The sequence below is a fragment of the Castanea sativa genome, chromosome 9 (assembly GCF_040712315.1).
Source record: "Castanea sativa cultivar Marrone di Chiusa Pesio chromosome 9, ASM4071231v1".
Classification (NCBI taxonomy): Eukaryota; Viridiplantae; Streptophyta; class Magnoliopsida; order Fagales; family Fagaceae; genus Castanea; species Castanea sativa.
Window position 1 is genome coordinate 17,348,729 of NC_134021.1, and position 72,089 is coordinate 17,420,817.

Below are 72,089 nucleotides of genomic sequence, written 5' to 3' on the forward strand. Positions count from 1 at the left end.
GATTTATAATGTTTCTCCAAAACCAAGAATGGTGGGGTTTGGGAGAGCATTCATGTATGGAGCACCTAGGGAAAATTTTAGATTTATGAGTCTTTCCTAGCAAAGATTGGGGATTGTGACTTATTCTCCAAAACTGGGTGGCAAGCATGGATTGGTTGATTAATTTGAATATTTTAAGACCAATACCCCCTTCCAATTTGCTCATGCAGACTGTGTTCCAATTCAACATATGCATTGATAGGCCAAGAATATATCGACCCCTTGTGATAAATTAATTGATTAATTAGCCAAGTTTATTAATTAATCAAATTAACATGCAATATACATGGCAGCACAAACAAATCACCAACTAAATAAAATGCAGCGAAAAATAAAGTTGACAGGGTGATTTATTTTCGAATGGGGAAAACCTCCAAGGCAAAAACCCCACCTGGTGATTTTAAGGTCACCACTCTCGAGAATTCACTATTATCACAATAAGCGGTTACAAGTAAAGGAATCTCAGTACCTTATACCAACCTACAGTTGAACCCTAACCCCAATACCCAATTGGACTTGTTTTGTAGCGACAATTTCTCCTTTTAATGCACGGCTCCCAGTACGTGACTAACCAGTAGATGCGCGGATCCCAGTACGCGACCTAATCACCAACTTGAGAAGGATATTGGCTGTAAAATTCTTCAGTTCATCACACGATGAAGATCACGAAGTTGCTTGGTCACAAAATCCTATAGTGTACAAACATAGCAGCTTCTTCAAGAAGAACTAGGGTAAACTAGGTTTCTGGTCACAATTTGCATGAACAACTCTTTGCTTCACACTCGTGCAATTGTGCTCACTATGACAGCCCTTAAAATAATCCTTATATATGTTTAGGGTTGTGAGAAAAGAAAGCCTAAACACATACTCACGGATTGAAATGAAATCAAAACTGAAAATCTGATTTTTATAATTCTCGATAGATACCCTATCTGTCGAGCAGCTGTCGAGTTTCGGGCTTAGACAACTTTTTAAATCTCAATAGATACTAGTTGTCAAGATTTAAAATCCAGCACTTCATCACTTGATTCCTGGACAGATTTGCATGGCTTTAACACTTGAACTTGAAACCTTGTTCCTTGAAACATTAAACACATCTTAGATCCACCCAATTACAAGTAAAGTGCGTTTTGTCAAAGGATTAGTCAATACATGATGACACATATTCTTAACATGAATCACATATGTCCTAACATGCATTTTTTTAACCCCTTGATCATGACCCCACCAAAAGTCTCTGATAACAGAATCCAATTTCTTGCAAATAGTATTAGGGACTTTGAAGCATGAAAAAGTGTACAAGGGGATTGATTGAAGGACAGAGGAAATAAGAGTGGTTATGCCATCCTGGGAAAGAAGCTTTGTTTTCCATCCTTGTAACTTAGAAGTTAATTTGTCCACCAAGAAATGGAAGTTAGCTACCCTCTTCCCCCTTAATTTAAAATCTAGGCCAAGGTATTTGCTAGGAGTATGAACCAAATTGACTTGTAAAGACCTTTCAAGAGAGGTTTGATCATCACTTGACATATTGGGGGAGCAGAAAAGGTCAAATTTAGCTAGATTTATATTCTGGCCTGAAAGAGCACAGTACCAATTGAGGATCCTTTGGATATAATCTAGAGATCTATTATCCTTTTTGAAGAAAAGAATGGCATCATCAGCAAAAAAAAAAAAAAAAGGTGTGTAAAGGTGCATCCATTCCTACCTATTCTAATCCCCCTGAATCTCTTTCCTCTGTTTAGCTTTTAAGAAGGATAGGGAAAGGACATTTTCTCATAAAAGAAAGAGATAAGGGGATATGGGATCCCTCTGCCTTAAGCCTTTGAATGTATATAAATCATTCAAACTAGGTAAAATGTTGAAAGAGCATTTTGGTGGTGAAATTTTTTTGAGAATGATGATCAGAAACAAAACACATTTGACAATGTCTCTCTTGTTGAATGTTACACGAATTAATTTTACCTAACTGCTTATTCCTTAATGCAGAAAATGACTGCACATAGAAGATGGAAAGCTTATAGGGGAGATAGCACAGACTCTAAAGATTTACTCTTCGGTGCTAAGACTAAATTAGATGTCTTTTTAGCACATAACACGAAAGAAAGGTTTGTGAATTCAAGGTTGAAGGAAGTTGGTTCAAAAAGTCTTATGTCATTTATGCTGGAGACACTTCTATGGTCATCGCCAGAGTAAGATATTCACCACACATACACAAAACCTTTCCCTTAATTGCTAAAAAACATATCATAATATATGATTAATTTAATCAGTTGTCATGGTTGGTTTAGATAGTTGTATTTAGGAGAAGAGATTTTAATTTCAATTTTCAATAAGTCTAGGGGGAAAACATTTTTCACAACTGTTGTGATTAATCATTGATGCATGAAAAAAATGATATTAGTAATGGGTTTTGGTGAAAGTGGTATTACTTCAATCATGAGTTATGACAAAATAGTGTACCTACCATCATTTTTGAATTATTAGTTTGAATGATTTATATACATAATGAGAGGATGCTTTTGGCTATCTCTATTGGTGGAATTTATGAACGAATTTTAATTGTATCAATACGTGGATTTGAATTGGAGCACCATAAAGTGGTTTTTGAACTTTTCCTATACAAGACAATAAGGTATAATTTTAATATGTTCAGGCAATTGCATTTTTTTTTTTTTTAACGAAATAAATTGCTGCTCCTTAAATTGGTTGTTGTAATCTACTAATCTTGTTGCAATTGGGGAATTTAGTACGCAATTATAGTGAATAAACTTAAACTAGTTCATTTGGTAATTGTGGGAATTGCAGATGCGTAAGAAGCAAACAGCTGAAAGCATCTTGATTAGAAAGGATTACTTCATGGTGACAGTTTATCCTGATATCGATTATGCATTTATAGTTGCGCTAATTGTGATTCTAGATGAAATTAACCACCCTAAACACGTTGACAGTGGTGCCGGTTGAGACTTGAGATTGTTAATTTGAAGCTGCTATGAATGGAAACAATAAATTTGTATGATGTATTATTATAAGTGAAGTTTGGCTTGTAATCTTTTTCTTCTTTCCCTGCTTTTCTATTTTTTTTTAATGAGAGAAAAGTATATTGAACATCCTATATTACATTTTGTTTGGATATTTTTTAATTAATAAATATGAAGCCTTTTCAAGTTAAAATTTTTTTTGTTTCTTGTAAATTCTGGTGTTTTCAATAAAGACATTTATTAGAGATAGGTTTCAATTCCCCGAGAGGGTTGGAATTCGCCTTCCCCCTGAAGAGGAAAGGGCTTGTCATTTCTCACCTAGGGTAGTGTGCTTTTACGAAGCAGCTTTCCAGTGCAGTCTTAGGTTTCCCGTCCACCCCTCTGACCTGGGGAAGTGTGCATTCAATACCTCGGACGCTCACGAATCAGCCAATAAGACCGTTAGAGACCCATCAAAGCCCACATTGAATGGGCCCAAAGGTGTTACAAAATAGGCACTTATGCCACCATAAATAGGGCACAATGGCTAGAAGAAAAGGAGATATATAAGATACACTTCAGAACTAAGAAAGGTACATACACATGCACATACGCTAGAACACTAATACTTTATATATTTACTCTTGCTCTCATAAGCCCTCTCTGCCAATCCATTTACTGACTTTACCATTAGAGACTCTGTGGCCAGCACCACACCAGCGACCATTCAGAGAGGATTCCATCCTTAACCTTGCAGTTATTGAGACGAAGCCCGTGCTGACCTATCTAGATGAACCTACTTGACTGACGAACTCAGAACCATCAATTCTTAATCTACATTCTGGTATAAGTTTGCCTCAATTAATTTCAATAGCAAATTTATGTTCGAGTGGCTAAAATCTCCTTTGAAATATTTTGCGATTAGGAGAGGGTTGGAAGACACAAAGTTGGATTCAAGGTTTTTCTTTAGGTTCCGATAGCTGTCTTCATTTTCGAAAGATTAGGTTTAAATTTGATGTAGGGTTTAAATTGAAATACAGTTTGGGCCAGAGTTTATTATAAAACCAAACTCTTGAAGCAAATCTCAAAATTTCTCACAAGAATTTTGGTTGACTGAGACTTTACTAGGAGATTTTGTCTAAAATCAGCTCACACAACCATTGTCTTTACTTTGCACGATCGAGATCCTCTTTGATGCACAATGTACCAAAACTTCAACTTTAGCCTTCATTACCTACTCTTACTTAAATCGATCCTAACAATTACAAAGAAATTTGGCATGGAACTAGCAACAGTAACCGCTCTAACATTTTGGAACAAACAACTAATCTAATAACAATACTATATAAAATACATAGAAGCATTTAACCATCACCACAATCAAGCAATTTAAAAAATAAAAAGAAAACATTTATTCCTAAATTGAATTTAGCAATCAGCCATCAGAAATTTTTGAACCAACAAGCTTGTCAAGTGCCAAGGAAGTCTTACACCTTTTTGGTTTTTTGTAATAATCTACAGTAAAATAATATAGAAAAGCTAATTCAAATATGTCAAGAATCTCGTTAGACAGAGAGGACCATTTTAGGCACTAAGTACAATGTGTCCTGTATATTTTGCTCTGGATAATAAGAGTCAAAATCCGATTTATTCAGGTTTTAAAACATTGCATCTTTGCCTCATCCCAACCACATTTAACGGTTCCTCACACCGATAAAAAGGAAGCCTTACATAGATTCCAGCATATATATAAAGGCAAAATATTACGTGCAGAGGCAAATGATACTTTCCATTTCATAATTTAATTAAATACTATAAATCTAAAGATTTACTAAGTGCCAAATAATCCTATTCCTATAAAAGAAGTCTCATATAGATATTCTATCATCAACAATATAAAAGAAGCCACCCTTAGATTAGGTGTCTTCAACCCAAATATGTATTTTCTCATTATCTAAGTGCATAAAAATAGATCGAAGTAGACCAAAATGAGAGGAAGTGATCCGAATGGACCGAATTGGACCAGATGGAACAAAATGGAAAAATGGACATGATAGGACTGAATAAGATTGAATGGACCGACTTATCAACAAAAAAAAAAAAAAGATTGAATGGACCGAAGTGGACATAATGGACCAAACATGAACAAATTGGACCGAAATGGATAGACTGGACCAAAGTAGACTGAATAGAACCAAATGGACTCAATAGGACGGAATGGCCCATATAGAACTGAAGTGGATCAAAGTGGATAGAATGGACCGAATAGGACTAATGTGGACAACATGGACCGAATAGGACAACAGTGGACTGAATGGCTCGAATATGACTAAAGTGGATCAAAGTGGACTGAATAGGACCAAAGTCAACAGAATGGACTAAATAGGACCGAAGTGGACAGAATGGGACCAATGTAGACCGAATAGAGCCAATGTGGACTGAATGGACCGATTAAACAGAATGGACTGAATAGGACTCGAGTGGACCAAATAAAACTTTTGAATATATATTATTTTTTTTTTGCATTTTTAGGCATGGTTTTAAAAACCGGATCGGACCAACCAGTTCAACAGGGAACCGGCCTTCAATTTGGTCTGGTTATGGCCAAAAACCAAAAATAGCTTAAAAACCGGGAAATCATGAAAATCGGCTAGTTCAATTGGAGAACCGGAAACCGGCGTGGTCGAACCCATTATTGACCGGTTGGGTTTTTTTGTCATTTTCCCAGCCTAAAACTACGTCGTTTGGGCTAAAAACTAACCCTAAAGACTCCTAAACACTCGCATCTCACGCTTGACACCTCTCAATGCCTCATCTCACGCCTAACTCTTTGAAATCAAGCTCTCTCAAGCTCTCTTCCTCTCTGCCTCACTCAAACTCAAGCTCACTCTCTCTGAAATCATGAATATCCCTCACTCTCACAGTCTCACCTCACGCCGCAGCTAGGAAGACCAAAGGGTGTAGGTTCCGTGACGACCACCTCCCCGAATCGGCCGACCAGTCATCGAGACTCGCCAACTCCAACTTTGACTCCCTTAAGTTCGAGGATGGCCCTGGTCCTCATTGATGTCAGTCTCTCTTTTCTATTTTAGGGTTTCATAATTAAAGTTTGTATTTCTAGGGTTTTGGCTAATGACTTTTGATTCATTGTTGTGATTTCACATTGATTTGTGTTTTCTTAATGAGGATTGTAGGGTTTTTGAAATGTTTAGTAGCAGAATGATTGAGAGACAGTTGAATTTGGGGATCAAATAGATGAGTGTTTGGGTTTAAATTAAGTTGAGAGAGATTTGGTTACTTCCTGTTGAAATTTGGTTGCAAGATTGGGTCTTTGGTTGAATTTAAATTCAAATCTTGTGCCTTCAAATTGACTTTTGTGTCTTCCTAGTGAGAAATTTGGGGTTTTTGAAATGTTAGTCACTGGCACAACTGGAACAGGGGTTGCGTTCTTATTAAACTCCACAACTGGAGGAGTCACCTGTATCTTAAAGACCGTCCTTTCATCATCATAAAAAATGAAAGCAAGACACTCACTGAAGATAGCAAAAGTCAAATTCAGAAACTTGTTATATATTGGCACTCTTGCAATTCGAAATACCTCCTGGCTCATATCAAAGGCTATATGATTACCTCATAATCGGTGGTGCCCTTGATGGTAGCGTGCCAAAAATAAAATCCATTCGTGTATTTTTCATCAAAATTATTCTTGAAGATAATGTTCAAACAATCAAATTTGGGCTTGAATATCTGCCTCCAGGAATCAGTACTTAGGGTGTAAACATGAACAAAAGTGTTTTCTACTATTGTGTCGTCCGCAGGTCTCTTATAAGTGACAATTCTAACAACTTTGTAGTCATTAGAATTGTTATCATAACCAAATGCAAAGTTAACATCAGTGTAGAAGAGATGGGGGTAGAGAGTAAGGGCGCATGGAGGAAGTGTGGGATAAGGAACAACCATATATTTTGAAGGAAACATATTTATTACTATTGGTTTGTTAATTTTAGTATATTAAACAATTATTAATTATTTATATAATTTAAATAAATAATAATTAAATTTTTTATGACGTTACGGGTTCGACCATAAAACTGGTAATTAGCTCCTTTTTCGGTTCTCTCACCGTACCAGTTTTTAAAACCATATTTTTAGGTTCATATTCTAATTTCTAATGTCTATATTAGTATTTTCTTTGTATTTTTTAACTCAAAACTAAAGAGTTTAGCCCAAATATAATAAAATTTCATACTTTTTAACCCAAAATTAAGAAAAAAAAAATTTTGAGTTAAGATTGAAAAGAAAACCTACAAAAAAATATATTTTAGGCCCAATTAGTCTAAAATGGACTAAAGAGAGCTTGAAATTGACTAAGTGGACTAAATTGGCTTGAGTGGACCAAATTAGACCAAAGTAGACTTAATTGGACCGACTATATGTAGATGGAATTCTGGTAGTGACTTTTAAAGGAGAAGGCACAGTACCTTTTAGATCTCACAATAGTACCTCAAAAATCTCTTCAAAATGTGTCTTAGGGTTTCTTTTAAATACTAAAAGTATTAGATCTGAAACCCTAATCACTTAATGAGCTTAACGAGCTATTGGGCTTTAATTAAATTATGCAAAACCCATCTTTTAATCGGTTGAACCTATTCTCTCGATTGGTCGAACTTGGTGAGTTTTCAATTTCCTAAACCTGCAACTTTCTTATTCTTGTGTTCTGACTTGTAACACCTTGAGAATTGTCTAATAAAACCTATAGACTTAGGAATCTATATCTAGACAAGTTTATGTTCATGGTTTGCCAATCGTTCTCAACTTTTAGAACCTACTAGAAGACATTATTCATAAATGGGATTTAGCAATCAATAATATCAAAATGTAGGTTTTTTCTTTTTTAGCGTACCTTGGAATAACGATTTTACTTTTTTCTGGCAAGAAAATATAGGAGACTGTTTCATTTTCTTCCCTTGAAATTATTAGGGAGTGAAAATGAAAAACAAGGACAGGTTTAGTAGAATACAAATACAATTAATACCATCTTTATCTGAAGCCGTAAGGACTAAGCCAGAAAGATGAAAATTCTTAGGTACTCTTGGAGCACGGGGAAATGGTGTTTCCTCCCCTCACATTCATGATAGACCCCACAATGAATTTAATGAGTAAACCCCACTATGAATGTGAGAAAAGGGAGTATTTAAGAATTACTCCAGAAAGATAAGACGTATAACATTGACCTTGACCAAAAGCAAGTCCCTGGAAACAATGAAGATTGGGCAATAACCTTGAGCCATGACTTTAACAAACCAACAATTAAAGCTGTCAATCAAATTACAAGGAACTCTTTACATCTCTTAATTTTCTTAATTTTCTTTTTCTTTTACAAATGTTTAATATTATAGGAAATAAAGTTCAAATATATCAAGAATCTCAGTGGACTGATATGACTATTTTAGCTACAATTTCTTCTATTTTATGTTATAATATATAGATATGGCAAAATGGGCCAAAATTAGCTAACCCGACCTAAATCCGTCTGTTTTGACTCGGCCCGAGCCCACTTGTTTTATCCTAAATTAAAAACAGGCCAACCAACCTGTTTCTTCTAATTTTTTGTTGGGCCAACCCGACCCGACCAATCTGCCAACCCATTTTTAAACTTTTTTGTTCCTAAAAAATATTTAGCTTACATACTAAGGTGCTAGGTGTATAGACATAAATGAAAAAAGCACTACACAAACAATATTTAGCTATTTAGTAGCCACTAGTAGCAGTGGCCATGCCCCCATTCAATAAAAAATTTAAAATTAAAATGAAATAAACACAAAGGCAAAAGCATCTACAACTACACATCTATACTATTAAATGTCTAACACAAAGTTAAATACTAAGGGGCTTAACAGGCTTAACGGGTTATTGGACTTTAATTAAATTCTACAAAACCTGTCTTTTGACCGATCAAACCTGTTCTCTCGATCGGTTGAAACTTGGCGAGTTTTCAATTTCCTGAACCTGCAACTTTCTTATTCTTGCACTCTGACTTACAACACCTCGAGCATTATCTAATCAAATCTATAGACTTAGGAATCTATATATAGACAAGTTTATGTTCACAATTTGCCAATCATTCTAAACTTTTAGAACCTACCAAAAGACATTATTCATAAGTGGAATTTAGCAATCAATCATATCAAAATGTAGTTTTTTTTTCTTTTTAGCTTACCTTGGAAATAAGGTTTTTACTTTTTTCTAGCAAGAAAATATAGGAGACTGTTTCATTTTCTTCCCCTGAAATTATTAGGGAGTGAAAATGAAAAACAAGGACAAGGTTAGTAGAATACAAATACAATTAATGCCATCTCTATTTGAAGCCGTAAGGACTAGGCCAGAAGGATAAGAGATATATAGGCATCGACCTTGACCAAAAGCAAGTCCACAGAAATAGTGAAGATTGGGCAATAACCTTGAGCCATGACTTTAACAAACCAACAATTAAAACTGTCAATCAAATTACAAGGTACTCTTTACATCTCTTAATTTTTCTTTAATTTATTTTCCTTTTACAAATGTTTAATATTATAGGAAGAAAGTTCAAATATATCAAGAATATCGGTGGGCTGATAGGACTATTTTATCTACAATTTCTTCAATTTTATGTTATAATATATAGATATGGCAAAATGGGTCAAAATTGGCTGACCCAGCCTGAACTCATCTGTTTTGACCCAGCTCAAACCCACGTGTTTTATCCTAAATAAAAAACAAGCCAACCAGCCCATTTCATCTTCTTCTTCTTCTTTTGTGGGCCAACCCAACTAATCCGCCAACCCATTTTTAAACCTTTTTTTTTTCTTAAAAATATTTAGATTACATACAAAGTTGTTAGGTGTATAGACATAAATGCATAAAGCACTTCACAAACAATATTTAGCCATTTAGTAGCCACCAATAGCAGTGGTCATGCCCCCATTTAATAAAAAAAATTTAACTCAAATGAAATAAATACAAAGGCAAAAACATCTACAATTATACATCTATACTACTAAATGTCTAACACAGAGTTAAATACTAAGTAGTAGAGGAAAATAATACAAAAGGCAAAAGTATTTACAATTACGCACCTACACTACTAAACATCTAACACTAAGTTAAATACTAAGTAGTAGAGAAAAAAAAATACAAAAGGCAAAATCATTTACAACTATACGTCTACACCACTAAACGTCTAACACTAAGTTAAATACTAACTAGTAGAGTTAAATACTAACACAATAGAAAACTAAAGTAAAAGAAAAAGACCCAAAAGTCCATATCATTAATGAACTTTGAATCAAAAGTGTGTAAACTTAATATATATTTTTTGTGCTCCTTAAAATCTCTCTCTCTCTCTCTCTCTCTCTCTCTCTCTCTCTCTCTCTCTCTCTCTCTCTCTCGTTGTAAGTTTGTAATTATAAATATTATGCCTGTGAGTTATTAACATGGAATTTTGTTATTATGAGTGTAAAGAATTTTATTTTTGCAGAAAATTATCAAAATTGGAAAGATATGGAAAGTTTTATGTTTTATAGTTTTTTTTTTTTTTTTCTCTTTACATGTATACTAATAACACAAATAGTCTAATAATAGTAGGGGCCCACTTAACCAAAAAAGAAACAAAGTGTATTTTGTACAATTCGTTTCTTTGATTGATTTGATTCATTCTCTCCAAAAATTTGACATTTTTTTTTTTAAAGTTTTTTTTCATGTGAAAATTCGAGTTGGCCCAAACCCGCCCGACTTGCCTGCAACCCGATTGGCCTGACCTGTTTTCAACCAATTAAAAATGGCATGTTTTTTAACCCGACCCATTTAGCCTGCGACTCGATTAACCCGACCTGACCCAAGTCCGACTCGACCGTTTGCCATGTCTAATAATACTAATTCTATAGAAATAATTCTGAATTTCACAAAAGGATCAGCTTCCAAGCTTTTGAAAATTACATTATATACAGCATAATTTTTGCTTAGTTTTGGTCAAAAGTCTTGTCTTGCTTTTCTTTATTAAAAAAATCACGATTGAAATCCTTCATCTCTCTTGTTCTAGCTGTCATATTATATATATATATATCTGCTACTTGTTGGAGTCTTCTTCAAATGTGCCTCATCAATGCAATATAAAAGAAGCCTCACACAACCAAAAAACAAGTATCCTTCCTCACCAAAAGACCAAAGACTAGTGTTATTTACTTATTCCTCTTCTCAATTCATGGCTCAAAAAGAGTTTACTACTCCTGTTCCAATCATTGGCCTTCAGTTTTGTTTAACTTACCCTGCTGATCTTGCAATTGTCAATAAGGTCATGACCATTAAAGAGGGCAACGTTGTTGTAAAAGACTTCAATGGCAACATTCTTTTTAAAGTCAAAGCACCTTTACTAGCCCTTCATGACCGTCACGTCCTACATGATGCTGCTGGAAACCCCATTGTCACTCTTCGACATAAGGTTTGGTTTCCTTTATCTCAATACAAAGAACTATTAACATTTTAAATGAGAAATAGAGTAGAGATAATATTCAAACTTAGGACTATTTGCTCAGATCGCCACTACAACAAAAGTGAGATATGGTGACAAAAACATTTTGTCACAATATGTCCTTATTTCATCACGAATACATATGGTGACAAAATGGTGACGAAACAACATTTGTCACCTAAGCTCCGTCACCTTATATATTGGTGACCAAAACGTTTCGTCACCAAAAAACACAGATAGGTGACGAAATTTTTTCGTCACCAATAAAGAATGATAGGTGACGAATGTTTTTCTTCACCTAATATTTTCGTCACTAAACCTTCCTTTCAATGACGAAATATTTCCTCACCAAATGTATTTTTTTTTCCAATATTAATAGATTAGGTGAAGAAGATTTTTGTCACCAATTGTTTTTTTTTTTTTTCAATAGATTAGGTGACGAATTATTTCATCACCAATTTCTTCTTATAGTCAGATATAGTGACAAAAATTATTGTCACCAATTTTATATTTTTATTAATATTCTTTACATTTACTTGTCATTACATTAACCTGTTCATTTCCAACCATATCTATAAACAAATCATCCATTCCTTTTTAACCACATCCATACAATCTAAAAATGCAATAAAGATGTTCACAAAATAATTGCAACCATTTATATATAAATGATGTCTTCCAAACTTTACAGAAAATTATTTGAGTTTAAGTAATACCACAAAGACTGTCTTTTTGCCACCAATCCCATATTAGCACAAGTATAAAGGAAAATACATCAATATCAATCTAGACTACAATCCTATATCCCTGATAAGATGTATAACAACAAAAAAGAGGCATAATTATTAGTAAGACAATGCAAAAAATGTCCATAGAATACCCAATAACAAACTAAACAAAATAATCATAATGCAACATCATATGAAGCCAAACTATCAAAGAAAGAAGACCCACAACATTCTCATCAAATAAAAACCAAACCCACATTACAAACCATGGAGAAATCATAAAGAATGCAGAAAAATCTCAACTTAAAACAAAACAAATAGAGTAAAATCCAAAACAAAAACCCAACCACCATCATAAACACAAAAACCCAACCACCACAATGAAAAATAAAAACCAACCACCACCATTTACACAAAACCCACAATGAAAAAGAAAAACCAGCTGTGGGGAGTAAAAGGGCCCAAATGGGCATATGGGCCTTTGGGCTGTAACATGGAGGGCCGACCTGCTCCAGGATTAAACTCTATAAGTCGGCCCATACGCCGAGGGTCCGAGGATACAGCCGAGGACGAGCTTCTCCTCGGAAAAGCCCTAGAGAATTCAAAGTTTCATTATGAAGGTTAAAGCACAACTCTGGAAAGACCAGTGGTTAAAAGGGGACATCCTGAATCTTCTAGATGCACCAGTATAAAAGAAAATATCAAGAATAAAGGCTGCCACCTCCGCATTAAAGGCTCTGCACCTACCTCCCTGGCCGCATTAATGGGGAGGTGACCCCTGAACAGTGAGGTGGAAACTTCTAGTCACTGTTCAAAAAGTATCAGGGAAGGAAGTATAAAAGGGGAGTAAAGGCCAAAGAAAAAGGGGGATCGAAAAACAAAGAAAGAAATTAAGAAATTGTAATCTTGAAAGAAGAAAGAGAAATAACAAAGAAGTAGTCCTCGGCTCGAGTCCGAGGAGATCCATTAGTCATTATCGTTCGTTATTTACTTGAGTTTGCTTATAAAAGCCTGTTATCAAGCTCCCAGTACTTCTAACCTAGGTTTCAAGCCCATACTCTACAAATTTTATTGTTTAAGGCTCATTGGGCCTGAGCCCGTGATTGTCTTTGGGTCCAGGTGCAATTGTGCACTTACACCAGCCACCACTATTTACACAAAACCCAGCCACCACTATTCAATAAAAAACCCAGCCACCACCATTCAACAAAAAACCCACCACTACCATTAAACAAAAACTACAGCCACCACCATTAACACAAAAACCCAACCACTACCATAAACCAAAAACCCATACATCACAATAAACAAAACACCCACCATGAATATTAAACTAAAAACTCAACCATCACCATAAACAAAAAACCCACCACCACCATTAGATAAAAAACACAAATGTAGCACAATTGTGCTACAATACCCTCATACATATAAAAGGTTACTGTAGCACATTTGTAAAAAATATTACAATTGAGAGACCGGGTAATGCTTGTTTTGTGTTTTTATGCAAAATTTAACAACATATACCATATACAAGCCCCAATACTAATGTTGTTAGGCAAGAAAATAAAACACTAACCAAGGTGTGTTCTAATTAGTAGATGAGCTCTCCCCACTGCCATAAATGTCACTCTCACCCTTGCTCCTCAAATATTGTATGATGTAATCCATCTTCTCCTCCATCCTAATTTTTACATCCTGGTGCTCATCTATTTGACCCTCAAGTTGTTGAATATACTGAGTTGAGGAAGATGATGCAGGAGTCCTAAGAGGTGAGGAAGGTCTCATGCCAAGTCCCTTTACATAACCAGATCTAGACTTAAGAACCATCTTAGATATCTCCTCTTTGGTCAAAGACTGTGCATCAAGAGTGCTACAATGCTCATCTTGTACTCTTAACATATCTTGCAGTCATTTCAAATAATAGAAACCATCAGAAATACATATGTTCTAGTTTTGCAAACATCTATAGAATAGAAATACATATATTCTAGTTTTGCAAACTCAAGGCATGTACTGATATACATACGTATGTATATTTGCAATCAGGGTGCACCCACTATTTTGTCTTTGAATTGAAGCGGGTATCATAGTAGAGTTGTGCCAAGTTAGGAATATGACCTCCATTTTTCCGTCTCTGATTAGTTTGCTTTCCAATGTTAGAAGACAAGATAATCAATTACAACAAATTAATATAATGAGCTTTTGAAAAATTGAAACAACACACCTCCTCATCCACCCTAACTGCAAGCGACTTGATTCTACATCTATGAATGTGCTTGCTAACTATTCCTTCTCCATTTCTGTTTGCAACATTTCTTTTTTAGACTTCTTATAAAGAGTAGAGACCAAGAAAATATTAGAGTTTTGACTTAAGTTATATATATAATTTACAATATAAATTTATTTCACCTTCCAAATAAGTATAATACAATGAATTTGATCAAAAGAATAATCTAGTAAACATGACACCTTAATAAGATCTATGTAAAACATTAATCCAATGCATATATAGGTACGTATTATATGGGTGAAAGGTGAGAACATACTTCACTTGTAATGAAAATTTTCAAAGTATTAATTACCAGCCAATCTTTGTCACTTCACTTTCCATCAATTAGTTCAATCCATTTTTCTTGTGTGGCATTATTTGGTGGGTGGTTTCTTGCATACGTTCTTCCTTTATCCTTTACAAGTTTTTTCTATTGGGAAAACAACCTGCTGTTGTGGCTACTCAATAATCTACCACACTTCGTAATTAAAGATTTGTTCACAAGTACAGATTCTCCTTGTAGATCAAATTGATCCTGCCAAGTGAGGTATGTATAACGAAAAAATTATTACTTGAATTCAATATGCACAGTTTCAACATCAACAATACACCATAAAACACAGCATAAAGTATAAAGCAATGTAATGAAAACAATAAAATCAAGCTTATGGACAACTATAAACATTTAAAGTACCACCATATTTTGAATGATCGCCTCTTTTTCACTGCTATCAACATTCTTCCTACTATAAGTTTTCGTGGTGGACAAGTTCGTACGCATTTGTACACCAATTTGGCTAGCAAACTTCCTTGCATGTTCACCAACTGGATCACAAAACTCCGGGGCAATGCGAACCGGTGGCTTCCCATGTATCTCAATATGTCCTCGTACTCCTAATCCACGCATCATGCCATGGGCACATCTACTAGTCGATGCTATCAAGACATAATATAAATTAAATCAACAAGTGAACTAAATATAGTGTGATTACGAAATCAAGTAATGGAACTTAAATATCTCACCACTTGTGATAGACGGTGTGCCCACAAGTTGTGTCTCTACATTAGTAGAAATTTGGGCAAGAGAATCTCCACCAAGATGTGTGCTCGATGATGGGCCGGTATGCTAGACTGTTGGGGTAGATTCCTCACTCCTATAATGAGCCATGTATATCATACAAAAGTATATATAGATATCTAAATTCATTACAAGTTAAGATATAAACAAGTTATTTCATAGTTATTTCATCATTTAAAATATCTTCAATCAATAATTTTCATTGATCATTCCAAGCACAAATTTACAAAGACAAGTTATTTCATCACAATATTACAAAGAGCGAAGTATCACATGCACCAAATCATATATATAGTACCTCATTATTTAAAGAACTAGATGACTCATCATCACCATCATCTTCACCAATAACTGGTACATACCCGTCATCATCTACTTGAACACTTACTCTTTTTCTTCCCACATTTGCAAATTTAGGCAAAAAAATTGAAAGATGCTTCAATCCTAAAGCATTCATTCTCTCTTGGTTTTGCTTGATTCTTTGTACTCTTTCCATCTCATATTTTGTTATTTTATTATGAGTGTCTTTGCCCTTTTTGGCCATTTTTGCAACTATAGATTGACATAGAAAATAAAATACAATGTCTATTCATTACAAATTCTTCCCAAGTAAGAAACATAAAACAAAAAGAACTAGAATTTAGCTACTAACATGAAAGCCACATACAACAAAAATGGCATGTTCAAGTTAGAGGGCAGCAAGAGTAAAAAAAATACCAGTTATAAAGATAGATGATTTTCATTGTAAAGTTTAGACAAAAAATAAATAAATAAATTTCAATAAGTAACTTAGGTATATACATAAATTACAAGTCTAGCATTCTAGCAAAAACTAACCTTGATTGTGTCAGTCAACTTTCTTAACTACTTTCTTTTGAGGATAAGTGAAAGTTCAAAAACGTGTAAAAACACCCTTGAACGTTTAGATCCCCAAAATACAAATTATCAATTCAAGTTTATAGACAAACAATGTACGTGCGGAAAATGTAGATAAGCTAAAACAGAATTGAAAACTTAATCTAAACCAAATAAAATCACATCCACAAAAGAAATTAAATGGCAAAGATTAAGGGAAGAGAGATGCAAACACAAGGACAACACGGCGATGTGTTATCGAAGAGGAAATCGAAATCCTCGGCATAAAACCTCTCCACCACCCTCCAAGTAGTCAATAATCCACTAAAGAATGTAGTTGGGATATGTTGGCTTTATTCCGTGCCAATTTGCTTGTAATTCAGCACTTAGAAACCCTGTATTTAAGTGAGATTCATGTAAGGGTAGTGTGTGAGAGAGTGTGAAGAAGTGCTCAAGAATGTGCAGCAAAGCAGGGACTTGCGGCTGGATCTTGCAGGTGGCTCGTGGCTTGCAAGCCGCCAGATGATGCACATGAGTGAAGTGTGCTGAGAAGTTGAATAGTCATGCTAGCTGTAGCACTACAGGACAAAATATCTAGTCTGACCATTTTGTTTTCTCGCGGCTTGAACTCGCGACTCAGTCAAGTCGCGAGGCTAAGCCGCTAGCTAGCCCTGTTTGGGAAAATCTGTCTCTTCGCATTCTTTTCTCACCACAGTATAAATACCCTTTATACCCACGAAATGTAGAGAGCTTCTAGAGAGAATTTTAAGAGAGAAACCCTAGAGAAAAACAAGATTACCTCATCCACAATCTTCATATAGAGACTCTTCAAATTCCTCTACTCTCTTCCTCTCCATTGTTATATCCTTGAGAGGTCCATTACCAAAACCTTTTCTCACCATACCCACATCTGTGAGAAGGCTGTTTGGTGCTTTGGGAAGCAGTTAAGAAGGGACTAATTTCATATTGGTTGATGCTATGGGCTGTAGCGGAATCTGGTAAGCTGAAGAAAAAATAGGTTCGACGTAACCTCGTTGGAGTAGGAGTTTGGAGTTTGAAGCTTCTAATCTTCACTTGCCTACCTCGTTGTGATCTGGTGAGGATGCAAAACCCTTGGTATTCTCAATATCTAGGGTCCGTTTGGATACAACTTATTTTGCTGAAAACTGAAATACTGTAGCAAATAAGTGAAAAACACGTGTAGATTATTTTTGGGTTCGAGTACTGTAGCTCAACTGAATACGCGTTTTTACTTCTTCTTTTTTTCCTCTCTTTCTCTTCGATTAACTCCTCACCCACCCTAACTTAATCCTGTGTCTAGACTCTAGAGACTTCCACGCCCACCAGAGAAAGGAAGAGAGGAAGACTTGCATCTCAGTGATGCTGGCGAAGAGCTCAGAATGTAAATCCACGAGGAAGACAACCCAGCCCGACGCCAGCGAAGATCGGGTTCCCTCGGTGGTGGTGGATGGGTTTGATTTGCATTTGCTGGGTAGATCCGTTTGATCGGTTGCTGGGTTTGATCGGTTCCATTTGCTGGGTAGATCCGATTAATCGGTTGCATTTGCTGGGTTTGATAGTTTGATCGGTTGATTGTTTGATGGGTTTGATTTTTTTTTTTCACATGGGTTTGATTCATATATTTTGGTTTTACTGTTTTGATGGGTTTGCTGGTTTTCAAGAACATGAATAGTCATGTTCTTGGTGGCGCTATTGATTGGTGCGGGGTTGGTGGTGGTGCACGCGCAGTGAGAAAGACTGATGTTCTTGGTGCGGTGTTGATTTGTTCTTGGATGAAGAAGCTTCTGGGTTGATGACTGGTACTAGTACAAGTTCTTCCAAAAAAGAAATAATGAAAAGAAAAGCAACAGTACACGCGTTGAAGGAAAAATAAGCTCGCGTTTCAGTTCTCAGACCTGCGTTTTCTTCGTTACTGTTTGTGTGGGTCCCACCTTAATCCAAACGCAAACACTAAAACGCCCTTTGAAAATGCAATCCAAACGCAGCCCTAATATCCCAAAAAATTCAATAATAGAAATAATACAATGTAAATATAAATGAGAAGTTCTTGATTGTAAGCGAGATAAAAAGGCAGTGGTAACCACTTTTATAAAAGGTTAAAGTAATAATAATCCAAAGCTGACATTTCAAAGTTTTTTAATTGAATAACAAGTATTTTAAGGCATTTCTAGTTTTCTATTGCCCCAACAAGTTATACAAAGTGGGGTAGCGGCACGTGCATTAACACATTGCATGCTATTTTTATATCATTTCCTAACTTAATTTTGAACCACATACCAAAAATTGCACGAGCATGTGTATTTGTCACAAATCCTATTTATTAGATGCAACCAAGAGAATGCACAAATGTTACATACAAAAATCAACGTCTTGTCATAGAGCTAGTACTTACAGTTTCAGGATTGGGGTCTGAAATTCTATGAATTAAGGATTTTGCTGCAACTGTAAACCAAGATGTACATGAGAACACTACTTTCTCAATCTACGGAAAACAATTCGAGAAAAAAAAATTAGACTGTTGAAATTCTAACATATTTTATGAAAAGCGGATAAGGGGAAGTAGAATATATTGGGTTTGGACTGACAAAGGAGAATTAAATGATGATCAACATCAGAATCCACAAGGAAGTGCACCTAATAACAAGATTCATGGACAAAATAAGTCATAGACCAGAGATAAAATCTCCATATTCCTTCCCACCAAATATAGGTGCCACAGGACTGCTTGATCATTGTTTTGGCAGAATAGACTAAGCATAGTAAATGGGCTACTAATTCACTAAACTTAACTGAACATAACTATATATAGCTGTAACACCCAAATTTTATTATATATAATATATGAAATATATAATAAGAATAATATACTATAATACTGTTGTGAAATATACCAAGTGCATAACCACACATATTCTTGTAATTATATCAACGTAAAATGTTGGACCCATTTTCTCCAACCTCATTTCATTCACTGAATCTCTTCACGTTACTTTTATTTTACGTTAAAAATTAGGAGCATTCTCTCTTAATAATATCAAGTTTTGATACTAGATCTTTAATTAATTGGCTATTATACAGAGGTCAATGAGTCAAAAATAATACAAAACTGTAGCTCCTAACACAATTTGCAATGAAATTTCCCAGCATTAATCCTTAATTTAGATGTTTATAGATTTTAATCTTCCTTTCCAACTACATATTTACTGGAATCACTATTAATTGCAATGAATCACTTCAAATACTTTGAAATTTGTTTTGCAATCAGGCTATTTCATTCTACTTCACTGCTCAAAATCCAAAGCTAAAATTTCATTTTTTTTGCTAAGCCTTCTCTAGAAACAAATAAATAAAAATTAAATTTTAAGAAAAGCAAAAGATTATACCTGTAAGTCAGAGAAATTCCTCAAACCAATCGGAATGAGAGATTGAAATTCCTTAAAGAAAACCCAATAAAAGAGACTGAACTTCTCCTCCCCTGCTCCCCCAATCACAATCTTTGCCTCCTCATCTCACTTTTTTTCTCTCTCTTAAATTTTTTTTTTTTTTTTTTATTGATAGTTTCTGGTTGTTTGCGTGAGAGAAACCAAATTCAAGCCAGTAGAGATAAGCTTCAAACTCGAGATACGGAATCATGGATGGAGATAAAGTCGGAACTGAAAGGATATGGGAAAACAGAATTGATGAGAAACAAATGGGAAAATAGTTCAACTTTCCCGCTCCCCAATTTTTTTCTCAAATAAAACTTCTCGCTATTAATATCCTGTCCTGTGAAATAGAGTTTTTGCGAGAGAAGAAATAAAATAAAACACTAAATAATAGTAGTAGTAATAATAATAATACAATAACAATAACTAATAAGTAATACATTTTTTTTAAAACGATAAGTAATACATTTTTAATAATGATTATCTCTACAATAAGGTTTATTAACAAAAGAACTAGAATTGAGTTTTTTTTTCAAACAAAGCTTATAATTTTATTGAAGTTTTATAAAACTCTATATCTAATTCATTAATTCAAATCAGTACTTATTTTTTAATTAAATTTTATATCATTCACTATATATATATATATATATATATATATATATATATATATATATATATATATATATATATATATATATATATATATATATATATATATATATCTGGTGTGTAACTCCGAAACAGCACACCGGTACACACTGATACCGAGTTATGTCGTTCTTTGGCCAAACCAAAACAACATCTGGTACAAAATTAACTCACTTGATAATAGTACTTCATTAACATTTTGGTCAATTCCTTTGTTTTTTAAAAGCCATGGTCAAATGCTTAATAATAATTGAATATGTATGTGTTATTAAAAAAAAATTGAATATGTGTGGCTAACAAAAGCAAAATTCAATTTTAATTCTGTACGTACATAGGCTAACCTGGCCCAACCCAGCGACCCAAGGTTAGGCCCAACTTGGTAGCCCAAGGGACGGAGTACACGAATAGGTCAGCCCAGCCTTAGGAAGGGATGAATATGACCTTCAAAGAAATGTATAACGGCCAGCACAAGCTCATTTGGCTTCTGGCTCAAATCCACCCCAGCGACAACGTAGGACATGGGTCATCCAATCACGAAATGGATAATTGACACCAAAACCTGAACAACACATTGTTCTAAGAAGAGACACTTGTTAAAAGGGCTGGTTAGTGGGGACCACCGCTCCAATTTTCACGTCATGCCACGTTCAATGTAAAACATATAAATAGGTAAAGATGAAACTGGAGTGGGTGGGAGAAAAAGGGGACCAGTAGTTGGGAAGCACATAAGCCACACTAGTGGAGAGGACACCAGACATCTCACCCAAAGGGGAAGGTACCAAAGGGAAGACACCAAAAGGAAGATACCACGAAAACTCACGCATACTCACTCACACAAACCCACTTTTACATACAGTTTATTCTGATCTCTAAAGAGTACAATCTAACTTAGGCATCGAAGGGCCCCCCAGGGACCCCAGCCCGATGTCTTTACATTGTTTCTTTGGAACAGGCTACCAAGGTCTTCTAGCATTACGGACGAGGATCATGCTAGCAAGCTTCGCAACCATAGGCCCTACCAGGATAGGAAATCCATATCCCACTAATCACTAAATCAATTGTGTGCATCCACAGGCCGGTCACATGCCAGTCTCGATCGAACTCGCCACAGATTCTAATTGAATTTTCTCTCAACTTTAGTGTGTGTGTGTGACCAAAATATTCCCAAAACCTAAAAAATGACCAAAATAGTCCTGAAACTAAAAATTACCAAAATAGCCCATACACCTGAAAAATGACCGAAATACCCCCTCGACCTAAAAAATAACCAAAATACCCCCAAAACATAAAAATTAACCAAAATACCCCTGAAACCTAAAAATTAACCAAAATACCACATAAGCCTAAAAATGACCAAAATAACCCTTGAAACCTAAATAATGTCTAAAATACCCCCGAGATCTAAAAAATTACGAATATACTCTCAAAACCTAAAAATTACCAAAATACTGCCTAAATCTAAAATTGACTGAAATACTCCCAAAACCTAAAAATTACTCAAAATACCATTTAAGCTTATAAAATACCCCTAAGCCTTATAAAAGACCAAAGATGATAAAAAAAATAAATAAATAAAAAACCATTAAAACTGACCAAAATACTCCTGAAACCTAAAAAATGACCAAAATACCCCTGAAATCTAAAAATGATCAAAATACACCGAAAACCTAAAAAATGACAAAAATAGTCCAAAAACTTGAAAATTACCAAAATAGCCCCTATACCAAAAAAATGACCGAAATACCCACTAGACCTAAAAAATAACCAAAATACCCCAAAACATAAAAATTAACCACCCTAAACCTAAAAAATGACCAAAATACAGCTCAAACTAATAAAATGAAAAAAAAAATACCCCTAAACCTTTAAAATGACCCAAATACACCAAAAACCTCAAAAATTATCAAAAATACCCTAAAACCTCTAATACGACCAAAATATCTATAAACCTCTAAAACAACCAAAATACCCCTCAAAATATCTTAAATGACCAAAATACCACTAATCTTATATGATGAACAAAATACACCTGAAGCCTCCAAAATTACCAAAACGGAGGTTTAGAGTGTATTTTTATCGTCTTATAAGTTTAAGGGGCATTTTTTTCATTTTATAGGTTTCAGGGTATTTCAGTTAATTTTTAGGTTTCAATGGTATTTTGGTCATTTTCTAGGTTTCAGGGGTACATTGGACAATTTTTAGGTTTCAGCAGTATTTTAGTCAATTTTTAGGTTTCATGGTATTTTGGTCATTTTTTTGGTTTAAGGGATATTTCGGTCATTTTTTAGGTTTAAGGGTATTTCGGTCATTTTTTAGGTTTGGGGGGGGTATTTTGGTCATTTTTAGGTTTCGGGGGTATTTCGTTCATTTTTTAGCTTTAGGGGGCATTTGGGTCATTTTTTAAGTTTAAGGGGTATGTCGGTCATTTTTTAGGTTTAGGGGTATTTTGGTCATTTTTCATGTTTGGGGTATTTTGGTCAATTTTTAGGTTTTGGGGGTATTTCGGTCATTTTTTAGGTTTAGGGGATATTTTGGCAATTTTTATGTTTCGGGAGTATTTTGGTCACTTTTTAGGGTTTGGGTTATTTCGTACCTTTTTTAGGTTTCGAGGTTATTTTGTTCATTTTTTAGGTTTCGTGGGTATTTTGGTCATTTTATAAGTTTCGAGAATATTTTGGTCATTTTATAGGTTTATGTGGTATTTTGGACATTTTTTATGTTTAGGGGGTATTTCGGTCATTTTTTAGGTTTCAGGAGTATTTTGGTCATTTTTTATGTTTTGGGGGTATTTTGGTCATTTTTTAGGTTTCAGGGTATGTCGGTCAATTTTTAGGTTTCAGGGGGTATTTCGGTTAATTTTTAGGTTTCTAGGGTATTCTAGTCATTTTTAAGGTTTAGGGGGTATTTCTGCCATTTGTTAGGTTTAAGGGGTATTTTGGTCATTTTTTAGGTTTCGGGGGTACTTTGGTTTTTTTAGGTTTCGGGAGTATTTTGGTCATTTTATAAGTTTCGGGGGTATTTCAATTGATTTTTAGGTCTCGAGTGTGTTTTGGTCATTTTTTAGGTTTAGAGAGTATTTCAATCATTTTTTTAGGTTTATGGGGGCATTTTGGTAGTTTTTAGCTTTCAATGGTATTTTGGTCAATTTTTAGATTTTGGGGGTATTTTGCTCAATTTTTAGGTTTTGGGAGTATTTTGGTCATTTTTTAGGTTTTAGCGGTATTTTGGTAAATTTTTAGGTTTAAGGTGTTTTGGTCAATTTTTAGGTTTCTAAGGTATTTCAGTCATTTTTTAGGTTTAAGGGGTATTTTGGTCATTTTTTAGGTTTCAGGGATACATTGGTCTATTTTTTGTTTTGGGGTATTTTAGTCAATTTTTAGGTTTCATGGGTATTTTTTGTCCTATTTTAGGTTTAGGGGGTATTTCGGTAAATTTTTATGTTTTGGGTGGTATTTTGGTCATTTTTAGGTTTTTGGGGTATTTTGGTCAATTTTTATGTTTTGGGGGTATTTCGGTTAATTTTTAGGTTTCGTGTGTATTTTGTTCATTTTCAGATTTAAGGGGTATTTCAAACATTTGTTAGGTTTAGGGGGGTATTTTGGCCATTTTTTAGGTTTCGGGGCTATTTCGGTCATTTTTTAGGTTTAGGGGGGTATTTTGGTCATTTTTAAGTTTTTGAGAGTATTTTGGTAATTTTTTAGGGTTCTGGTTATTTCGTACCTTTTTTAGGTTTTGAGAGTATTTTGGTCATTTTTTATGTTTCAAGAATATATCAATCATTTTATAAGTTTTGGGGGCATTTTAGTTAATTTTTAGGTTTCAAGGGTATTTTGGTCATTTTTTAGGTTTCGAAAATATTTTGTCATTTTTTAGGTTTTCGGTGTATTTTGATCATTGTTTTTTTTTTTCGGGAGTATTTTGGTAATTTTCAGTGGTTTTAGGGTATTTTATAGTTGGATGATTTGTAGAAATGGTACTTGGATTATAATTGGGTTTTATTGGGTACCCAATTAAAACCAATAAGCATTTTTCATACGAAGGGTATGTGGTGGTAAAACCCAATAAACATTAATATTAGTTGGATTTAATTGGGCTGATACCCATTTAACTCAATTGATAATTTGGTGGTTTGGGTCATATTTTAGTGGGCGGGTTTAGGTGGGCAAATGGGTTTAGTTCTTTTTGCCCTCCATAGTCATCTGTATATATTAAGAGGATTTAAAAAATTAGTTATTGTTTTTTTTCCTGTCAAAAATACCCCTGAATTAATTAACTAACAATTTAAGAATGAGTTTAATATAGTAAATTGGCAAAAGAAAGTTAGTTATTGCTTTTTTATTATCAAAAATACCCCTACTTAAAACTTAAAAATAGAGTTAAAATAGTAAATTGACAAAAATGATAAATTCCTACATCTACGTTGAAACGCCTTCCTACTTCTAATAAACTCCTACTTTTACATTGATTTAAATTCTTACATCTACTTACTAACTCCCTACAAAATAAGATCACTCTTTTGTTAGTTTTAAAACTCCTCCAATTAACAAAATATGTATTTTTTTTATGGGAACAAAATATGTATTTTTTTTTAACACTTGAAATATCTACCATTTTTAGAATAAATAATTTTATATTACATATACGTACACAACATCTTTATCCTATATTTTGATTTTGTTATTTCCTTGTCATCTTGGTTTATTGCAAATGATTATGTTATTGAGTTTTAAAATCTATGCAAATGCTTAATTATACCAAATTTTTTGTTTCCCTACAGATAATGACTGAACATGATAGGTGGCAAGTTTTTAGGGGTGAAAGTATAGAACCCAATGACCTTTTTAGCGTTAGCCGTAAAGAGATCTTCAGTCCTGCAACTGAAGGCCAAGTTACGCGTGTTCTTGGGGAATAACACAAACGACGATGTTTGTGACTGTTAGAAATTGGGCTGGTTTTGACCCAACACATAAACCATGGCCCATGGATCGTTCACATGGGTTATCTGATAAGTAAGTTTAAATTTAAACTAACTGATATTGATATGAGTTATCAATATCAGTAGTGGGGTAATTTAAACTTAACAGATATTGATATGAGTTATCAATATCAATATTGAAGTAATTTAAATTTAACAGATGAGATCTTTTAGGGATCACATATATCTGATAGTAAGTGAATCTCTACTAGTATTAAAAATACTCCTACATCAGTTAGAAAAAAAGAAAAGAAAAAAAGATAGACACAGTGAGTGAATATACGTATAGTTTTGAGTACTCTCTCAAAATAAGTCATCTCTCTAGGACACCATCAATTGTTTCCTAGAATTTGGAGCGTGGAAATTAGGAGAGACTCTAGTAGCCTCTCCTGCGACTTGGAGGTGTTCCACAAAGGAGATTGTGAGGAGTTCGTAAAGCAAGCAAAGGGCAAGATCCGAGAATTTGGTGATCTATTCCACCAAAGGTATGTATCTATATGACCTCTAGTAAAGTATATAATTTTTCCAACATTGGTATCAGAGCTACTTTATGCTTGTTTTCACTCTTGAATGATGTAATGATCTCTAATATATGTAATCTTATATGCATGCTAAAAAAAATTAAAAGTTTAAGTAATTTTTTAATTTTCAAATCTATAATTTTTAGAAGCATGCTATGGCATGTAGAGAGAAAAATAAAAAGCTGTAATTTTTTTTTTTTTGATTGTTTACATGCTTAATTTAGACTTTAAATGATAAAGTTGTGATTAAAATGGAACACCATAAGACTTGTAAGCCATGTACAGTTGCTTTGGCCACACAGAGGACCAAGTGAATAACTATGTATTCACTTTCCAAGGGCCAAAAGTTGTTTTGGCTATGAGTCCTGGAGAGCCCCACGTAACCACTAATTGTTTGAGTGGTCATAAAAAAAAAAAAAAATAATAATAATAATAATAATAATAATAATAATAAAATGATAGAGCCCCACGTTGATGTAATGTATTAGGTACACTTGAACACATCTTTTTTCCTTGTTTTCAATTACACACAAATAAAAGAGCCCACGTTAGTGTATTAGTTACACTTTTGATAAGGATATTGTGCCCCACTTGCGTGTGCAAGTGATAAGCCACACGCAAGTGGCTGTGTGGGTTTGTAATATTATTTACAAATGTTGTGTGAATTTGTAACATAGTTTACAAAGGAATTGGGTTATAACAATATAGAAAATTATATCAAAATCAAATGTTATAATATGCACAGTGGGTTTTCTTATTATTTATTTTAATTTATAGTAAAACACTATATATTCTTAATTTTGTTTAGACCACATTTGTTTCTAATGTGACATATATGTAATTGTAGTGGCATTTTTTTTTAACTGTGATGTTAAAATAGAATTGTGGTAGTATGAGAAAATTGTGAGATTAGTTTTCTACTTTTCTGTATAATTATGCATGCTTTTAATCTTTGAATTAATTTATGATGTCTTTTTAACATATTGTGATATGATTGAATTGATATTATATGAATGCATTGATGAATATGTGTCCAAAGGGTTTATGAGACTTTTTGGCTCATCTCTATAGTTAGAGATTATATTGGTAATTTATGCAACATGTATATTTTTATTTATTGTTATTGTGGATGGATAAGACAATTTTTGAAATTATTTGGTAACATGGCATCCCCAATTTTTAATTACAAATAGAATCTTTGTAGTAGGGTACTTAAATATGTAATTTTTTGGGCCAATGTTTTTTGGCAATTTTTTGGGCCATTGTTTTTGGCAATGTAATTTAAGGCTATGTAATTTAATTTTGGAAGCCATGTAAGGGGATGTGTTTCACGATTACCTATAATTTTCAAATTTTGTCTTAGCATGTTGTATGAAATTACCAATAGGGCATATAGTGGAGCCCATGCACAATGTGTTGTGCACAAAGATGTATGGACACATGTTATATGTATAATTTAATATGTGGATGGTGTGATGTTTTATTCTTCACAAAATTTTATTTAAAATCAATTAGATGTGTTATTCCAATTTACATAGTGAGAGATAATTATGAGCTTAGCGAAATTCTCGATGTCACTATGTAGAAAGGAATGTCATGGTCTAGTTGGATTTTTGGAAATAAAATTTAAAATATATGTGCTAATGTCAACTTGTGTAATGAATGTAGTGAACATGGCCACTAAGAATGTAATTGCTGATCTAACTAAGGGAGAGAGACTAGATGGAACCAACTATGATATGTGGCATAGAAAAATTCAATATCTGCTTAATGAACAAGAGGTCCTTGAAACCCTAACCAATGTGATGATGCAATCTGAAAATGGGAATACTGCCCAACATCGCCGTGACTTAGAGGCCTATGAGTCTTGGGTTAAGAAAGATCGTTGTACACACTTCACTATGTTAAGTAGCATGCACAATGATCTTATTAGGGAGTTTAAGGACTACCCAAATGCCCAAGAGATGTGAAACCAGCATAAGATTGCTTATGGAGGGACTTCAGCAACTAGGTTGCAAGCTCTTACTTTGAAGTTTGAGCAGTATGTTATGGATTCAAAGCATAGCACGGCTGAACATCTAAGGACAATGTCAACATTGATCTGTGACCTAAAGGCTGCTAGCAATAATCTCTCTGATGAACAACAGGTCACAACGGTGATACGTTCACTGCCTGAACCTATTTGAGGGCAAATGAAGCTTGTTTTGACACATAGTTAGAATATCAAGACTTTTTCTGATATTTCTTGTCATCTCGAGCTTGAGGCAGAGCGCATAGGGGCGCACCAAAACGCCCTCCTTGTCACCCAATTTAGGTAGCGGAAGGCATTCAGGCCTAAACGCAAAGGACAAGGGAGGAATGCTAAAGGTGCTGGTAACCTTGGGCCTAAAGAAGGCAAGATAGCAAAGTGCCAAAAGGGCAAGCGTGCTAAGAAGGATAAGGCAAAGATCAAGTGCTACAACTGTGGTAAGAAGGGTCACTTCACTCGTGAGTGCACTTAGCTGAAGAAGGTATCCTTTCTTAACAACTCTGCTATTACTTATGTTTGTACACATGTTTTTGTTGCTCATACTATTCCTGGGTGGATTGTAGATTCAAGAGCAACCAAACATATAGTCAAAGATAGAGTTAGGTGTGTGGATTACAAAAAGATACCAACAGACACACAATACTTATTTTGGGTAACGGAGCTCAAGAAAAAGTCATAGGAGTTGGAACCTACCAGCTCAAATTGCGTCTAGGACGTACGTTACTTCTTCATGATGTACTTCATGCACTTGGTGTCCAATGTGATCTTTTTTCAGTACTTACTATGCTCAGACTTGGATTTAGTTTCCGTTTCAATGGTCCTCAGTTGGATTTTTATTTAAATAAAACCTTGTATAGACATGGCTATTTATCTAATAATTTCTTTATGTTGGATTTAGATCATTCCTCTTTTTCTTTTATTGCTCATAATGATGATGTTTCTGTTTCTGTAATGTGGCATGCTAGACTTGGACACATAGGAAAAGATAGATTGGCTAGACTAGCTAGAGAAGGCCTATTGGGGTCTATCACTAGTGTAAGCCTACCTATGTGTGAACCTTGTTTAGCTGGAAAGGCCTGTACGAAGCCTTTTGGTAAGGCTCCAAGGGCAACTCATCCTTTGGAATTAGTCCATTCGGACATATGTGGACCTATGAATGTTAAGGCACGCCATGACGCCTCTTATTTTCTCACATTTATAGATGACAATCCACGTTTAGTTATGTCTATCTGATCTCCCATCGCTTTGAAGCATTAGATTGCTTTAAGCGCTTTGTGGCAAAGGTTGAGAATCAGAAAGAAAGGAACCTAAAGGTTTTTCGAACTGATAAGGGTCATGAATATTTGTCTAAACAGTTTCAGGAACTGTGTGAGGAAAAAGGGATACCCAGGCAATTGACGATTCCTGGCACTTCATAACAAAATGGTGTTGTAGAGAGAAGGAATCGTACTCTATTAGAGATGGTTAGATCGATGATGGCGCAAGCTAACCTTCCAATTTTGTTTTGGGGGGATGCGTTGTTGACTACTGCCTACATCCTTAACCGTGTGCCTTCTAAGTCAGTTCCCACAACACCATATGAGTTATGGACTGGTGCAAAACCCAATTTGGAAAACTTGCAGCCTTGGGGTTGTACAGGTTTTGTTCACGGTACTTCCCATAAGTATGGGAAATTGGGCCCTAGAGCAAGAAAATCTTTATAAGATATTCAAAAAGCTCAAAGGGGTATGTAATGTATGGTGAACATTCTGATAGTGGAATGACTGAGATAGAGTCTCGTGATGTCAACTTCATTGAAGATGATTTTCCAAGCATCAGTGAAGCAAAACAAGATCTTCAGCTTTATGAGCTGCAAGAACTTGAAGGTGTCATACCATCTTTAGGCGAGGGTGGTGACGGAAAAATGGATGTGCGCAGCGGAAAACAAATGGATCTACTTCATTCATAAAAGTTAACATGTACTATATAAGTTTCAGAATTTGAGAACAAGAGAGTGTACCTTGGAGTGGTAAATTTCAAAAATTTTCAAAGATCAAAAGCATTTGGGAACACTTTCAATCTTCACTCTAATTCCACTAACGCCCAAGATATGTGGTCTCTCAATCAGTTCCAAAAGGAGAATGTCAAAGTGTCTAACACTTACATGCAACACTTCACAAAATAGTGTTCTTACAAAATCTCTCTTTTGAAAAATTCTGTATGTTTCTCCCTTTGTATCTAACTGATTATCTAATTGGCCTGATGGATCATATTACAAGCCTCGGGCTTTCTTTTCATTAAGCCCAAATGAAAGGGATGGTTTCTATGACTTTTTGAAATCAGTCAAGTATCTGGATGGCTATGCAGCTAACATATCAAGGTCAGTGAATGCAAAAAATGGTAGATTATCTAGTTTGAAAAGCCACGATTGTCATGTGCTACTACAACAAATTCTTCCAATTGGGTTGTGAGGATTTTCACATAAAGACATTAGTCTTGTATTGTTTGAGTTAGGCAGCTTCTTCCAAGACTTATGCTCAAGGACCCTAAAGCGGAGTGAATTGGAGAAACTAGAAGAACGTATAGTTCTTATACTATGCAAGCTTGAGAGGTTCTTTCCTCCAACATTCTTTGATGTTATGGTCCACCTTGTTGTTCACTTGCCTCGAGAAGCAATTCTAGGAGGCCCGGTACAATATCGGTGGATGTACCCAATTGAAAGGTAATTAGATCATTTGATGCATCCATCAATTACATATTTCCCATGTGGTATAAAATCACATAATGTGCGTATTTTTTCCTTGTAGGTACCTCAGAAAATTGAAAAGATACGTTTCCAACCGAGCTTGACTAGAAGGTTCGATTGCAGAGGCTTATATTCTCAAAGAATGTATTAATAATTGGTCTTTGTATATTGATGGGATTGAAATTGTGCATAATCGAAGAGAAAGAAATGAAGATTTTGGTGAATCTAGCGAAGGATTGATAGTTTTTTAACAGACTGCCCAACCTATAGGTGGTAGGCGGAATGATGGCAATTTGTCTCATGCATTACTTGATACAGCTCATTGGTACTTGTTGTACAATAGTCCTGAGTTAGAGCCTTATTTAAAGTATGTGATTTCATATGCATGTATTGTTTGATTAAGTTTTGAATATTATCTACAATGCTTAGCTGAAAATAAATCACTTCATTTTTAATAGTGAACACAAAAGCACATTGCATAATCCTACTGGTGAAGCCATAACTCAAATCCAACGACAAGAGTTTCCCAAGTGGTTTAGAGAACATGTAAGACATTTGAAACTTAATCACACACTAATATAAATTAAAAATTTAAATAGTTTCGTTATTGCTTATTACTAATTAATATCACTTGTTGTATGTCATTATAGATGAATAGATTAAAAGTTAGCGAGTCACCAGAAGCAACTAAACAGTTATGGTCATTAGCAAATGGTCCTAAGCCGCATGTGAAGGAGTACACATTTTGTATGGTCAATGGTGTAAATATTCATACAAGGGACCTAGACAATCGTCGTATAACCCGAAATAGTGGTGTATGTACCGAAGGGGACCATGAAGGAGAAATGCACAACTTCTATGGTCATGTGTGCAAAATTTGGGAATTGGAGTATGTGTTTCACCATAAAGTTGTTTTGTTCCAGTGTGAGTGGTACAATACTAGTACTAATGGTCGAAGGAGAACGATAAGAACCGATGCACATTGCACAAGCATTGATGTTACAAGTCGGTGGTATGAAAATGACCCTTTTATACTTCTTAGTCAAGTGAGACAAGTTTTCTACCTTCAAGATACCAAATTGGGTGAACCTTGGAAAATTGTGCAATCCATCCAACATAGGGGAGTGTTTGATGTCACGGAAGTCGGGGGTGGAGAATCCAATGATAATACAGAAGATAGTGACGCATTTCAACAAGAAGCGATTGTTGATGTTGCCTCTGTCAATGTTGAGGACAATATTATTGAGTATTGTATGGGTGATGTTGAAACTGAGGTTTTTCTTGAAGGTGGAACTTCAGGAGATGCTAATCAAAATGAAGTGCATGACATACCTGATGTTGATCATGATATGGATTATGATATGTAGAGTTCATAATAATTGTCTTAAATGTTGTGCTTGTCTTAAAGTTTTATGCTTGTCTAAGTAGCAATTATTTTAAAGTTTTGTACTTTTCTTGAACTTGATATGGATATTGATGTGGCCATTTGTTGTGTTGAGTTAGTAGCAATTGTATTCAAATTTTGCATTTGTGAATTGCTTGATATGGATAATGGTGTAGACTATGATGTTAAGTTAGTAGCAATTGTACTTATCTTTCATGTCAATACATAGTTTCAAAAAATGCCCAAAAAGGCCAAATACACTCATCATATACCAAGGTATGAGATGGCAAGATTGGATAGAATGAGGCAAAACCAAGAGAGAATTGATACTTTGGGATTGAAGCACATCTCAACTTCTCTAAAGGATTCTGCTCAGTCCAATTGTGCAAAAGGAAAAAAGAAGTAGAGCTAGTGTTATGGTAGATGATAATTATGTACCACCAATTGGTGACGATGACAATGATGATAAGTCATCTAATTCTATAATCCATAAGGTACAATAGATGTTCCATAGGGTACAATAGATGATAATAACTTTGTTGTTCCATTATTTGTAATGACTTTGTTGTTCCATTATATGTATGTTTGTTAGTTACAGATGGCACCAGGACGACTTACACACTGTCGAGGTAAGGCATCTATTTCGGTGGTCCAATCTACGGTTCAATCTACGGAAACACCTCCTGGGGCAAAAAGTTCTTCTAATGCAGAGGCGCAGGCTACCGACGCATTAACTAGCACGATTGGTAATTACATAGAGATTATACTTCACTTAATTTACTATTGAGATTATAGTATTGAGATTATACTTCACTTAATTTAACATTGATAATGTTTAAATAGGATCGGCTAGCAGAAATACCCATGGAACAACACAAGGTATAGCAGTACAGGCACTTGTTGAAAAAAGTGGTAAGCTGCCAGTACGTATAGCTGCAGGATATGATGCTCCTGTTGAGAAGAATGCGTGCAAGCTTGTCAATCAAATTGGCGTACAAGTGTGAAGTAATTTGTCTAATTACAATGTGAAAAATTGGAAAAGTGTTGATGTTGCTACTAGAGATGTGGTGCTTCAAAATATAGCGGTAAATTTACATTGATAACGTCTAACTTGTCTTTGTTTTCACTAAGCATATTAAATTCATATAATAATATTTTTATAATACATATATACTTCATTTTACAGGACCAGTTTGAGCTATTAGGAAACTCCAACTTGGTAACGAAAGCATTAAATACAAAATGTGGAAGATTATTGAGTTGCAACTCCAACAAGTTGCATTAAACTTATAAAAAGCTTGTAGAATCTCATGGTGCTGACTATGCAAGAAGCCACCCACCAAAGAATGCCACACTTGAGCAGTGGACTGGACTCATTGATGGGAAATGGACTAATAAGGATTGGCTGGTAAATTATTTATGCGTATATTTTTATTATCCAATGTTTACTATATTATGTTGTCAAATGATTAACTTAATACTTAGATGAAATAAATATATACTGTTTTATTCATGATTTAATAAGGATCTTGAATGTTCTTTATTAGGAAAAATCAAGAAAGAACTATGAAAATGGGAAGAAAACTTCAGGCAAACATAGATGCGGGACAAAAGCACTTGCTGTTAGGGTTGATGAGGTGGTGCATGTTTTTTTTTTTCATTTTCTTAAACCTCAATATATTACATGTTGTGATTAATTAACTATATATATCTAACCCTCGAATGTTAATTAATCAGACAAATAATAATGGCGGTCAAGTTCCTGAATTGGCAAAAATCTTCAAAGATGTTCATTTCAATCCAAATACAAATATGTGGATACACCATGAGGATGAAGTGACATATGTTTGTGTATCATTCCATCCCTATCATTCCATCCCTATCATGTTTGTAAAGCTATAACATATGTAGTATTAATGTTGTGATTGTTTGTTTCTTTCTCTCTTTTAAATGATAGGAAGCTATTCTCAAAGTGCAAGAGGATCATTGTCAAAATCCTACTGCAATTCCCCTTACACAAGAGGAGATCTCAAACTTGGATTTTAAGAAGAAGTCTGGTATTGTAAAAGGACTTGGTATGAGACCTTCTTCTTCTCTAGTAACCACCGCTTCATCTAGTTCCTCGGTGGAGTATATCCAGCGGCTAGAAAATGAGATAATTAAGCTCAAAGAGGCAAGAGCTAGGGACCAAGAGGAGTGAGTTAAGGACCAAGAGGAGCGAGCTAGAGAGCGAGTTAGGGAGCAAGAGGCATGAGCTAGGGAATAAAAGGCACAAGATAAGCAAGAAAAGGTCCAACAAAATATTCTTAACTTTTTGAGGAGCAAGGGTTATGATGCCGCTCTTACCTATGGGGGTGGTTCATCTTCAAGTCAAAACACTTATTGGTTAGTACTTTATATTACACTTGAAAATCTATATTTGCTTTCTACAACTTATACATTAGGAGTTGTGATTTTAATTCATTGGTGTGGCTACTCTTAATGCATTGTTAGAAATATTTTTTATAACATAGTTAATGTTTTTACTTTATGATTTTAATGTAGTATTGTTTTTATATTTGTGCAGATTTCTTATTGGTGGTTTTTAGGGGATTTACTTTTGGCATTACTTGAAGACATATGAGGACATCTTTCATTAGTTCTAATTATATTATGCTACACTTTTTGTATTGTTATAAAACATCTTGAGTTATTGTATGTGTTGCAAACAATTATTGTATGTGTTGCAAACAATTATTGTATGGAAGGAGTTTGAATTGGATACTTCTTTTATTTTTTACTTGTGGAATGTATAGATCTTTTTTTATAAATGTGTTGTTCAAATTTGAGGTTTTAATAATGTAATGACAAGTTACAGGTTAATGTCAAAGCTATGAAAAAAATAAAAATAGAAAATAAGTTTTAGCGACGAATTTTTTCGTCACAAATATAGCAACAAAAAATTGTTTTAGTGACGAAATATTTCGTCGCTAAATGTAGCAAAATTTTGTAAGAAATGGTTTTAGTGACGAAAATTTTCGTCACTATATGTGCCAAGATTTTCTAAAAATAGTTTTAGTGACAAATGTTTTCGCCGCTATATGTACCCGAAAATAGTTTTAGTGACAAAATTGTTCGTCACTAAATATAATTTAATAAATTGAAGTGTTTTTAGTAATGAAATATTTTCGTGACTGAATAGTGTTTTTAGAGAGGAAAACATTTAGCGACGAAATGTTTTAATCGCTAAAAGTTTTTTCTTTTTAAAACAAATCGAACTTTTAGTGATGAAATTTTTCGTCGTTAGGACTTTTAGCGACGGGGTTTCAGCGATGAAATGAGTTTTGTCACTAAAAGTCAGATTTCGTCGCTAAAGGTTCTTAGTGAAGAAAAAATGGACTTTTAGTGACGAATTTTTTCCTCACTAAAAATACATTTTGTTGTAGTGCCTAAACTCTTTGAACTTTTCAAAGGCTTCAGACTTCCATCTCATTAGATACACATAACCATATCTTGAGTAATCATCCGTGAAAGTGATGAAATACTCATAACCTCCTTTTGCTTGGGTTGACATATGACCACATACATCTGTATGAACTAATTCAAGCAACTCTTGGGCTCTTCTACCTTTTGCATTAAAAGGTCGTTTGGTCATTTTACCTTCCAAACAAGATTCATAAACTGGAAATTCATCAAACTCCATGGGCTTTAAAGTCCATCTTTGATCAGTCTTTGAATTCTGTTTGAATTAATATGACCTAAACGCAAGTGCCAAAGATATGCATCACCAGAAGGAAACTGTCTCTTTAATGATTTTACATGAGAGTTATCATCTAATTCAGAATTATGTAATTCATGCTTATCAGGAGTTAAAATATAAAGACCATCCACAATATTGCCAAAACAAATAAACATTTTATCCTTCTTTATTACAACATTGTCTTTTAGGATAATACAATACCCATGTTTACCCAAATAAGTTTCAGAAATCAAATTCCTACGAACATTAGGTACAAACAGACAGTCTTGCAATATTAAAATCCTAGACTCAAAACACAAATTAACAACACCAACAGCTTCAACCGGAATTCTGCTCCCATCAGCCAAAGTAAGAAACAATTCCCCTTCACTCAGCTTTCTGGTCTCTTGAAACCCCTGCAAATAATTGTAGATATGATTAGTACAACCTGAATCCACACACTAGGAATCCGTGGGATTCTGTACCAAACATATTTCAAGAAGGAAGGAAGTTTTCATACCCTTGTTCTTGGCAGCCTTAAACTTTGGACAATATCTCTTCCAATGTCCTTTCTCACCACAATAGAAACACTTTCCTTTGAGCTTCTTTCCTTTATTGGCAACCCCTAAGGCAATTTACTTACCCTCTTGCTTAGTGAAGTCCTTCTTCTTCTTCTTCTTCTTCTTACCTTTGCCTTTCGACTTAGGTTGAGAAGTAGAAGCTTCACCCACATTGGCTTCAACACTAGAAGTACCAAGGATGCCTTCTGCCGCCACTAACTCATTCATTAATTCAAACAAAGAATAAATCTTTTTGTTCATATTGTAATTAAGTCTAAATTCCTTAAATGATTCCGGTAGTGACTGGAGTATCATATCCACTTGGGATTCTCCATCAATGTCGACACCTAAAACCTCTAAAGTATTCACATTAGAGATCATTGTAAGACAATGCTCTCTCACTGAACTACATTCAGCCATTTTGGTATTATAAATTTGCCTCATGGTTTCTTGCCTTGCTGAACGGCCTTGCTCACCAAACATCTCCTTCAGACTATGCATAATGTCCGAAGCTAGTTCTACATACTGCATTTGATGTTATAGAACATTTGAGATAGATGCTAGGATATAGCACTTGGCCACTTTATTAGATTTCTGCCAACGATCACATCATTGTTTTTCCTCAGAAGGAGCATCTAATGAAGGAAAGTTAGGACATGGTTGAGTAGGCACATATTTGTGCTCTTCAGCAATTAAAACAATGTCCAAATTTCTTTTCCAGTCAACATAGTTGGATCCAGTTAGTTTGTTTTGATTAAGAATAGAAACAAGTGGGCTAAATGATGCCATATTCAAATCTGAAAATAATAAACATGAATATAATAAGTAAACTGGACATTATCAATTTAGCATATAAACATATAGTATGGAACCTTAATAAAATCATAAAATAATATATGCAACGACAACCCAATCCCATGTTTAAAATTCCTTGGAAGCAAGTAAATTATAAACACTATGATTGATTGAGAGCTATTCTCATTATTAGTGCCATCATGATAACTCTTATCAAACACTAATAATATGTCGTTTTTCCTTTAGCCTCTAAGTAATAATGACATAACTCCGAAGGGAGGTTAACATTAAACTTAGTCTAGTGTACACCATTGACTGAATTCTATGTGAGTCATTAAGTAACTCCACGGTAGCGTGGTCGTTCTTAATGTAAAAACACATATTATTCATCATTAAGAAGTTTAACCTATAGTACCATGAATTAAAGACCCTCCGAAGGGAGCAAGGCATATACGCCAAGGTGAGGTACTTAATCACACTACTATAATCCATCAATGGAGGCCGTGAGATCCAACCCTTGTATCTCACTCCCACTAGATGTTTTAAAATAAAGGTTTTTAAATTCAAAACATGCATGAACTAATTACACATAGCCTTGCTCTTTATATTTGTAAAAACACTTAGGAAAAATACTGAATCCACAGTCCTCGATCGATCGAGGAAAGTTTTGGTTGCTCGATCGATCGAGAAAAAGTTCTACGAAGCTCGATCGATTCTCGACAGATCCTCGATCGATCGAGCGTTGTGAATTTTGAATTTTTCAGAATTTTTCTAAGATAGTTTTTCTACGTTTTCATGTACAAAACAACCAACATACGATCATAATGAACATAAATTGATAACAAAACTGAATTACTTTGATGCTATAGCCTTAAAGTTCAGTTTAACATACTTAAACTAAAAATTAAACAACATCATAACATCAAAATTAGTTTTTATCAATCAATAATTTCAACAATCATGCAGAAAACAAATTTCTAACAACATGAAACTATTATCTATAATTCTGAAACTATAAACATGTTAAAAAAATACGAAATGAAGACCGCTTGGATACCATTTGATGGAAAAATGGATGTGCCCAACGGAAAACAAACGGATCTACTTCATTCATAAAAGTTAACATGTACTATATAAGTTTCAGAATTTGAGAACAAGAGAGTGTACCTTGGAACGGTAAATTTCAAAAAATTTCAAAGATCAGAAGCACTTGGGAACACTTTCAATCTTCACTCTAATTCCACTAACGCTCAAGATGTGTGGTCTCTCAATCAGTTCCAAAAGGATAATGTCAAAGTGTCTAACACTTACATGCAACACTTCACAAAATAGTGTTCTTACAAAATCTCTCTTTTGAAAAATTCTGTATGTTTTTCCCTTTGTATTTAACTGATTATCTAATTGGGCTGGCCTTTTAGGCCTTTCCAATTGGGCTTAAGTGTGTGGCTTGGAATGGGACAAAAAAAGACCAATAAGACACTAGCTCCAATGGGCCTTGGGCTTTTTCTATCAACTCTTGACAGGTCCAAAGTTACTATTAACTATATTTAATACCACTATATAAATATAGTTGCACTCTAGGCCTTATTTATAAATTATATCCCAAGACTTTATTGTACATGCAACCCCTTCATAAAGTATTCGTAGTAATACAAAGTCATGAAAGAAGACTGTCACTTTGTAGATTACTACATCTTAATTCCTTGAGTACCCGATTTAATCCTTTAAGTTATTCATCATATATTTATGAAATCCAATTCCATAAACATATACTTTAGTAACTCCTTACTAAAGTGGTTAGGCCTAACTCTCTGAATAACAAACTCATTAAACTTATCTCAAGAGAATATTTTGTATCTCCGTTAAGAGACTATGAATTCCATCTTGAGAATATATGTTCCATCAACATTAAATGTGGTTGCCCAACATACTAAGGTCCTGATATATCAAAGCAACTTACACCTCATAATCAAGTCCATTATTCTCTCAGAATTAAGAGTTCATGCAAATACAAGTCGTGAGTTTATTATTCAATTGACATCCGTTAGGAGAATAATAAAACTCACAGCGGTCCAGTTCAATATGTCTTAACTCTTAAAACATATCAACATACCAACTTGAAATCTCCATTTCCATGATCAAGACAAATCATCTTAGTTGATACGCTATAGTCTTCGCAGATGAAATGTCCAATCTCATCACCGACTACGAACTACATTTTAAGTTTACAAGGAACTTATGATTTACATCTTCTGAGACTAAATCACATACAATGCATCTCATGGACTATTTGATAATGTCCCAATATTCATGTTACCATTATTTTAGATAATAATAAAACAACTTTATTAAACACAATATTAAGTCATACACAATGTCATACATAATGTCATATATAGTATCATACAATAGAATTTAAGAGCACTAATCCTAACAGGTGGAGAATCACAACTTCATCCTAAAATCGCCAAAGATAGTGGGAGTGATTTGGCTCCTAGTGGGAGCAAATCGCTAGATAGTGACACACAAGGATCCAAGGCACGTAGAAGTGAACGTGGAACTATTCCTCGTCGTCATTTTGAGATTGTGGGGGAATTTTGCATATGTGATTCACTGGACCTTGATGAGCCTGCTTCCCATGAGGAAGAATTAGCTTCACATGAATGGATAGTTGCTATAAGGGATGACATGGATTCTATGGCAAAGAATCAAGTTTGGAAGTTGGTTGACCTTCCGCCTAGATGCAAGACCATTGGAAACAAGTGGGTCTTAAAAATAAATCGCAAGGTAGATGGATCAATTGACAAATATAAGGCTCGTCTCGTGGCGAAAGGCTATACCCAAAGAGAAGGGATAGACTATGAAGAGACTTTCTCCCCAGTAGTGAAATTTGTCTCTATTCGCCTTATTCTAGCTATTGTTGCACATTTGGATTTGGAACTCTTCCAAATGGATGTGAAGACTGCATTTCTCAATGGAGAACTAGACGAGGAGATCTATATGGATCACCCTATTGGCTTTGAGGTCAAGGAACAAGGGTGCAAAGTGTGCCGCCTTAAGCGTTCCATTTATGGCCTAAAGCAAGCTTCTAGACAATGGTATTTCAAATTTCATAAGGATATTATTTCGATTGGTTTCGAAATGATGGAAGAAGACCATTGTGTGTATGTCAAACGATCGGGAAAGAGTTTACTTATCCTGTCTTTGTATGTGGACGATATTTTGTTAGCTGGAAATGATATGGAGATGATTGTCACCACCAAAAGGTGATTGTCCTCTATTTTTGAAATGAAGGACATGGGTGAGGCTAATTATGTGCTTGGAGTTAAGATCTTCAAGGATCGCTCAAAGAAGCTTCTTGGTTTGTCTCAAGAAACTTACATAAAGATGATCTTAGAGCGATTCTGTATGCATAATTCCAAACCCATAAACACTCCAATTGAGAAGGGAAATACATTGAGCCTTGAAAATTGCCCTAAATCAGAAAAGGAAAATAGAGGAATGGCAAGAGTTCCCTATACAAGTGCAATTGGAAGTCTGATGTATGTTATGTTGTGTACTCGGCCAGACATCTGTTTTGCAGTTGGTATGGTTAGTCGTTATTAAAGTAATCCAGGACCTATTCATTGGCAAGCAGTTAAGAGGATTTTTTGATACCTTCGTGGGACATCGGATCTCATTCTTTGCTATCAGGGTGGAGATTTGAGATTGAGAGGTTATTTAGATGCTGACTAGGCCAATGATAGAGATGAGTACAAGTCCACTACAGGTTATGCATTTCTACTTAGTGGTGCAGCTATCTCTTGGTGCAATAAGAAACAGTCTTGCATTGCTTTATCCACAATGGAGTCTGAGTATGTTGCTTGTTCAGCAGCAGCACAAGAAGCTATTTGGTTAAAGAGATTTTTCCAAAGCCTAAGGGTGACATCTTTTGCAAATGAAGCTGTAAAGATGTATTATGATAGTATGGCAGCCTTGGCTCATGCTAAAGATCCCAAGTATCATAGCAAAAGCAAACACATACAAACTCGTTATAACTACATTCGTCTTGTTATTACACGAGGAGAGGTGATCCTCCAACATATCTCCACTAGCAGGATGGTGGCTGATCCACTTACTAAAGCCATTGCTAGAGATGCCTTTCAGGCTCATGTTAGGAGTTTGGGACTTTGTAGGATTTGATATGTTTTTGGATACCTTATGGACATTTATGTTTATTCATACTTTATGCAATAATGATGTTATTCGTTTTGATTCATCTTGTGATGTGATTGATATTGCATACTGAGCACACATTATTTGAGAATATGTCACCAGGCTTAGATCAGTCTACTCATATAGACGATCACCCTAGCGCTTGAATAGTGGGCAAGATGAGACATAGTGATCACTTTGTTTTTCTGTAAATCAAGTAAATGATCATCTTGATGCTTAGGGAGGCGTACAAGATAATATAATAAATGTTGCCTTAGCTAGGCTAAGATGAGACTTATGGGAGTCGCACTTGAAGTGTATCCACAACTTCATGAAGCCTGAATAAAGCCAAATGTGAGATCTTGGACAGGAACTTGATGTGTAACTGTGCTGAGAAACTCAGGTTGGTTGCTTTTGTGGCAATTGGACTAAGATTTGTATAGTGTTTGAGTGTGACAAGCCCAGTTGAGTGGGAGCTCCATTGTAGCATACAAATTATACTGTATGTGCTATAGCCGACCAATTAAGGGAGTGATTGGATAGATCCCTACTCCATCACTATGTGAGCCCTAGTCGACCATTATATGGTCCATTTTGTGCCCTTTTTCGACCTAGAACTATGTCATGAAGTGAATCCTTGATGTCGCTACTTTAGCATGTCATCTCAGGGCCATATTATATACGGTCTCGTGGAGCATGTCTAGGAAAGCAGTCAAGTGTGAATGAATTGACATAAGTGTCTAGGGAAGATTATTTAGAACACACCATTTATTTTATGGCTCATAGCTCGAGCGATTATAAGGAATTTGTTTTTCAACATAATCATGAGCATATTATATGGTATAGAATCAAGTGTTGCTTTGAGTTTTTTGAACTCATGAGGGATTAAAGAAACTTGATCGGGTGTAATCAAATAATCTAGGGCATAAACGAGATAGTATGAGTGATGTACTATGTCAGTTTAGATGGTGACTTAATATAGTACTCCTACGCTACACCTTCTCGTCAGGTCGCACTCCATTTTTCTGTATAAAGAGAAGATTGGACAAGAGATTGAGAGGGGCCATTTTTTACTGTAGTACCCAGTGTGGACGAGTGGGAGATGTTAGAAATTGGGCTGGTTTTGACCCAACCCATAAACCATGGCCCATGGATCGTCCACATGGGTTATCTGATAAGTAAGTTTAAATTTAAACTAACTGATATTGATATGAATTATCAATATCAGTAGTGAGGTAATATAAACTTAACAGATATTGATATGAGTCATCAATGTTAGTAGTGGAGTAATTTAAATTTAACAGATGAGATCTTTTAGGGATCACATATATATGATAGTAAGTGAATCTCTACTAGTATTAAAAATACTCCTACATTAGTTTTAAAAAAAATAAAAAAATAAAAAATAAAAAAGATAGACACAATGAGTGAATATACGTATAGTTTTGAGTGCTCTCTCAAAATAAGTCATCTTTCTGGGACACCATCAATTGGTCCCTAGAATTTGGAGCGTGAAAATTAGAAGAGACTCTAGTAGCCTCTCCTGCAACTTGGAGGTGTTCCACAAAGGAGATCGTGAGGAGTTCGTAAAGCAAGCAAAGGACAAGATTTGGGAATTTGGTGATCTATTCCACCAAAGGTATGTGTCTATATGACCTCTAGTAAAGTATATAATTTTTTCAACAGTGACTTTAGGGTCAAAGGAATTGAGTCAAAAGATTGTATCATTTATGCGGAGATTCTTCCACAGAGGTTGCCAAGGTAATTAACGTTTTCTTCTTTTCTTTTATTTATTTATTTTAATCAATTACACCAATATTTTTTGAAACTTTACTAATTTTTTTTCCAAACTAGAAACAAAATGACTTGCGCAATAGACGGAAATATCATATTATTTTATGAGAGATGCTACGTCCATAACATTTTTACAACAAATCACAAGTGGTTAGTTGTTATTGGTTCAAATTTGAACCTAACACGAAGATTACTTTTTTGCCCCAATAATAACAACTAGTAACAACCTACCATTTAGGATTTGTTGTAAAAATGTTGTAAAAATGTTGTAGACATATCATTTCTCATTATTTTATAATGAAATATAATACTACATAATTTATTTTTGAAAATATATATTCATAAAATCATATATTATGATTAGTTTATTACAATATATTAAACTATTAATATATATATATATATATATATATAACCCTTTACCAAACTAACAGAGACAATGATTTTTTCCCCTAATTAAAATAAATAGTGCCATATTACTTTCTTTTTTAAGTAATGAATTTTTTGTTCTCTATAAATAAAATTTCAACTTGTAACATTCTATTTTATGTTATCCTTAGTCCCAAACCAATCAATCTCTTTTGAAGTATATAAAGTATGATGATGATCTTACTTAAGTTTCTATATGCGTGCATCATAATAATAATAATAATAATAATAATAATAATAATAATAATAATAATAATAATAATAATAATAATGAAAGGACAAAATAAAATTGGTTGTAACCTAAGTCTATAATTACTCAATATTTTTTTTTATTGGAAGTGAATTTTGACAAATTTACCTTTGGATTACATTTTTTTCTTATATTCTTCATGCTTGCAAAATTTCTAGAAAATTAAAGATCAATAGTTATGTCATCAATAAGTTGTTTAAATTACAAGTTTTTGTAGTTTAAAATTATGTATAAAATATAATCTTATAGATCATATAGTAAATAATATTCAACTGACACAAAATTTGACATGTGTATTAAACGTGTAAAAAACATACTATTCAACGATTAGATTTTTGAAATATGTAGTAACTTTAATGATATATATTGAGTAAGGTTATTATAGTCTGAGGCTACAACCAATGTTATAGCTAAACTTTGTCCATAATGAAAATAAAATTGCAATTATTAAAATATGTCACTCATCCAATTATTATTATTATTATTATTATTTACTAAACTTTTTTTTTGTCTAAATAAGTGGTCTTATAGAAAACTTCTAATATAACTATTAAGAGTACTTTCTCTACAATAACTACAAATTGTCCACCCAAAAGGATTAAAAAAATTAAAAAATTTAGTAAAGTCTCATAGTTTAACATTTAAATTGATCACTAAAAAAAATCAAATTCTAACTTGCAAAACAACTAATTATCAATCCAAATCAAATCAAACCAATGGGATAAAGAAAAAGAGTATGTGATCAGGATTTGGAATACTAAAAAATACCTAAATATGCATAGTCTGTAAAAATTTTCGAAAAAGAGAAACAAATGTGATGTGACAATAAATCAACAATAACAAAAAGAACCATTAGCGAGAAAAAAAGTGGTTGAAACAATAAAAAAAATCCACCAGAAGAGAAACAAAATTGTAGAGATATGAAAAATGCACATGTATATCTAAAATAAAGTTTAATATGAAAAATGCAGATGAATAAGAAGGAAACAGTTCAAAGTGTTTTGTTCGGAAAAGACAAGTTCATCGTGACAGTTTATCCTAACATTGATTATGCATTTATAGTCACACTTATTGTGATTTTTGATAGCCTTAACCTCGACTTGGGGGACATCATAAATACAACAGAAAATGCCATTCAGATTATTTTCATTTATAAAAGAGTATAATGTGTTTCACTTTGATCTATTTTGTTATTTCAATAAGTTCAAGGATACAAAAATGTTCACGATTTTTCTCACAACTGTTAACATAATTTGTTATGGTTTGTGTATAATAAAAACTTTGTTAATGCAAAAATGACGTTACTCCAATCAAAACTTATTACATTAACAAGTTGTGAAAATTGTTGTAGAAAAAGTTATTTCCTTACCAATATTACTCTGGTTATTTTCAACATGATTGTGCTTTCCTCTTTATAAATAATGGGCTTTGTACTTTTGATAATTGAATGAATATGTTATCATCCTATTGTATTTTTAGGGTTAGGAAGTGAGTCGGTTGTTTGCTTCACTTGGTACTTTTTGTGGACATTGAAATTTGAATGTCATAGTAGAGATGGAGACTTTATCTGAATCCATTGCAAAGATATTACGTTCAATAATTATTAAGTAACTGTCTACTTCCAAATATGTGGAATTATGTGTATCTCTTGTTTTGTTTTATTTTGTTTTTTCCTTTCAATAATTTAATAATTAGAGGAGAAAATTTTAAATATTGAATTTTTCTATTAGAAATATAGGAGGTGTTGAATTACAAAATTATGATGTGTATTTTTTATTAGTTACAACATAGCTAATAAATGAATTATTTCAATCAACGTGGGAAAAATATGGATTTTTTTACCCTTACTATTATCGAGAAAAAATAATAATAAATGAATTTGAACAGTTCTTTGCTTTGAAACAATATTTACAAGTCAACGTATAAAAAAGGTTAGGCCCTTTTGTAGTTGTATTTTAGTTATATAATGTATTTTGAACCCAGTTTAAAACATTAATATTACTATTTTCGTGTGTGTTCTAATAAGTATTAATATTGTCGGGGATGTTTTTGCGACAAGGGCCGAAAATGCAAGAACGGCCCAAATCTCCCATTGGGTTCTTTAGAAGTGTTTATTATGGAGAATCAAGTCCAAAATTAAAAATGTATAATGAGCAAAAGGCTAATGGTGCTTTGACAAGAGAGAATTAAAATGCTGATAACAAAAGTGCAAAAAAAACATAAAAACATAACAGGTCTGAAACTTCGACCCACAGTCAGCGAGAAGAGAAAATTGAAAGAGATTGTGGGGAAGAGAGAGAAGATTTCCCTATACCTATATTTCCACCTCTATGCTTCAGAATTGTGAAAATGTTAGCTAGCTAAATGGGCTTAACAAAAGTGCAAAAAAAAAGCATAAAAACATAACAGGTCTAAAACTTCGACCCATAGTCAGTGAGAAGAGGAAATTGAGAGAGGTTGTGAGGAAGAGAGGGAATGTTCCCCTGTATCCATATTTCTACCCCTAAGGTTCAGAATTGTGAGAATGTTTCCTGGCTCAGTGGATTTTTTTCTCTCAAGTTTCAGCCATATGGGGAAAACGTGGTTCTCCAATTTTTGAGTTGAAGAGAGACTTATATATTGAGTTTGGGGTGTTGCTATTGACTAGGTTTTTTGGTAGTAAAAGAGGCTTTTATCCCCCTGGGTGCTATTTCCATGATGCGGTGTAGTTTGCCTTTTGCTTAGGAAATGAGTTGATTGCTTTTTACATAATTTTGGGAATAAAGAGGGTTTGCTCTAATTGGTTGCCTTTGGTCAGACATTTCAGACCATTGGGAGGCTCATCTAAGTAAGGGCTAGTAGATGGAGTTGGCCAATGGGAGCCAACTATGTCTAAAGGCAAAAATGGGTTTGAGTAGAAACTTTAGGTCGCAGTTAGCCAGAGCATGAAAGCTCTTTTGGGGTGGAAATTTTAAGTACAAGACCTCCTTCATGAGCCTGAGGTTCTACCAGTTTCCCTTGCCCACTTGGTAGCACGCATGGACTAGGCTCATGCAAAAAGTCCGATAGAAACCGACCTATACCCTCCAAACCACACTTCCTCAATTTCCTCAATAAATCGCATGAGCTTGAGCCATGCTTAAAAGAAATAAAATAAAACATAATACATGAATTGTACTTGTAAAATGTGTCACGAAAATAAGTATCAACAATTGTTTACTCAAAAAAAAAAGTCAACATATAAAAACAATACTTTAAAGTTTAAAGCCAATGCTAAAAATAAAGAAGCATTGTACGGGATGCTCTTGAATCGTTCAACGATCCCCTTATTTATTTATTTTGCATGAAAAATGGAAATATTATTAGTTAAAACTTAAAAGTAACATCCATACAGAAGAGAAGTTTCTTATATTATAAGTTACACGCATGGCAGAAAAACTAGTATATCCCAAAGTTGAACGGTTTTTATATTTTTATTAGTCTTATGAATGGGTGTTTTTAAAGCATTTGTTAATGGATCATTTAAAAAAAAATTAATATAGCTTTCATAAGAAATATAAGAAATTGTCAAAAAAGTTAGTTACATTTTTTTTTTCCTATAATTTTTTTTAAAATAGTTGCTAAATTAATGTTCTTAAGGCATCCGTTAACTTTTTCCTACTTTTATTTATGAATAAATTAAGAATTTTTTTCATTCCATTGTTGAGCCCCTTTGCAAGCCAAAAGGTCCACGCACTTAATTGTTTGCTTCACTTCACGAAAAATGTATCTGTCTCTACCTTCCATGGAGGCATCAAAAGGAACCTGCAATTCCAAAATCAAGTGAGACATATAATGGGAAAAGGGGTGTGAGAGAATTTCCAACTACTAGATGGCTAACAAAGACTCATTTTCCAAATAAATGTTGCGATAAACCAATCGCCATAAAAGCTGATGGGGTTTCCATTGTATAAAACACTCCCTAGTAAGCCTTGGAGATTTGGGGGGATCAAATTAAGGGAGGAAAACCAATGGCATGATCAATCAGTGGTGAGCGTAGTTTCGGTAGCGTAAATTGTTCATTACAAAAAAATTAATGTGTTTTTGGAAAGCCAAAGAGAACATATTGCAAAGAGAAAGAAGATTGTCCATAGGACATTGGTGTTCAGTATGCAATTTGGTCATTGCATTTGTTTTACATACCTCTTGAATTGTACTAACAAAAAAAAAAAAAAAAAAAAAAAACCTGAGTTTAGTGCATTTCGATAAAAGTTTCCCACATAGTCTTGGACGAATTTGATTAACACACATTTCAAAACCAAAGAAAATTAGAATAGAAAAATTCTTAGAATATACAAATTCTCTGAACCGTGATAAAACAAGATTAAAGAAAAAGACATTCTCAAAAAAAAAAAAAAAAAAAAAGAATTGACAACTATCCTAACCTAAAGTAGTCAAATCAAATAGAAATGCAAAAGGCATACAATGAAGCCCAATTTACTTTGTATTGGGAGGGGTGAATGAAGGTTGTGCTGGGCCCTTAATGATTACAATATACACAAGTTTGTTTAATATTCCAATTTTATCTAATCTAAGTCACAAAATATTAAAATAAATCGAACAGAAAATTTTATACAAAATTTTTAAATACAAAATATATCAAATTAACAAATTCAAAATACATTTATTTTGTAATCTATTAGATTGGGTTGGGTTAGTCATATTTCTAGCCCAAACTCAATCTAACCCAAAAAAAAAAACAAAAAAACAAAACAAAACAAAATCAACCCATTAACCTCAAAAAGGAACTTTAAGCATAGGATTGGGTTGGAAGGATAAGAATTTATGGTGCTGACGAGTCGAGTGCATGCCCTATATGCAAAGATATCTCTTATATTTACCCCACACAAAAAAAAAAAAAAAAAAAAAAAAAAAAAAACTTAATTTACCAAAAATAGAAATAATGACGTGTGCATAGTGCACATATGACATACTAGTATGATATTGCACATATGACATACTTTGGCCAAAGTGACAAAATACCCCTTTTGTCCAAAATTTTTAGCAAAATGTCCATACTTTGAAATTATTTAACAATATAGCCTTATTTTGAAACTCAATTTTTTTTAAATCGAGTTTTAATGAAAAACTCAATTTAACCAAAATCGAGTTACTTGCAAAAACTTACATGAAACTCGAATTCCTTGTAAGTTTTTGCAAGTTTTTTTGCCTATAACTCAATTTTCAAAAAATTAAATTTTTCATTGAAACTCGTTTTTAAAAAAATTAAGTTTAAAACAAGAGCATATTCTCAAATAATTTTAAAACATGACATTTTGCAACTTGTTTTTTTGAATGGATTTTTTGTCATTTTGGCCGACATTATCACATATCAACAAGTAATGATTCTGAATTCGACACATGGAGAGGTACCACCTGTGCAATATAATGATTCCTTTCTATTTTTCATTTTTTGGTTTTTGGCAATTATTCACCAACAATAATTTAGTTATACACGGGTTTTCGCTTGTCGAGTTCCCTTGTAATCTTCTTGAGCGTAAGTGTGAAACATCTTTCTGGTGCCATATCAGTACGATCGATCCACAATTAACGGTCCCTCACACTCAATTATAAAACAAGCCTCACACCAAAATTAAGACCCAAAAGCAAGAACAGTGCGAGTCTTCATTTTTTAACTTATTACTCTTCAATTCAATCCCAGTTCTCTCTTTGATCATTCATTCATGGCTCATCAGCCTATTCCAGCTCCAACTCCAGCTGGTACACAATTCACTAGCCCTGTTCCGATCATCGGCCCTCAGTACTGTGCATCTTACCCTGTTGATCTTGCTATTGTCAAAAAGGTCTTGACCATTACCGATGGCAACTTTGTTGTCACAGACATCAATGGTAACGTCATTTTTAAAGTCAAAGGTACCTTACTAACCCTTCATGACCGTCGTACTCTTCTTGATGCTGCTGGAAATCCCATTGTCACTCTTCGAGAGAAGGTTTGATTATTGTTTTTTGTTTTTATCCTAATAGGTCTAGTAATACAACTGTCGACTTGTTTTGTGTTGATCAGCGCATAATAAAAGTGCTGTTAAAGGATGAATTCAATTGAAAATAATGTTTCTCCAAAATCATAATAGGTTACATTAATAAAAGTTGTGAAAAATATTGTAACAAGACAATATTAAGTGATCCTTAAATTCATGATTCTATGTTTTGATTTTGTTATATCCTTTGTGTTCTTGGCTATTTGCAAATGATCATGTTATCGAGTTTTACAGCCTATGCAATTGCAAATGCTTAATTATACCAAAATATTTTGTTTCTGTTTATGCAGATAATGAGTGCACATGATAGATGGCAAATTTTTAGGGGTGAAAGCGTGGAACCAAAAGACCTAATTTTTAGCGTTAAGAGATCTTCAATGATCCAATTTAGGACCAAGTTACATGTGTTCTTGGCAAATAACACAAAAGAGGATGTTTGTGACTATAGGATCGAAGGGAGTTGGAGTGAACGATCTTGCGTCATTTATGCCGGAGAATCCAACACGGTAATTGCCCAGGTGAGATTCGTTTAACATTTTTCAAAACTGGTAATATAGCCTGTTGTGAATGGTGATTAATAAAAGTTGTTCAGTGATAATACTCCAATCACAATAATTGTGAAAAAAAGTTAAAAATATATTGTTTCTTGCATTACTCCCTTTTATTTATTTATTTTTTTGTTCTTTCTTCTTTTTGTAATTTTTTTTAAGATACTATAATAACTATTATTTACCATCAGTCAAGATGCTGAATGTAGGCAAATTTAGACCCCCTTTTCTTTTTTTTCTTGACCACAATAAATTTAGCAATTAACCTAATCGAAACTCACATTTACAATTCTAATGAATGTGATATGACATGTGAATAGTGATAATATATTGTAGAAGTAATTGACTTTCTAGCCTAAATAAATTAGTGTTTTGAGTACATCCAAAATATCAAGACGTTTGCACCTTTTTGGATCTTGTGAAATTAATGATTTACATGCTTCATTTAGCAGGCTTATATGCTAGACTAATTCAACTTGTTAATGTGGAAAATGCAGATGCATAAGAGGCAAAACATACAAAGTGTTTTGCTCGGAAAAGACAACTTCTCGATAACAGTTTACCCCAACATCGATTATGCATTCATAGTTGCGATTATTGTGATTCTTGATGACATTAACAACGAGGACAACGCCGATTGAGATGATTCTTGATGACAATAATGTGTGCCACTTTATTATTTTCACCACGAATGAACTTTCCTCTTTTTACTTAAAATAATGGGCTTTGTAGCTATAGTTGAATATGTTATCCTTGTATTGCATTGTATAATGGTCTGGGCCACTAGGTCACTTGTAATTTCATGTTGTCCTTGTATTGTATGATTGAAGGAAATGAGATGGGTGTGCTTGCTTATGGTAGTTTGTGTGAACATTGAATAATAAAGCCACTATAGTGTTGAGTCTAAGCGTTAAAGCCACTTTAAGCAAATTCTGAAGTAGCATCGTGAGAGATGGCTTTTGAATCGTTCAACCCACACATTTTATCCAGATTGTATTACTGTTAGTCTGTTACCACTTTGTTGTTCTGTTACTTCACCTTCTTTTCTTTTACTTTTTCTTTTACAATAAATCTAAGAACAAACCTAATTTCATAACCAATTTTACATGTTAAAGGCGTTAAGTTATAATTAATATAAAGTACAAAACTTAAGTACAGTATTTAAGTGTTATTTTTTAAGTCACCTTCTTAAGATTCATTTATATGACTTTTTTCTCAGTAGATGAAAGTATATTTTTAGTTAAGTAAAGCAACATGACTGAATCTTAAGAGAGGAATTTAAAGAACAACACTTATATACTATACTTAAATTTTGCCCTATTATAAAAGTAATATCACTAATAAACCTAGGTAAAAGTGATATTAGTATGTTACTCTAATCACAATTTGACATCTTAACATATTGTGAAAATGAGTGTATCCGTAGAGTTATTTCTCTTAAGGGGATACCTTACCATTTTGTTAATAAAAATTTTGGTATTATTTAAAACTCTATAAAGAATCATACTTGACAAAAAAATTAGGAAATTTAAATATTTTTTGAATACAGTGCGTTGATCACCTATAACATTTAGGTTTAAAAAAAGAAAAAAAAAATTGCTACACTAACTTTTTTTAACTTTATTATTACTTAGAAAAAAGAAGCTAATCCCATAATTAATTATGGGATTAGCTTCTTTTTTCTTTTCTTTTTTTCTTTGTGGTCTTTTCTTAGGTGAGGGTTAGGTATGATTGAATAAGTTTTTCTCTCACTCACATACACTTTTTAAAACCTCACTTGTTAGAGGTAAAATTGTATTTTGCAAGTTTTCAACTTATAAACAAATCAGTTTAAAAAAAACTAATTCAAACGCGCACTGAACAAATTGATAATAGTTTTTTTCTCAAAAACATGAATTAGTTCTTCTCAACAAGTTTCCCGTACATAACAACTGTACAGCCAATTTCCTTTTTCTAAAAATATTGTGTCTTTGCACTGTGACCACAAATAATTACCTGATCTCAAACAAATATTTCTAAAGTGCTCTTTATTAAACCATTCTCTTCAAAAGAATGATAGCAATTTGAAAGAGAGAAGAGGGTTTGGATTTTGGAACAAGAGGGCTACCTATCATAGGTTAAGGCTTAATTTTGTGCTTCCCCTCGTCATGGCTCAACCCAATGGTGCACAATTTGATAACCCTCTCCCAATCATGGCTCAACCAAATGGTGCACAATATGCTAACCCCCCAATCATGGCTCAACCAATTCCAAATGGTGCACAATATCCCCCAATCATGGCTCAACCAAATGGTGCACAATATGCTAACCCCCCAATCATGGCTCAACCAAATGATGCACAATTTGTTAACTCCACAGTCATGGCTCAAACTCAACCAAATGCTACACAATTTGCTTACCCCCCAATGCCTCAACCTCAACCAAGTGGTACACAATTTGTTCAACCCCAAGCAGTCATTGGTCCTCAGTATTGTGCACCTTACCCTGTAGATCTTTCAGTTGTTAGAAAAGTCCTGACCATAACCGATGGCAACTTTGCTGTCACAGACACCGGCGGCAATGTCATATTCAAAGTTAAAGGAGTATTGTTTAGCATCAAAACACGTCGTCTCATACTTGATGCTGCTGGAACCCCCATTATGACTCTTAAACCTAAGGTTTAATATTTTTAACACACACACGCGCGTATATATGGTAGCTTAATTAAATTGTATATACTAAAACTAATTTGTTTTGAATTTTGTGTAGCTACTTACAGCACATGATAGATGGCTTGCATTTAGGGGTGATAGCCTAAACGCCAGCGATCTAATCTTTACCGCTAAGCGATCTTCATTCCTCCAATTCAAGGTCAAATTACATGTGTTCTTGGCAAATAATACAAAAGAGGATGTTTGTGACTACAAAGTTGAAGGCAGTTGGAATGAAAAATCTTGTACCGTTTATCATGGACAATCTTCCAATATTGTTGCTCAAGTAAGAACCTATATCTCATTAATTGTTCCTAATGTAACATGCAATCAATATAAATTACTTCTTTAATGAATTTAGGCAGCAATGCTAGTGATACAAAAATTTTTCTAGGGGCCAAATTTTTATTGAAAGTATAATACTTTCATATTAGTCCATCACTAACATCATTTTTATTATGTACTAATAAAAAAAAACAAAGCATGTTAGTAGTAGTAAAAAAATGTGTAACTTGATGTGTTGATGAATTTAATTAAAATTAAAGGTATCATAGGAAAAGTGATGTTTGTTTAGGAGGCTACAATTGAGGGCATCATAGACTAATTCAATTGATGATTTTGGCAAATGCAGATGCACAAGAAGCAAACTGTTCAGAGTATTGTGATGGGAAAGGACAACTTTTCAGTGACAATTTATCCTAACATCGATTACGCATTCATAGTCGCACTTATTGTCATTCTAGACGAGATTAACCAGGAGAGCAAAGAAGAATGAGATGATGAAATTCAGTTATATGCCTAAATAAAGAGTTTAAACTCTTCAAGCTTTCTGTACGCTACGGAGTGGGGGAAATAGTGACGTACAAGAGAAACATAAGCACTGAATTTTTTTTAGAGCCATAAATATGTTGGTGTTCTTAGCTTTTTGCCTTCGTATTTCTTTTTTTTCTTTTCTTTTTTATTAACTTGTTAAAGGAACCGCGATCATGTTAGAACGCATATTGGATATGTACCTTCTTCTTTTTTTGGTCCTTCTGGTTTTATTAATTTCTCATAAGAACATTGGAGGAACATTACAATTTTGAGCCAATTCAAGGTGTAGGGTCCCTACACCTTGAATTGGCTCAAAATTTTAATCTCTTAAGACCTTCATGGCTTTCATATTTGGTTTAATAACTGAAAACCAAAAAGTTTCAATTCTTCCAACTGAATTTTGGGCTTCACATTTTAAAGACATGTTGATTTTTCGAATCAACTTCATGTGGCTTATCCTTGTTAAAATGGACCATTATATATATGATGCATCTCAACATGTTTGAGCAATGTTTTCATTGACAGACTGCATTGGGGATCTTGAATTTAGTGATTTATTAGTCTCTAAAGATTTGATTTCAGTGCCAAGATGTCATCATCAACTAATTCAAGACCTAACTAGGTGTATTGCTTCTAGGCATGATTTTAAGATCACAAGTTGGTTTGAAACATCTTGCAAAACATTGATAAAAAGAGAGGATAAAAGCTAATTTCTTTTCCCGATATAAAGTTTTCCTGTGTATTATTTCTGAAATTTTATTTTAAAAATATAAACCAAGCAGTCTTGCTTATTGTAATAAATTAAGGTTCTACAAAGTACAAACAACTTAAAAAGCGTGCAAAGACCATATTGAGAGTTGCTCTCGCCTCTTTTAGCTAGCTCCATTCATAAAGAACTCCCAAGAGATAATGACATGCTATACTTGATTGTTCCCAAAACTTAAACCTTTTTAATATATATATATATATTACTGTTATTCTAACAATCTTATTTCTCTCTCTCTCAATAAACCAAAATGAAAATGGTATTGGTATGGTAGTGTTGTGTCCTGAAAAGCAAATACTGAGTTCTGTAGATTATTGTGGTATATACTAGAAGCCCATGATGATTTCGGGCTGGGACAAGGCCATAGCATCAAAAAAATAAGAGTCAATTCTAATCATAAATGGCTGCTGCTTTTGCAGTAATGGGGAGTGATTGTGTTTCCATGGAACATATTCCATCACAGTACATGCTCGATCATGATTGATAGAAAGAACTGTTGACTAGTATATGCTTTCATAACTTTTTGAATGTTCCTAAGGATCATTGAAAGTGTCAAACCTTGTAAAGATGCTATAGCAAAGTGATGATGACATCCATCAAATGAGGGTTTTCTTCCCCTTCAGATCAAAAGAATTGTATGGAAATTTTTTCTAAAACCTCATGGTGATGCCAAAGAAACAATTTTTTTTTTTTTTTTAATTTTGTTCTTGTTTTGGAAACATTATAAGAGGAAAAAGTAATATTATTTGCTCAAACTTGAAATTGAAATTCAATCTTGGCCATTCTTTTCCATCACTTTGGACTGTTTTGTATTCTGTGGTCAGATTTGGCATGATGGGGTACCCCTCTTGCAACCATACTATGCCTTTTGTTTTTTTCCTGCATCAGATTGACCATTTTTTGTGGTTCACGACTTAGCATTACCGTCCATCACCAACACCAACACCAACACCAACACCAACTTGTGAGCAGCAGTCAAATCAAATGGCAATATCCTCATGACTCATGCGTCATGAAGTTTATGCATTCATATTTCAGTGTTATTCACTATAACACTCTCCCGCTACCGCATTGAAACTTTTTTTTGTTTAAGAGGGTAAGGACGAGTTTCAATTTATAGTATCTGCTCTTGATGATAGTTCTCTATTATCAAATCAAGATACCAATCGGTTTTTGGTGTAGGCAGAAATTATGCTCTAAATTTTTTATTTAAAAATTTTACCAGTTATGCAAGGCCCAACAATTTACCGTGACTCACGTGTCCAAGTTGAGCTGAGAGCATAATGAACAATATTTTCAAAGGTCAAAGAAAAAAAAACTTAGTGGTATAAAATATTCATCAAGAAAATAATTTAAAAAATAATTTAAAATAACAAAGTTGGCAGGTAAATCATATTTATTAATCATTTCCAATTGTATTGTTTTAGTCAAAGGTTTACAGTTCCAACCAATAATGCCGGTTCCATCTCTCTGTCTATTTTTCAATGGTGGAAAGTTTATAGAAAAAACATAATGTCTATCCTACCCTTTTAATAACAATTATCATTATAATTAATTTATATTATTTTCAGTATTGGATAAGAAACAAAGATTTGATAAACTTGCCCGAGGATTCATGACATCATAAGACCAACAAAGCGGCTTATCAAAAAAAAAAAAAAAAGACCTACAAAGTGTGCTTTTTTTTCCCCCCAATTTTTTTTAATTTCCCCAATTTTAAGGAAAAAAATATATATATATATATATTGTACATTAAACTAGCTAATAAAATAATGAAGTGCTTGAGAATCAAGTAGAAGATAAACAATTCCCATTTAATATGTGTTTTAATTTTAAAAAAATAAACGAACGGCGTTAAACTATAATATAGACACTTAGCCCCATGAAAAAAACAAAGAATATTTTAGATGAACCTTAACAAGGAAAGGTCAAAGCAAAAACAGTAAAATAAATTCAGACTCTTCCATGCCTTGCTTTGGGTTTTGCTCTAAATTCTAGGCCAAAATTGGCATTATCCAAACATTAATCGCAAAATCTTTTGGACCAAACCAGTACAAAAATGACACATAGAAAACGAGAGAGACACAGCCGGCCCCGATAGAGACTTGCAATAATCTCTTTTTGTCCACCCTAGTGCGTTATTTCCCACTACGACTTTTATGATTTTATCACCACCACATAAAGGCTAAAAGCCCCTCTCTAATCCCTATTAATCTAATCTAATCTCTCTCACAAAAATTATAATTTATTATTACTAGCCTCATATATGTGTCATCGCGCATACTTGCTCTTTAAAAAAATATGACTATCTTTAGCCAAAGAATAATAATAATAATAACTATTCTAAAACAAATCATAACAATTTGAACCTACAAGAATTTTGAAAACTTTGGTACTTATAATTTTAGATATTGTTAAAATTTTATAAAAATAACTAGCAAAAAAGAAGAAGAAAAAGATACAATTATGGATAAAGTGAGTTCTAGAATTAGATATATTTAAGAGATTATTTTCAATTAGGTAAATTGTTCATTAGTGTGGCCAATCGAGTATTTTGAAGTTTTTCACACTATACCAAAGTAATCGATGCCAATAAATTTGACTAACCATGTTGTTGTTGGTGTGGATATTGGATTGATTACATGTTGGGGAGTTTTGTATTAACCAGTGTGCTCGATTAGGTTAGTTTGGACTTTGGTTTCTCAAAAAAAAAAAAAGGTTAGTTTGGACTTTGAAATAAACCAATTTAATTAGAGATAAATGCAACCTCAAAAATGCCTAACTGTCTATCATCTAATGATCTGATCTGCCTCCTTGTAATTTTCCTTTTTTTGTAATTAAAAAAAACGAATAATTGTGATGAAACAAACGAAATTCATAATCACTAATAAGAATAATTAGCATAGATATTTTTATTCCAAAACATACTAATCAATAACAATAGAGAAAAATAGTTTAACTTTGAGAAAGTGAAAAGCTATCACTATTAGTGGCAAAGTTAATCCACAAAAAGAGAGAAACTTTTAAGTGATTGAAAACTTTATAAATGTGGCAGTAATAAGTAGTAACCGCGAAGAATAGAAGAATTGAAAGAGTTATGGTGGGCGAGAGATAGAACGTTTGGAGAGTGGAAAAAAAAGAACAAAGAAATATTTTATTTATTAATTGGGTCATGTTATTGGTTAACATTTCTCTTATTAATTTTATCCTCACAAAACAAAGTCATTCTAAATTCGAATGAAATGTTTTCTTCTCATAATGTTGTGAAAATGTTGTAAATATAATATTCCTCTGTATAAATACGTTGGTGTAAGATCACAATTTGTACCTAAGCCTAATAATAGAAAAGATATAGGTTCAAAGAGCCCAATACAATAATTTTGTAGAGAGTGGGTTTGAAATTTGGTTTCTTATGAGCTTAGCTAACAACGGTAGTGGCCCAAGATTACAAAACAATATTGATAGACTAGTTTGTATGATGAGAAATTGTCCTCGGACTCAAGCCGAGGAGCTGGTTCTTACATTTCTTTCTTCTTAAAGGCTAAGTACAAAAATATTTAGTCTACAGTGTTTTCTCTCTTTTTATCCCGATCCTCCATCTTAGGGCTTTCCTCATCCTTTTATACTTTCCTTTCTCCTCTCTCTCTCTCTCTCTAACCTCGACGTATGGGTCAGGTTGCTGGGCAAGATACTTGTCCCATCAGCCCTTCCTGAAACTTTTGATGATAGCTATAAGACTGAGCCCTACTACTTAGGCATCACTTCTCCATTAATACGGTCAGAGAGTTAGCTGTAGAGCATTCAATGCGGAGGCAGCAACTTTTCCTTTAGATATTTCATGATTTTCCTTTGTCCTATACCCTTGTGTTGCACATCCTTATCAATAGAGTCTCATGGGATATTGTCTCTAGATGGTAAATTACTCATTCCGACCTCGGCCTAGTTGATCTGAGGAAACATTTCTCTTCGGACCAACTTCTCGGGTGATCATGATCAAACCTTGCTTCTTTATAAATTAACACAGACCCTTAGTAAGATGTTTGCTCATCCTCGGACCACTTAATGTCCTCGGCTCGGGCCTCCGACCCATTATGCACATAAATGTACACTCCTAGGTCCATCTCCCCCACAATAGCCCCTCAAGATTCTTCTTTTAGGCTCCTCGGTAAGAAAGAAGAATTTCGATGCCACCAAAATCATTATTTGCCCATTACATGTATCTTCTAACTACACGAATGTCTTTTTAACCGCCCAAGGCACGTACATAACGCTTCAACTTCCGAGACGCTCTCTCATTAAATTTCTACAGCTTTATGTCTCCCACGTTCTACGGTGCGATGCGGATCCAACGGTTGAGGACTCTGCTGGAACCTAGGCGGGAATTTTCAAGCTTGTAAACCTCCTTTGATATAAATATCATCTAATCAAATCATTCTCCCCATTCCAATACTCATACAACGAACCTACAAAATTTCCCAGTCTACACGTGCCCTCACAATTACCAAGAACTAGTCCTAGGAGAGTTTTCTTCCTAGCGTAAGTCTTCATAAATCTCTTCATTCATTTTCTTTTCATCTACTTTTCTTTTTTCTATCTTCTTCTCCTCGGCTCTTCATCACTCTCTTTATCGTTTTAATACCTTCAAACCTCCTTTAAAAATGGGTAGATTTGCTTCTTTGGTAGACTCTGAGGAGAAACTAGAGGCCATTAAAACCCAGTATAAGATTCTGCCAGGGGTGTCTATTAAGTATTGTAAGGAAGGAGAGTGGCATAAGCAAAGGCGGGAGAGAGAAGTAGTAATCCCAATGATCGCCTTTGTAGAGGGGGGAATGAGAATTCTCATGGGCATAGTCACTAGGGATTACCTCAGAGCCCATAGATTAGCTCCTACCCAATGCGCCCCAAACATGTTTAGAATCCTAGGTTGTGTAGATGCGCTTAATGAAAAGATGGGTTTGGAATTCACCCATCACGACGTTAATTGGATTTACAATCTCCACCACCTAATAGGGTAGGGATACTACCTAAAATCTAGGTATCCTGAGGTTAGACTCATTCAATGCCTCCCCGACTCCAACAAAGGCCTAAAAAAAGATTTTCTGATCGTATTTAGGGAATGGCACGATGGCCTCCCCTGTCTGACGAGAGAAGGGCAACCAAGTGGGGCTCTAGGTTTAGGTCAACTATTTATAATCACCCCATCTTCTTCTTCTTCTTTAATTTGTGTCTATATAGAAATTTTCTTTTGATTTAATCTTGTTTTTCTTGATGGTTTTGTAGACAAACGCGCTGCTATTCCAAATTTCAGTCTTGTCAACCAATCGAAGTTAGATGAGATACTGAAGGCTGAAGTGTTCGTTCATACTGATAATTAGCTCTGAGTAGCACATTTGATCCTTGGCTACATTCCCATCTCCAAATTCTTCCAGGCGCCAAAGTGTGTGATCAGAGCAAAAGATTCATGCCTACATCGGATAAGTGTTGCTACTAAAGGTTCCCTTCTTCCCGAGGGTGCTCCTATCCCCAAAGGTACTCTCACCACACAACCCATACCAGAAGGCATCCCTACAGTACCTTTTCCACCCCAACGCACAATTGGTGAAGCGACCTCTTCCCAACCCATCATCAAGGAAGAGGAAGAAATTGTTGAAGTCTTAGATTTCGAGAACGAATTTGACTTTTCAACCAGCCTACTTCCCTAGGAAGTCCAGCTAGTGACCTCGATACTTCATCTTCAGAACCAGCAAGCTTCTCACAAGGAGTAATCACCACCTCGGACACAATGCCGATTGAACGCAAGCCCCGTCAAAGCCTCCGAGACCTGATGGAACCTCAAATGAAGGGTCAAGAACTGAGTAATTCTGCCAAAACCAAACCTCCCTCCCCTAAGGAACAAGAACAAAGGAAGTCCAGACAACCCAAGCTTCCCTCCCTTCCACCCACCCAAGCCCAACGTACAGATCAAGCTAATCTCAAAAGAAAAAGGGATAAGCCTAAAGGTAAAGATGTGGTGGAGGGGGGAAAAAGTCTTCCTTCAAAGGAAGTTGAGCCCCAAAAAGGGGCCAAGCAGGCCCAAACGTCTCAAAAGGCCTTGGAGAAGAGGCCCGAGGTTCAAGTTCCTGTAGCTGCTCCAGTTTGGGCCCCGGCCATGATTCTAGACGATTATGTTGTCATTGCCGACACCTCTATTAGGAATTCTAACCCAGGTACAGCGGCATGCGTGGCTGACATGTTGGAGCAGGCCCTTTTGTTGCCTGAGGACATGGCCGAGCTAAGGCAGATGAGGAAGTACGAGGTCTTCATGACATTGAAGAAGGAGCTCGCCTTGGTAAGATTACCATCCAACTCTTCCCCAATTTTCACTCATTTCTCCTATTATTATTACTTTTTGTTTATACTTAATTTTTCTGACCTGACTATGCTACCTCATTCCTTTTTACTCCTGGGAATAGGCCATCAAAACTACTCACCGAGCTAAAGAGATAATCATCAGCACGCATAGGTCTATGAAGGACGAGAAGGTCAGGCACATTGCTGCCCAAAAGACCTTTGAGGTGGTAGAGAAGAAGCTGCAAAAGGTCACTGTCCAACTAAACTCGGCAGAAAGTGAGAGAAAGAGCGCTGAGGCAACTCTAAAGATGATTGAGAAGCAGGCTGAGACTCAACGTCTACAGCTTCGCCAAGCCGACAAGGACTATACGGCGACAAAGAAACAAATAGAGGCCCTCAATAAGAGTTTGAGGGAGTCTGAGAAGGCCAAGGAGGAAGCCAACAAAGCCAGAAAAGAGGCAATAAAGGCTAAGAAGGAAGTCGAGAAGGTAAGGGATCAGGCCAAGTAAGATGGATATGAGGCTGGTGTGGCTGAGATCGAGAAAAACCTCAGGTTGGAGGTCTCGGAGGTATGTAGACATTACTGCCTCCAAGTGTGGAATGATGTACTTACTCAGGCTGGGGTTGATGCCTCTTCTGCCCTCTAGAGGACAGAAAATATTTACTATCCCCCAGCCATCTGGGCTTCTAGTCCATCTGTCCCTAAGGCTGATGCTGCCTCCCAGGGAACAGATGCTGGAAAGGATGGCTCAGTTGAGGCCCTTCCTTCCACTGGCCATTTGTCCAAGGAGGTTGAACAGCCTGAGGCCACCAGGAAACCAACTGAAACAACTAAAAAGGTGGCCCATGATGCTGCTCAACCCCCCACTGCCCCTAAGGAGCCTTCCAAGGAGAAAGAAGCTACCCAGCCAATGGAGATTGTCTTGGTGACCCTTCCTATCACCACTAAGGAGGACTCAAAGGGTAAAGGGCTTTCTTCTGACAACACAACTCCTAACCAACCTCCAAAGACTTCCAAGGGCAATCTTGTGATAAAGATGAAGCCGTGACTTGTCCTTGTTTGTTCTTTCTTTTAGATTTAGTAGTTTTTTTTTAATGTAATCGGATATCCTGTAAGTAAATTTCCTTTTCAAAAGGCTTTAGATTAATGAAAATGACAAGTCCTTCCTTTATGTGTATGATGTTTATATCTTTTCCTTGCATAATTTCTATTTTGGTTAGTACCTAATTAGTAGGACAATGATATATGCCTAACTTTGTTATCTGCATAAGTGATAATACATTTCTAATTAATCAACAGAATCAAAAGTTAGTAAGTCAACCAAGTTAGCAAAACACCTTTGTAACTGCAAAATCCATACATCACAACTGAACAATCATTCACATCATTTCCAATATAACTTAATGATCTTAAGGAAGTAATCAAACATAGACCAGGCAACAAACATGTTAGATATACTTACAAATGCTTCAAGTGATGATCATGAACTCCCACTTGTTCAGATCACTATTTTGGGAGTTTCTAAGATATGCAATTAGAGGAGCTAAACATAATCAAGATCAACCTTCAGTGTCAATTGACCCAAAGTGGATGCTTCGAGGAACTAGACATAACTAGGGTTATGTTTAACACTTAAAAAAAATGTTAAAAGATATCAATTTACCCAAAGTATGTGGTCCGAGGAGCCAGGCACAGCCAAGGTTCTGTTTGATACCTAGAAAAATGTCATGAAGTATTAATTTACCCAAAGTGGATGGTTTGAGGAACCAGACATAACTAAGGTTCTGTTTAATACTTAGGAAAATAACTTGAAGTGTTAATTTACCCAAAGTAGATGGTTCGAGGAACTAGACATAACTAGGGTTTTGTTTAACACTTAGAAAAAAAATGTTAAAAGATAGCAATTTACCCAAGGCATGTAGTCCGAGAAGCTAGGTATAGCCAAGGTTCTGTTCAATACCTAGAAAAATTTCATGAAGTATTAATTTACCCAAAGTAGATGGTTTAAGGAACTAGACATAACTAAGGTTCTGTTTAATATTTAGGAAAATAACTTGAAGTGTTAATCTACCCAAACTAGATGGTCCAAGGAACCAGACATAACTAGGGTTTTGTTTAACATTTAGAAAAAATGTTAAAAGATATCAATTTACCCAAAGTATGGTCTAAGGAGCCAAGCATAGCCAATGTTCTGTTTGATACCTAGAAAAATGTCATGAAATATTAGTTTACCCAAAGTAGATGGTCCGGGGAACCAGACATAACTAAGGTTATGTTTAATACTTAGGAAAATAACTTAAAGTGTTAATTTATCCAAAGTAGATGATTCGAGGAACCAGACATAACTATGGTTCTGTTTTTAACACTTAGAAAAATATTGTGAAATATCAATTTACCCAAGGTATGTGGTCCGAGGAGCCAGGCATAGCCAATGTTCTGTTTGATACTTAAAGAAAGTACGAAATATTATAAACGACATTTAATAAGAAGGATTTTTATTAATAATAATACATTTGTAGGTTATTTACATTCCATGGGCGTAGTACAACTTTTTCATCTAAGTCTTCCAAATTATATGCCCCTATTCCAGCCACCGAGATAATACGATATGGCCCTTCCCAGTTGGGCCATAATTTTCCCCATGCCGAATTTTTTGCAATACCTAACACCTTCCTTAATACCAAATCCCCTTGGCACTAGTGGCCTCAACTTCACGTGTGAGTCATAGACTTGTTTGAGCTTATGTTGATAGTACGCTGGTTGAATCATGACATTTTTTCTTCGTTCTTCGACCAAATCCAAACTTCTTCCCAATAACTCATCATTATTGTCTGGAGTGAAAGAGCTCGTCCTTAATGTTGAGAAACCGGTTTCAAGAGGAATTATAGTCTCAGCCCCATAGGTCATTGAAAAGGGTGTTTCCCTTATTGATCTTCGGGGGGGTAGTTCGATACATCCAAAGAACGTGTGGCCATTCATCCACGCATTTTCCCTTGGCATCATCCAACCTCTTCTTGAGCCCATTCACTATTACTTTATTGACAGCCTCGACCTGTCCGTTCCCCTGCGGATAAGCCAGGGTAGAATATCTGTTCGTAATGCCCAAATCGCAGCAGTATCTCCTAAAGGCCTTGCTATCAAACCGAAGGCCATTATCCGAGATGAGGGTATGAGGAATTCCAAATTTGGTGATGATATTTCTCCAGATGAACTTCTTTGCATCTAAGTTCCTGATATTTGACAATGGCTCAGCTTCAACCCACTTAGTGAAGTAATCTGTGCCAACCAGTAGCCATCTTCTATTCCCTGCTACTTTAGGGAAGGATCCCACAATATCCAAGCCCCACTGAGTGAAAGGCCAAGGACTGGACAGAGGATTGAGGATGCCCCCTGGTTGATGAATATCCGGAGCAAACCTCTGACACTGGTCACACTTCTTCACATACTCTTGTGCCTTCCTCTACATATTTGGCCACTAATACCCTTGGGTTAATGCCCTGTGAGATAAAGATCTACCTCCAGTATGGCTTCCACAAATTCCCTCGTGTAATTCTTCCAATAGTAACTCGGTTGCTTCAGGGTGTATACACAGCAGGTATGGTCTAGAAAAAGAGCGTTTGTACAGCTTTTGGTCCTCGGATAACCAGAATCGAGGAGCCTTTCTATGCACTTTGTCGGCTTCGAACCTTTCTTCGGGTAAAACATCTTCTTTACGGAACAACACAATGGAGTCCATCCAACTAGGCCCTATTCAAGTTTGATGAACATGGACTGCATTCCTATTCATCTCATTAGGTCTACACAAGTCTTCCACCAAGATAACCCGAGGTAAACTCTGTGTCGAGGATGTTGTTAATGTGGCAAGAGAGTCTGCAGGGGTATTTCTACTTCTAGGGATTTGTACTAAGATGAAAGACTCAAACTTTAACCGTAAATGCCTAACCTGATTTAAATACTCCTGCATCCTCGGATCCCTAGCCTCCAATTCCCCTACTACCTGGCCTACAACTAGTCTCGAATCCAAGAACATCTCTACCATTTTTCCTCCCATCTTTTGAACCATGGTCATCCCTAACAAGAGAGCCTCATACTTGGCATCATTATTTGTGACTAAGAAGTTCAACCTCAAAGATTTCTCAATCACGATCCTCTTTGGAGAGATTACCACTAGCCCCACTCCTGCTCCTCTTTGGTTTGCAGCACCATCCACATACACTTTCCATAACAGAGGTTCCTTTAGGGAGATTGTGCCAACTGATTTTTCATCCATGTTCGACTTCTTGGCATTTTCTTCTAACAAGGGCTCAGCGAATTCAACCACCAAATCGGTAAGGACTTAGCATTTTACAGAGGCGCGAGGCATATACTTAATATCAAAAGCTCCCAAAAGTAGTCAGCATTTCGAAGTATTGATTTAAGTGGAAGTTGAGTTAAAACAACAACAGTATGGGATTGAAAGTAATGGGGAAGTTTACGCGTAGCATGCACCACTGCTAGAATAGCTTTTTCCAACGGTAAATAATGCAGCTCTACCTCATGTAATGACTTGCTCATATAATCAACCAGCCTCTGTACACCACCATCAACCCGTATCAGCACCAAACTAATGGCATGACGAGCCATAACAATGTAGGCGAATAGAACTTCATCCACCTCTCATCGAGACATAATAGGCGGCCGAGAAAGATATTCCTTAAGCTGCTAAAAGGCTTAAGTGCACTCCTCGGCCCATTAAAATCCCTTCCACTTGTTCAATAATTGGAAGAAAAGCCTACATTTGTCCACGGACCGAGAGATAAATTGGTTTACGGCAGCAGTCATCCCTATTAACTTCTGGACGGGATTCCGAGGTGGATGCAAGCTGTTAATTGCCCTAACCTGCGTAGGGTTAACTTCAATTCCACGATGAATGACTATATAACCTAGAAATTTACCTGAGCCCACACCAAAAGAACATATAGAAGTATTGAGGCACAGCTTGTGTTTCCTTAGTATTTGAAAGGTGTCCCCTAGGTCTCCCACATGTGTGGACGCCACTGTACTCTTCACTACCATGTCATCCACATAAACCTCAATTATTTTTTCCAGTTGTGGCTCGAACATCCTAGTCATCATCCTTTGATAAGTAGACCTTATGTTTATCAAACCAATGGGCATTACCTTGTAATGATAATTTCCTGTAGGAGTGATGAAGGTTGTTTTCTCCGACCTAAAAATACCTCTCGTTGTCATTATTTATTATAATTTTTTCCAATTCCTCACGCTCAGTCCCTTCTGTCGTAACGCCAACTGATGCTGGCTCTTTTGATTACTACAAACTTTGCCTGGTTGACACCGAAGATGCCACCTCGGTTTGATGCCTAACAGCAACCACCATGCATTGCCTGGCCATAGTTTGGTTGCCTCTTAGCTCTTCCACCCAGTCACCGGACATATATTTTACCTTCAAATATAGGGTAGAGGAGATAGGTCCATAGCATGAAGCCAGGGTCTAGTAGTTTGATTTGACCCATTAGTATAACTACTTTCCCATCGAAACCTATTAAGGGTGAATCATAACTAGTTAAATCCCCCAGTTTTAGCCCTAAACCCTTATAAAGATCTGGGTACATAATTTCCACCCCACAACCTTGATCAACCATCACTCGTTTCATGTCGTATCCTCCTATCTTGAGGGTAACCACCAATGCATCATCGTGTGGTTGTAGAGTACTAGCCTTGTTATCATCAGAGAAACTCAGCGCTGGTCAGCCCTCTGTTCTACTCCTTTTGGGTTCAGGGTAGCATTCCCCTACAAGAGGTTGGGCCACAAATATTACCCTAGAATGGTGAGAACTAACCCTTTTCGATGTGGCAAGAACAATATTGATTGTGCCAAGAGGTGGTTTTGAGGAAGTATCCTTCTGAGATCCTGACCCTGCCTGGCCTCCCTGCCCAATGGGATGGTATATGACCTGCTTTAGCTTACCTCCTCGCACTAGTTGCTCCAAGTGACCCCACAGAGTTCTACAATCCTCTATAGTATGCCCTCGCTCTTGATGGTATTGACAATAAAGGCTTTGGTTACGCCTTGTGGGATCCCCTCCCATTTTGTTTGGCCATTGGAAAAATGGTTCATTCTTGATCTTCTCCAAGATTTGATGCACTGGTTCTCGAAACAATAAGTTAACTGCTTGTGGTGCCACAACAACCCCGGACTGCCCAGAAAAATCTCGCCGAGGACGGTTATTGTTGAACTGATTTGACCTAAAGTCCCTCCTGTCCTAAGGGACCACCTTCCCCTTGCCTTTACTTAATTGTTGATCTTTCTCGACCCGCTTATACTTGCCAATGCAGTCCATAAGCTAGCGTACATTATTAACTAGCTCTCCTGTTAATGATTTCCTTAGACCATACTCGGCAAACAAGCCGACTTTGAAAGTTCTTATGGCCACATCATCAAAATCTCCATCAATCTCATTGAACATCTCCCAGTATCTGTTTGAAAACATTTTCAAAGTTTCTCCTTCTCGCATAGTCATAAACAACAAGGAGTCCAAGGGCCAAGGAACCCTACTACACGTAATAAAATAGGACCCAAATGCCCGAGTGATTCCCTTAAAGGAGTCTATAGAACCTGCCCCCAGGCCGTTAATCCACCTCATTGCTACAGGTCCCAAACTGGATGTGAACATTTTGCACATCAAAGCTTCATTCCTGGAGTGTACGGTCATCCTCTGGTTGAAGTGGCTCACATGCTCTACAGGGTTTGTTCGTCCATTGTACATGGTGAACGTTGGTTGAGTGAACTGCCGAGGAAGTTTGCCCTCTTCAATGCTACGTGTGAAAGGTGATTTAGCAATTTAGTTCAGTGCCCTGTTCATAGCGTCATTTCTCAGGCCTTTGCAAGACAAACTTTTATTTCTGCGGCCATTCAAGCTATCCCCTTTGCACGAAAATGACTCGTTAGGGGGAGTCCTTGATCTGGGCCTATAGCTACTTCCCCCATCATCTCCAAAAGAGGGGTCAAAAGTGGAAGGGGTTCATTTTTGTCTCTCATGGCATAACTTCCTTTTCAAACGATCAATCTCCAATTGCATGCCTTTAGCACGCTCTGCATGGGAGGCATGGCTCCCACCTAGTGATTGACTCTTGCTAGTAGGAATGTGCAAACCATCACCGGAGCTGACAACACCGACCGGCATCGACCCTCCCGCACCGCCATTGGCACCGACCGACGAAGCCGATACAGGCCATCGAAACATGAACGAAGCTCCGATGCCGGTGCGGTGAGGACATCAGAGACGCAAAGCAAGCACCGAAAAGAGCCGAATCGAACTGATAAAAACATAAATAGAGAAATATTTTTAGATCAGGGACACGACGCCGTTTAGGTGTGTACCTATTTTAAATTTTTTTACTAAAACATCATCGTATACTCGTATTGGGTTATTATAAAAAAAAATACAAAACGACACCATTTTTATGTAGGTTTTCAGACATACCTTACTTATAATTCACTCTATTCGCACCTAGGGACCCTTAACTCTCTCTCTCGATCTCGCCTCGCCAGTTGCCTCTCGTGGTCTCGCCTCTAGCAGTAGTAGCTCACCACAGGCCTGTGGCAAACCACGGTAAGCCATCAGCCTCACTCTTTTGGTTTTAATGGAAACAGAGCGAGAGAGCTATGTTTGCAGTTGTAGCCTTGTAGCTGTAGATACTAAGATTGGACAAAGCCATCTGCCATTAACGTTTGTTTGTACAAAAAGTAGAGAGTTGGTTTGACATTCTGAGAAGGGACTAGAGAGTTTGAGAGAGTGAAAATGTGTTTGTCTTTTGGATGTGGATATTGGATAACAACTAAGTGGGGAATATTGGATAAGTGGGGAATATACTTTATAGTTTATAATTTTATCTAATTCCTCTTGAGTTGGGTTAATTTATATGAGCCCGTGCAATGCAGTAGTTAATTTATTTAGTTAATTTATTTAGTTAGTTTTTAGTTATTTATTTATTTAGTCAGTTTAGTTAATTTATACCGTGTAGTCAATTTAGTTTATTTAGTCAGTTTAGTTATTTATATATTTAGTTAGTTTAGTTGTTATCAATTTTTCAGCATTTATTTGTCACAGTCTACTAAGTAGTAAGCACTAATGTTTTTTATTTTCTTCATTCTTCAGCATTTTAATTTTTGAGGGAGAGGAGATTGAGAGAGTTCACGCTTTCAATCCTTCACCGAGAGGTAATCACTAAACACTCACTATATTACTATATTCAACATTATGATTTTAAATTTTTATTACTTTGTAACAACTGCTTTAAGTTTATATATAATTATATATAAAATTAGCTTTTATTTTATATTTATATTGAATAAATATAAAATAAAAGCTAATTCTCTAATTTTGAATTGTTGTTAATATTAGTGACTTGAATTGTTGAGTAATGATTAATGATTGTTAATCTCTTATTGTTGCATTTTTGTAACTAAATTGATTAGTTATTGCTATTATTGAATCTTGTTGTGACATTCCTTGATTGAGAGTGAGCTATTTGATACTGCATTTGCTGGAAAAATTATAATTTGATATTGTTATGAAAACTTTGTTTTTTTGTTGGTTGGAAATTTTTTTATTAGATGGATGTCGATGCCTCACCTGGATTTGGTACACCTGGGGACCCTAAGCCACCTCCTCCTAGTCCTGGTAGTGCTAACCCTAACCCATCGGAACCTGCAGCACCAATTGGACTTGGTGCATCACTTCCCCCACTATCACCTAAATAAGGTGGTAAGGACCCGTCTATAGTATGGCAGCACTTCATTAAGTTGGCTGGTTTTGATCTCGATAATCCTAGGTCTCAATGCAAGTATTGTAAAAATCAATATAAATGTCATGGTAAGAAGAATGGTACTTCGAGCATGTTGCAACACATGAAGGCGTGTAAGAAGTGGCATTTTCCCCGTGATGATAAGCAAAAAACTTTGTCTTTCCAAACGAAGAGAGAAGGGGAAAGTGGTTCAAATGTGTTAATCGTTGCAAACTATAGTGAAGAAAAGATAAGGTCGGCGTTGGCAAGGATGATCATTATTGATGAATTGCCTTTTAAATTTGTGGAGCGTCAAGGCTTTCAAGAGTTTATGAAAATAGTTGAGCCTAGGTTTCCTATTCCTCATCGCACTACCATTGCAAGGGCTTGTATGAAGATTTATTCTAGTGAGGTGGATATTTTGAGAGGGGCTTTTGTTGGGCAACGGGTTTGTGTGACAACGGATACTTGGACATCCATACAAAACTTGAACTACATGGTAGTCACCGCACACTTCATTGATGGGGATTGGACTTACCAAAAGAAAATCTTGAACTTTTGCCCTATAACTAATCACAAAAGGGACACCAAAGATAGAGCGGTTGAGTCATGTTTGTTGAAGTGGGGTATAGACCGGTTGTTTACAATTACCGCGGACAATGCTAGTTCTAATGATGTGGCAATTGAATATGTGAAGAAGAAAACAAAAGAAAGAGATAGTAGCATATTGGGTGGTGAGTTCATGCATATGCATTGTTGTGCGCATATCTTGAATTTGATAGTGCAAAGTGAGTTGAAGTCCATTCATGAATCAATTGCCAAAGTTAAGAATGCGGTGCGATATGTAAGAGCCTCTCCCACAAGGTTTGAGAAGTTTCAAGAATGTGTTGAAAATGAGAAAATCAAAGCCAAATGTTTGTTGTCCCTTGATGTGCCAACAAGGTGGAATTCCACTTATCTCATGTTGGAATGTGCTTTGAAATTTGTGAGAGCTTTTGATAGGTTGGAAGAGGAGGATGGGCATTACCAACTTTTTTTTTGTGTGAATCAGATGGGAATGGGAAAAAGCCCATTGATCCTCCTAACTATCTTGATTGGAAAAATGTCAAGACCTTTGTGAAATTTCTTAGCATATTTTATGAGGCAACACTTAGATTTTCGGGGTCCTTGTTTGTTACTTCTAATACATACTTCCATGAGCTAATTAGCATTGAAGATCAATTGCAACAGTTGTGTAGTGTTGATGGGGATCCACTCTTGAAGAGTATGGCGGTAGAGATGAAAAGAAAATATGATAAGTATTGGGAAAGTATGTATAATATCAATTTGATACTTTTTGTTGCAGTTGTTCTTGACCCAAGGTATAGATTGAAGTATGTAAAATTTGGGTTTAAGGAGTGATATGGAAAGGACAAGGGGGATGAGATGAGCTCTAAGGTTCGGGATGCATTGAAGAGGTTGTAAGTGGAGAGAGTAGGTCAAAATGGAGCTTCGAGTTCTAGTGGTAGTGGTGCTTCATTGTCTAGGGATTCCAAGCCAAGTGTTGGTAATGCTTCATTGTCTGATCGCATTAAAAGTTACAATAATAGGTTTAAGCAACACTTAGCGGACGAGGACAGTGTGAAAAACAAATTTGAGTTGGATAGGTATTTGTTGGAATCTTTTGAGGACCCTGATGTGGAAGATTTTGACATCTTGATGTGGTGGAAAATGAATTCTTCTAGATATCGAGTCCTTTCCCAAATTGCCCGTGATGTGTTGGCTATTCCTGTCTCTACAGTTGCATCAGAGTTTGCTTTTAGTACGGGGGGTCGTGTTTTGGATTCGTTCCGTAGTTCACTATCTCCTAATACAGTTGAAGCCCTTATTTGTACCCAAAATTGGTTGAAGGATGTAAAGAAAAAAAGACCAATAAAGCTTCGGGAGTGCATGGATAATGTGGAGGATATGGATGGTTTTAAGATTGACACCGGTAAATACATGTTCATTTTGTTTGTTGTATATATCAATTGTTTATTTATTTGCTCAATGCTTACGAATCATTTTATTTTGAATAGAATTGTAGAAATTGAATCGGTTTGCCCAATGCCTATGGAGGAGGATCCAAGCACCATTATGTTGGATGATGATGAGTGATGTACTACTCTTTACTTGGAGTTAGTTAGTAGGTAGTATTATGTAAGTATACATTCGTTTGTGTTAATTATAAATATTCTATTGGTCATAAA

General features: G+C 35.2%; 3 protein-coding genes and 1 pseudogene across 3 annotated transcripts; all 4 read left to right on the forward strand.

The window, feature by feature from the left end:
- Positions 1 to 2,028: 2,028 nt before the first annotated feature.
- On the forward strand, positions 2,029 to 3,000 carry LOC142608849 (protein LURP-one-related 10-like). The gene is made up of 2 exons (XM_075780510.1): positions 2,029 to 2,169; positions 2,845 to 3,000. Exons 1-2 carry the CDS (start codon positions 2,029 to 2,031, stop codon positions 2,998 to 3,000), a joined length of 297 nt encoding a protein of 98 aa, XP_075636625.1.
- Positions 3,001 to 11,238: 8,238 nt separating this feature from the next.
- LOC142608851 (protein LURP-one-related 15-like) lies at positions 11,239 to 45,075 on the forward strand (annotated as a pseudogene).
- Positions 45,076 to 49,342: 4,267 nt separating this feature from the next.
- Positions 49,343 to 51,334, forward strand: LOC142610895 (protein LURP-one-related 15-like). The gene is made up of 3 exons (XM_075782870.1): positions 49,343 to 49,878; positions 50,217 to 50,444; positions 50,972 to 51,334. Exons 1-3 carry the CDS (start codon positions 49,612 to 49,614, stop codon positions 51,113 to 51,115), a joined length of 639 nt encoding a protein of 212 aa, XP_075638985.1. The 5' UTR covers positions 49,343 to 49,611; the 3' UTR covers positions 51,116 to 51,334.
- A 1,287-nt stretch (positions 51,335 to 52,621) lies between these two features.
- On the forward strand, positions 52,622 to 53,939 carry LOC142608852 (protein LURP-one-related 10-like). The gene is made up of 3 exons (XM_075780511.1): positions 52,622 to 53,131; positions 53,223 to 53,450; positions 53,796 to 53,939. The coding sequence occupies exons 1-3, from the start codon at positions 52,622 to 52,624 to the stop codon at positions 53,937 to 53,939; spliced, it is 882 nt and encodes a 293-aa protein (XP_075636626.1).
- The last annotated feature ends 18,150 nt before the right edge of the window (positions 53,940 to 72,089 follow it).

What these genes read in the sequence shown, in the direction of transcription:
- LOC142608849 (XM_075780510.1), top strand. Translation starts at nt 2,029, where the DNA reads ATGACTGCACATAGAAGATGGAAAGCTTATAGGGGAGATAGCACAGAC. An exon ending in TGAATTCAAGGTTGAAGGAA is followed by an intron (nt 2,170 to 2,844) that starts GTTGGTTCAAAA and finishes TGGGAATTGCAG; the next exon opens with ATGCGTAAGAAGCAAACAGC.
- LOC142610895 (XM_075782870.1), top strand. Translation starts at nt 49,612, where the DNA reads ATGGCTCATCAGCCTATTCCAGCTCCAACTCCAGCTGGTACACAATTC. An exon ending in TTGTCACTCTTCGAGAGAAG is followed by an intron (nt 49,879 to 50,216) that starts GTTTGATTATTG and finishes CTGTTTATGCAG; the next exon opens with ATAATGAGTGCACATGATAG. An exon ending in CCAACACGGTAATTGCCCAG is followed by an intron (nt 50,445 to 50,971) that starts GTGAGATTCGTT and finishes TGGAAAATGCAG; the next exon opens with ATGCATAAGAGGCAAAACAT.
- LOC142608852 (XM_075780511.1), top strand. Translation starts at nt 52,622, where the DNA reads ATGGCTCAACCCAATGGTGCACAATTTGATAACCCTCTCCCAATCATG. An exon ending in TTATGACTCTTAAACCTAAG is followed by an intron (nt 53,132 to 53,222) that starts GTTTAATATTTT and finishes AATTTTGTGTAG; the next exon opens with CTACTTACAGCACATGATAG. An exon ending in CTTCCAATATTGTTGCTCAA is followed by an intron (nt 53,451 to 53,795) that starts GTAAGAACCTAT and finishes TGGCAAATGCAG; the next exon opens with ATGCACAAGAAGCAAACTGT.